The sequence below is a fragment of the Ovis aries genome, unplaced genomic scaffold, assembly GCF_016772045.2.
Source record: "Ovis aries strain OAR_USU_Benz2616 breed Rambouillet unplaced genomic scaffold, ARS-UI_Ramb_v3.0 scaffold_178, whole genome shotgun sequence".
NCBI classification, from domain to species: domain Eukaryota; kingdom Metazoa; phylum Chordata; class Mammalia; order Artiodactyla; family Bovidae; genus Ovis; species Ovis aries.
Window position 1 is genome coordinate 3,215 of NW_024599812.1, and position 68,251 is coordinate 71,465.

Below are 68,251 nucleotides of genomic sequence, written 5' to 3' on the forward strand. Positions count from 1 at the left end.
CACTGGCGCCTTCCTGCCTCAGCTCCGCTCCTGCCTTGCCTTTGCACCTAGGCCCCAGGCGTCCTTTGGGAGGGCTTAGGGCCGGTGGCTTGCACACTGCCAAGGGCTCCAGCAGGAAGAGCTCTATGGAAAGGAAGGGCTGTGCAGGGCTCCTCCAGCGGTTGCTTGGCCGCCCAGACTCAGCGCTGCACGGAGTGCACCAGGCTCCCAGGCCCCTGGCTGGGTCTGCAGCCCCGCACACCCGGAGGCTGACTCCTGGGCGCCCAGCAGCTGCCTCACACACGTAGCTTCCCTAGCGCCTCCTCCCCAGCAGAGACGTGCAGCTGGTTGGGGCCTGCCCTGCGTGCCTGGGCTCGCCCACAGCCCCAGCTCAGGCAAGCAGCCCCTGAGCCAAGACCTGCAGGAGGCGCAGAGCGCCCCCACCTGGAAGCCGAGTGAACAGCTGGCGGGAGGCGAGCCTCGAGGGAAGAAGAGGCAGCCCAGCCTCGTTTGGCTCAAGCCCTACTTGGCTGGAGCCGAGTGCGCCCAGGACGGCAGAGCTCCAGCTCTGCTCAGAGCCCGATCTGGCAGAGTTGCTGGCGCGAGGCTGCTCTGCCCTGGGCGAGCCTTGCCCAGACTTGCCTCGCTGCTAGGCTTCCTGCCCAGGAAGGAGCAGGCTGCGCGAGGCTGGGAGACGCCACTGCGCCTTCCTGGCCTCAGCCCTCCTGCCTTGCCTTGCACCTAGGCCCCAGGCGTCCTTGGGAGGGCTTAGGGCCGGTGGCTTGCACACTGCCAAGGGCTCCAGCAGGAAGAGCTCTGTGCCAGGGAAAGGAAGGGCTAGAGCAGGGCTCCTCCAGCGGTTGCTTGGCCGCCAGACTCAGCGCCGCACGGAGTGCACCAGGCTCCCAGGGCCCCTGGCTGGGGTCTGCAGCCCCACACCCGGAGGCTGACTCCTGGGCGCCCAGCAGCTGCCTCACACACGTAGCTTCCTAGCGCCTCCTCCCCAGCAGAGACGTGTGCAGCTGGTTGGGGCCTGCCCTGCGTGCCTGGGCTCCCGCCCCACAGCCCCAGCTCAGGGCAAGCAGCCCTGAGCCAAGACCTGCAGGAGGCCCAGAGCGCCCCACCTGGAAGCCGAGTGAACAGCTGGCGGGAGGCGAGCCTCCTCGAGGGAAGAAGAGGCAGCCCAGCCTCGTTTGGCTCAAGCCCTACTTGGCTGGGTGAGTTGCTGGCGCGAGGCTGCTCTGCCCTGGGGGCGAGCCTTCCCAGGAAGGAGCAGGCTGCGCGAGGCTGGGAGACGCCACTGGCGCCTTCCTGGCCTCAGCCCTCCTGCCTTGCCTTTGCACCTAGGCCCCAGGCGTCCTTGGGAGGGCTTAGGGCCGGTGGCTTGCACACTGCCAAGCGCTCCAGCAGGAAGAGCTCTGTGCCAGGAAAGGAAGGGCTAGTGCAGGGCTCCTCCAGCGGTTGCTTGGCCGCCCAGACTCAGCGCCGCACGGAGTGCACCAGGCTCCCAGGCCCCTGGCTGGGGTCTGCAGCCCCGCACACCCGGAGGCTGACTCCCTGGGCGCCCAGCAGCTGCCTCACACGTAGCTTCCCTAGCGCTCTCCTCCCCAGCAGAGACGTGTGCAGCTGGTTGGGGCCTGCCCTGCGTGCCTGGGCTCCCGCCCACAGCCCCAGCTCAGGCAAGCAGCCCTGAGCCAAGACCTGCAGGAGGCGAGAGCGCCCCCACCTGGAAGCCGAGTGAACAGCTGGCGGGAGGCGAGCCTCGAGGGAAGAAGAGGTAGCCCAGCCTCGTTTGGCTCAAGCCCTACTTGGCTGGAGCCGAGTGCGCCTCCATGGCGGCAGAGCTCCAGCTCTGCTCAGAGCCCCGATCTGGTAGAGTTGCTGGCACGAGGCTGCTCTGCCCTGGGCGAGCCTGCCTTTGCACACTGCTGGGCGGGCTCCAGCAGGAAGAGCTCTGTGCCAGGGAAAGGAAGGGCTAGAGCAGGGCCCATCCAGCGGTTGCTTGGCCGCCCAGACTTAGCGCCGCACGGAGTGCACCAGGCTCCCAGGGCCCCTGGCTGGGGTCTGCAGCCACGCACACCCGGCTTGAGCCGAGTGCGCCTCCAGGACGGCAGAGCTCCAACTCTGCTCAGAGGCCCGATCTGGCAGAGTTGCTGGTGCGAGGCTGCTCTGCCCTGGGCGAGCCTTGCCCAGACTTGCCTCGCTGCTAGTCTTATTGCTCCAGGAGGAAGAGCTCTGTGCCATGGAAAGAAAGGGATCGTGCAGGGCTCCTCCAGCGGTTGCTTGGAGGCACAGTCTCAGCGCAGCACGGAGTGCACCAGGAACCCAGGGCCTCTGGCTGGGGTCTGCAGCCCCGCACACCCGGAGGCTGACTCCCTGGGCGCCCAGCAGCTGCCTCACACACGTAGCTTCCTAGCGCTCTCCTCCCCAGCAGAGACGTGCAGCTGGTTGGGGCCTGCCCCTGCGTGCCTGGGCTCCCGCCCACAGCCCCAGCTCAGGCAAGCAGCCCCTGAGCCAAGACCTGCAGGCAGAGCGCCCCCACCTGGAAGCCGAGTGAACAGCTGGCGGGAGGCGAGCCTCCTCGAGGGAAGAAGAGGCAGCCCAGCCTCGTTTTGGCTCAAGCCCTACTTGGCTGGGGCCAACTGCGCCTCCAGGACGGCAGAGCTCCAGCTCTGCTCAGAGGCCCGATCTGGCAGAGTTGCTGGCGCGAGGCTGCTCTGCCCTGGGCGAGCCTTGCCCAGACTTGCCTCATGCTAGGCTTCCTGCCCAGGAAGGAGCAGGCTGCGCGAGGCTGGGAGACGCCACTGGCGCCTTCCTGGCCTCAGCTCCGCTCCTGCCTTGCCTTTTGCACCTAGGCCCCAGGCGTCCTTGGGAGGGCTTAGGGGCCGTGGCTTGCACACTGCCAAGGGCTCCAGCAGGAAGAGCTCTGTGAGCGAAGGAAGGGCTAGTGCAGGGCTCCTCCAGCGGTTGCTTGGCCGCCCAGACTCAGCGCCGCACGGAGTACCAGGCTCCCAGGGCCCCTGGCTGGGGTCTGCAGCCCCGCACACCCGGAGGCTGACTCCTGGGCGCCCAGCAGCTGCCTCACACACGTAGCTTCCCTAGCGCTCTCCTCCCCAGCAGAGACGTGTGCAGCTGGTTGGGGCCTGCCCTGCGTGCCTGGGCTCCCGCCCACAGCCCCAGCTCAGGCAAGCAGCCCTGAGCCAAGACCTGCAGGAGGCGCAGAGCGCCCCCACCTGGAAGCCGAGTGAACAGCTGGCGGGGAGGCGAGCCTCGAGGGAAGAAGAGGCAGCCCAGCCTCGTTTGGCTCAAGCCCTACTTGGCTGGAGCCGAGTGCGCTCCAGGACGGCAGAGCTCCAGCTCTGCTCAGAGCCCGATCTGGCAGAGTTGCTGGCGCGAGGCTGCTCTGCCTGGGAGCAGCCACTGGCGCCTTCCTGGCCTCAGCTCCGCTCCTGCCTTGCCTTTGCACCTAGGCCCCAGGCGTCCTTGGGAGGGCTTAGGGCCGGTGGCTTGCACACTGCCAAGGGCTCCAGCAGGAAGAGCTCTGTGCGAAGGAAGGGCTAGTGCAGGGCTCCTCCAGCGGTTGCTTGGCCGCCCAGACTCAGCGCCGCACGGAGTGCACCAGGCTCCCAGGGCCCCTGGCTGGGGTCTGCAGCCCCACACCCGGAGGCTGACTCCTGGGCGCCCAGCAGCTGCCTCACACACGTAGCTTCCTAGCGCTCTCCTCCCCAGCAGAGACGTGCAGCTGGTTGGGGCCTGCCCTGCGTGCCTGGGCTCCGCCCCACAGCCCCAGCTCAGGCAAGCAGCCCTGAGCCAGACCTGCAGGAGGCGCAGAGCGCCCCCACCTGGAAGCCGAGTGAACAGCTGGCGGGAGGCGAGCCTCCTCGAGGGAAGAAGAGGCAGCCCAGCCTCGTTTGGCTCAAGCCCTACTTGGCTGGAGCCGAGTGCGCCTCCAGGACGGCAGAGCTCCAGCTCTGCTCAGAGGCCCGATCTGGCAGAGTTGCTGGCGCGCGGCTGCTCTGCCCTGGGCGAGCTTCCTGCCCCAGGAAGGAGCAGGCTGCGCGAGGCTGGGAGACGCCACTGGCGCCTTCCTGGCCTCAGCTCCGCTCCTGCCTTGCCTTTGCACCTAGGCCCCAGGCGTCCTTTGGGAGGGCTTAGGGCCGGTGGCTTGCACACTGCCAAGGGCTCCAGCAGGAAGAGCTCTGTGGGAAAGGAAGGGCTAGTGCAGGGCTCCTCCAGCGGTTGCTTGGCCGCCCAGACTCAGCGCCGCACGGAGTGCACCAGGCTCCCAGGGCCCCTGGCTGGGGTCTGCAGCCCCGCACACCCGGAGGCTGACTCCCTGGGCGCCCAGCAGCTGCCTCACACACGTAGCTTCCCTAGCGCCCTCCTCCCCAGCAGAGACGTGTGCAGCTGGTTGGGGCCTGCCCCTGCGTGCCTGGGCTCCCGCCCACAGCCCCAGCTCAGGCAAGCAGCCCTGAGCCAAGACCTGCAGGAGGCGCAGAGCGCCCCCACCTGGAAGCCGAGTGAACAGCTGGCGGGAGGCGAGCCTCCTCGAGGGAAGAAGAGGCAGCCCAGCCTCGTTTGGCTCAAGCCCTACTTGGCTGGAGCCGAGTGCGCCTCCAGGACGGCAGAGCTCCAGCTCTGCTCAGAGGCCCGATCTGGCAGAGTTGCTGGCGCGAGGCTGCTCTGCCCTGGGCGAGCCTTGCCCAGACTTGCCTCGCTGCTAGGCTTCCTGCCCAGGAAGGAGCAGGCTGCGCGGCTGGGAGACGCCACTGGCGCCTTCCTGGCCTCTAGGCCCCAGGCGTCCTTTGGGAGGGCTTAGGGCCGGTGGCTTGCACACTGCCAAGGGCTCCAGCAGGAAGAGCTCTGTGCGAGGGAAGGAAGGGCTAGTGCACGGCTCCTCCAGGGGTTGCTTGGCCGGCCTGACTCAGCGCCGCACGGAGTGCACCAGGCTCCCAGGGCCACTGGATGGGGTCTGCAGCCCCGCAAACCCGGAGGCTGACTCCCTGGGCGCCCAGCAGCTGCCTCACACACGTAGCTTCCCTAGCGCTCTCCTCCCCAGCAGAGACGTGTGCAGCTGGTTGGGCCTGCCCTGCGTGCCTGGGCTCCCGCCCACAGCCCCAGCTCAGGCAAGCAGCCCTGAGCCAAGACCTGCAGGAGGCGCAGAGCGCCCCCACCTGGAAGCCGAGTGAACAGCTGGCGGGAGGCGAGCCCTCGAGGGAAGAAGAGGCAGCCCAGCCTCGTTTGCCTCAAGCCCTACTTGGCTGGAGCCGAGTGCGCCTCCAGGACGGCAGAGCTCCAGCTCTGCTCAGAGGCCCGATCTGGCAGAGTTGCTGGCGCGAGGTTGCTCTGCCCTGGGCGAGCCTTGCCCAGACTTGCCTCGCTGCTAGGCTTCCTGCCCAGGAAGGAGCAGGCTGCGCGAGGCTGGGAGACGCCACTGGCGCCTTCCTGACCTCGGCCCCACACTGCCAAGGGCTCCAGCAGGAAGAGCTCTGTGCGAGGAAGGAAGGGCTAGTGCAGGGCTCCTCCAGCGGTTGCTTGGCCGCCCAGACTCAGCGCCGCACGGAGTGCACCAGCCCCACACCCGGAGGCTGACTCCTGGGCGCCCAGCAGCTGCCTCACACACGTAGCTTCCCTAGCGCCTCCTCCCCAGCAGAGACGTGTGCAGCTGGTTGGGGCCTGCCCCTGCGTGCCTGGGCTCCCGCCCACAGCCCCAGCTCAGGCAAGCAGCCCTGAGCCAAGACCTGCAGGAGGCGCAGAGCGCCCCCACCTGGAAGCCGAGTGAACAGCTGGCGGGAGGCGAGCCTCCTCGAGGGAAGAAGAGGCAGCCCAGCCTCGTTTGGCTCAAGCCCTACTTGGCTGGAGCCGAGTGCGCCTCCAGGACGGCAGAGCTCCAGCTCTGCTCAGAGCCCGATCTGGCAGAGTTGCTGGCGCGAGGCTGCTCTGCCCTGGGCGAGCTTCCTGCCCAGGAAGGAGCAGGCTGCGCGAGGCTGGGAGACGCCACTGGCGCCTTCCTGGCCTCAGCTCCGCTCCTGCCTTGCCTTTGCACCTAGGCCCCAGGCGTCCTTTGGGAGGGCTTAGGGCCGGTGGCTTGCACACTGCCAAGGGCTCCAGCAGGAAGAGCTCTGCAGGGAAGGAAGGGCTAGTGCAGGGCTCCTCCAGCGGTTGCTTGGCCGCCCAGACTCAGCGCTGCACGGAGTGCACCAGGCTCCCAGGGCCCCTGGCTGGGGTCTGCAGCCCCGCACACCCGGAGGCTGACTCCTGGGCGCCCAGCAGCTGCCTCACACACGTAGCTTCCTAGCGCTCTCCTCCCCAGCAGAGACGTGTGCAGCTGGTTGGGGCCTGCCCCTGCGTGCCTGGGCTCCCGCCCACAGCCCCAGCTCAGGCAAGCAGCCCTGAGCCAAGACCTGCAGGAGGCGCAGAGCGCCCCCACCTGGAAGCCGAGTGAACAGCTGGCGGGAGGCGAGCCTCGAGGGAAGAAGAGGCAGCCCAGCCTCGTTTGGCTCAAGCCCTACTTGGCTGGAGCCGAGTGCGCCTCCAGGACGGCAGAGCTCCAGCTCTGCTCAGAGGCCCGATCTGGCAGAGTTGCTGGCGCGAGGCTGCTCTGCCCTGGGCGAGCCTTGCCCAAACTTGCCTCGCTGCCAAGCTTCCTGCCCAGGAAGGAGCAGGCTGCGCGAGGCTGGGAGACGCCACTGGCGCCTTCCTGGCCTCAGCTCCGCTCCTGCCTTGCCTTTGCACCTAGGCCCCAGGCGTCCTTGGGGAGGGCTTAGGGGCCGGTAGCTTGCACACTGCCAAGGGCTCCAGCAGGAAGAGCTCTGTGCGAGGAAGGAAGGGCTAGTGCAGGGCTCCTCCAGCGGTTGCTTGGCCGCCCAGACTCAGCGCCGCACGGAGTGCACCAGGCTCCCAGGGCCCCTGGCTGGGGTCTGCAGCCCCGCACACCCGGAGGCTGACTCCCTGGGCGCCCAGCAGCTGCCTCACACACGTAGCTTCCTAGCGCTCTCCTCCCCAGCAGAGACGTGTGCAGCTGGTTGGGCCTGCCCCTGCGTGCCTGGGCTCCCGCCCACAGCCCCAGCTCAGGCAAGCAGCCCTGAGCCAAGACCTGCAGGAGGCGCAGAGCGCCCCCACCTGGAAGTCGAGTGAACAGCTTGCAGGGAGGCGAGCCTCCTCGAGAGAAGAAGAGGCAGCCCAGCCTCGTTTGGCTCAATCCCTACTTGGCTGGAGCCGAGTGCGCCTCCAGGACGGCAGAGCTCCAGCTCTGCTCAGAGGCCCGATCTGGCAGAGTTGCTGGCGCGAGGCTGCTCTGCCCTGGGCGAGCCTTGCCCAGACTTGCCTCACAGCTAGGCTTCCTGCCCAGGAAGGAGCAGGCTGCGCGAGGCTGGGAGACGCCACTGGCGCCTTCCTGGCCTCAGCTCCTCCTGCCTTGCCTTTGCACCTAGGCCCCAGGCGTCCTTGGGAGGGCTTAGGGGCCGGTGGCTTGCACACTGCCAAGGGCTCCAGCAGGAAGAGCTCTGTGCGAGGGAAGTATGGGCTAGTGCAGGGCTCCTCCAGCAGTTGCTTGGCCGCCCAGACTCAGCGCTGCACGGAGTGCACCAGGCTCCCAGGGCCCCTGACTGGGGTCTGCAGCCCCGCACACCCGGAGGCTGACTCCCTGGGCGCCCAGCAGCTGCCTCACACACGTAGCTTCCCTAGCGCTCTCCTCCCCAGCAGAGACGTGTGCAGCTGGTTGGGGCCTGCCCTGCGTGCCTGGGCTCCTCGCCCACAGCCCCAGCTCAGGCAAGCAGCCCTGAGCCAAGACCTGCAGGAGGCGCAGAGCGCCCCACCTGGAAGCCGAGTGAACAGCTGGCGGGAGGCGAGCCTCTCGAGGGAAGAAGAGGCAGCCCAGCCTCGTTTGGCTCAAGCCCTACTTGGCTGGAGCCGAGTGCGCCTCCAGGACGGCAGAGCTCCAGCTCTGCTCAGAGGCCCGATCTGGCAGAGTTGCTGGCGCGAGGCTGGGAGACGCCACTGGCGCCTTCCTGGCCTCAGCTCCGCTCCTGCCTTGCCTTTGCACCTAGGCCCCAGGCGTCCTTTGGGAGGGCTTAGGGCCGGTGGCTTGCACACTGCCAAGGGCTCCAGCAGGAAGAGCTCTGTGCGAGGGAAGGAAGGGCTAGTGCAGGGCTCCTCCAGCGGTTGCTTGGCCGCCCAGACTCAGCGCCGCACGGAGTGCACCAGGCTCCCAGGGCCCTGGCTGGGGTCTGCAGCCCCGCACACCCGGAGGCTGACTCCTGGGCGCCCAGCAGCTGCCTCACACGTAGCTTCCTAGCGCTCTCCTCCCCAGCAGAGACGTGTGCAGCTGGTTGGGGCCTGCCCTGCGTGCCTGGGCTCCCGCCCACAGCCCCAGCTCAGGCAAGCAGCCCCTGAGCCAAGACCTGCAGGAGGCGCAGAGCGCCCCCACCTGGAAGCCGAGTGAACAGCTGGCGGGAGGCGAGCCTCCTCGAGGGAAGAAGAGGCAGCCCAGCCTCGTTTGGCTCAAGCCCTACTTGGCTGGAGCCGAGTGCGCCTCCAGGACGGCAGAGCTCCAGCTCTGCTCAGAGGCCCGATCTGGCAGAGTTGCTGGCGCGAGGCTGCTCTGCCCTGGGCGAGCCTTGCCCAGACTTGCCTCACTGCTAGGCTTCCTGCCCAGGAAGGAGCAGGCTGCGCGAGGCTGGGAGACGCCACTGGCGCCTTCCTGGCCTCAGCTCCGCTCCTGCCTTGCCTTTGCACCTAGGCCCCAGGCGTCCTTTGGGGAGGGCTTAGGGCCGGTGGCTTGCACACTGCCAAGGGCTCCAGCAGGAAGAGCTCTGTGCCAGGAAAGGAAGGGCTAGTGCAGGGCTCCTCCAGCGGTTGCTTGGCCGCCCAGACTCAGCGCCGCACGGAGTGCACCAGGCTCCCAGGGCCCCTGGCTGGGGTCTGCAGCCCCGCACACCCGGAGGCTGACTCCTGGGCGCCCAGCAGCTGCCTCACACACGTAGCTTCCTAGCGCTCTCCTCCCCAGCAGAGACGTGTGCAGCTGGTTGGGGCCTGCCCTGCGTGCCTGGGCTCCCGCCCACAGCCCCAGCTCAGGCAAGCAGCCCTGAGCCAAGACCTGCAGGAGGCGCAGAGCGCCCCCACCTGGAAGCCGAGTGAACAGCTGGCGGGGAGGCGAGCCCCCTGGAGGGAAGAAGAGGCAGCCCAGCCTCGTTTGGCTCAAGCCCTACTTGGCTGGAGCCGAGTGCGCCTCCAGGACGGCAGAGCTCCAACTCTGCTCAGAGGCCCGATCTGGCAGAGTTGCTGGTGCGAGGCTGCTCTGCCCTGGGCGAGCCTTGCCCAGACTTGCCTCGCTGCTAGGCTTCCTGCCCAGGAAGGAGCCGGCTGCGCGCGGCTGGGAGACTCCACTGGCGCCTTCCTGGCCTCAGCTCCGCTCCTGCCTTGCCTTTGCACCTAGGCCCCAGGCGTCCTTGGGGAGGGCTTAGGGCCGGTGGCTTGCACACTGCCAAGGGCTCCAGGAGGAAGAGCTCTGTGCCATGGAAAGGAAGGGATCGTGCAGGGCTCCTCCAGCGGTTGCTTGGAGGCACAGTCTCAGCGCAGCACGGAGTGCACCAGGAACCCAGGGCCCCTGGCTGGGGTCTGCAGCCCCGCACACCCGGAGGCTGACTCCTGGGGCGCCCAGCAGCTGCCTCACACACGTAGCTTCCTAGCGCTCTCCTCCCCAGCAGAGACGTGTGCAGCTGGTTGGGGCCTGCCCTGCGTGCCTGGGCTCCCGCCCACAGCCCCAGCTCAGGCAAGCAGCCCTGAGCCAAGACCTGCAGGAGGCGCAGAGCGCCCCCACCTGGAAGCCGAGTGAACAGCTGGCGGGGAGGCGAGCCTCCTCCAGGGAAGAAGAGGCAGCCCAGCCTTGTTTGGCTCAAGCCCTACTTGGCTGGAGCGAGTGCGCCTCCATGACGGCAGAGCTCCAGCTCTGCTCAGAGGCCCGATCTGGCAGAGTTGCTGGCGCGAGGCTGCTCTGCCCTGGGCGAGCCTTGCCCAGACTTGCCTCGCTGCTAGGCTTCCTGCCCAGGAAGGAGCAGGCTGCGCGAGGCTGGGAGACGCCACTGGCGCCTTCCTGGCCTCAGCTCCGCTCCTGCCTTGCCTTTGCACCTAGGCCCCAGGCTTCCTTTGGGAGGGCTTAGGGCCGGTGGCTTGCACACTGCCAAGGGCTCCAGCAGGAAGAGCTCTGTGCCAGGGAAGGAAGGGCTAGTGCAGGGCTCCTCCAGCGGTTGCTTGGCCGCCCAGACTCAGCGCTGCACGGAGTGCACCAGGCTCCCAGGGCCCCTGGCTGGGTCTGCAGCCCCGCACACCCGGAGGCTGACTCCTGGGCGCCCAGCAGCTGCCTCACACACGTAGCTTCCTAGCGCTCTCCTCCCCAGCAGAGACGTGTGCAGCTGGTTGGGCCTGCCCTGCGTGCCTGGGCTCCCGCCCACAGCCCCAGCTCAGGCAAGCAGCCCTGAGCCAAGACCTGCAGGAGGCGCAGAGCGCCCCCACCTGGAAGCCGAGTGAACAGCTGGCGGGAGGCGAGCCTCGAGGAAGAAGAGGCAGCCCAGCCTCGTTTGGCTCTAAGCCCTACTTGGCTGGAGCCGTGGGCGCCTCCAGGACGGCAGAGCTCCAGCTCTGCTCAGAGGCCCGATCTGGCAGAGTTGCTGGCGCGAGGCTGCTCTGCCCTGGGCGAGCCTTGCCCAGACTTGCCTCGCTGCTAGGCTTCCTGCCCAGGAAGGAGCAGGCTGCGCGAGGCTGGGAGACGCCACTGGCGCCTTCCTGGCCTCAGCTCCGCTCCTGCCTTGCCTTTGCACCTAGGCCCCAGGCGTCCTTTGGGAGGGCTTAGGGCCGGTGGCTTGCACACTGCCAAGGGCCCAGCAGGAAGAGCTCTGTGCCAGGGAAAGGAAGGCTGGCAGGGCTCCTCCAGCGGTTGCTTGGCCGCCCAGACTCAGCGCCGCACGGAGTGCACCAGGCTCCCAGGGCCCCTGGCTGGGGTCTGCAGCCCCGCACACCCGGAGGCTGACTCCTGGGCGCCCAGCAGCTGCCTCACACGTAGCTTCCTAGCGCTCTCCTCCCCAGCAGAGACGTGTGCAGCTGGTTGGGGCCTGCCCTGCGTGCCTGGGCTCCCGCCCACAGCCCCAGCTCAGGCAAGCAGCCCCTGAGCCAAGACCTGCAGGAGGCGCAGAGCGCCCCCACCTGGAAGCCGAGTGAACAGCTGGCGGGAGGCGAGCCTCCTCGAGGGAAGAAGAGGCAGCCCAGCCTCGTTTGGCTCAAGCCCTACTTGGCTGGAGCCGAGTGCGCCTCCAGGACGGCAGAGCTCCAGCTCTGCTCAGAGGCCCGATCTGGCAGAGTTGCTGGCGCGAGGCTGCTCTGCCCTGGGCGAGCCTTGCCCAGACTTGCCTCGCTGCTAGGCTTCCTGCCCAGGAAGGAGCCGGCTGCGCGAGGCTGGGAGACGCCACTGGCGCCTTCCTGGCCTCAGCTCCGCTCCTGCCTTGCCTTTGCACCTAGGCCCCAGGCGTCCTTTGGGAGGGCTTAGGGCCGGTGGCTTGCACACTGCCAAGGGCTCCAGCAGGAAGAGCTCTGTGCCAGGAAAGGAAGGGCTAGTGCAGGGCTCCTCCAGCGGTTGCTTGGCCGCCCAGACTCAGCGCCGCACGGAGTGCACCAGGCTCCCAGGGCCCTGGCTGGGGTCTGCAGCCCCGCACACCCGGAGGCTGACTCCTGGGCGCCCAGCAGCTGCCTCACACACGTAGCTTCCTAGCGCTCTCCTCCCAGCAGAGACGTGTGCAGCTGGTTGGGGCCTGCCCTGCGTGCCTGGGCTCCCGCCCACAGCCCCAGCTCAGGCAAGCAGCCCTGAGCCAAGACCTGCAGGAGGCGCAGAGCGCCCCCACCTGGAAGCCGAGTGAACAGCTGGCGGGAGGCGAGCCTCCTCGAGGGAAGAAGAGGCAGCCCAGCCTCGTTTGGCTCAAGCCCTACTTGGCTGGGAGCCAGTGCGCCTCCAGGACGGCAGAGCTCCAGCTCTGCTCAGAGGCCCGATCTGGCAGAGTTGCTGGCGCGAGGCTGCTCTGCCCTGGGCGAGCCTTGCCCAGACTTGCCTCGCTGCTAGGCTTCCTGCCCAGGAAGGAGCAGGCTGCGCGAGGCTGGGAGACGCCACTGGCGCCTTCCTGGCCTCAGCTCCGCTCCTGCCTTGCCTTTGCACCTAGGCCCCAGGCGTCCTTGGGAGGGCTTAGGGCCGGTGGCTTGCACACTGCCAAGGGCTCCAGCAGGAAGAGCTCTGTGCCAGGGAAAGGAAGGGCTAGAGCAGGGCTCCTCCAGCGGTTGCTTGGCCGCCCAGACTCAGCGCCGCACGGAGTGCACCAGGCTCCCAGGGCCCTGGCTGGGGTCTGCAGCCCCGCAAACCCGGAGGCTGACTCCTGGGCGCCCAGCAGCTGCCTCACACACGTAGCTTCCCTAGCGCTCTCCTCCCCAGCAGAGACGTGTGCAGCTGGTTGGGGCCTGCCCTGCGTGCCTGGGCTCCCGCCCACAGCCCCAGCTCAGGCAAGTAGCCCCTGAGCCAAGACCTGCAGGAGCCGCCGAGCGCCCCCACCTGGAAGCCGAGTGAACAGCTGGCGGGAGGCGAGCCTCCTCGAGGGAAGAAGAGGCAGCCCAGCCTCGTTTGGCTCAAGCCCTACTTGGCTGGAGCCGAGTGCGCCTCCAGGACGGCAGAGCTCCAGCTCTGCTCAGAGGCCCGATCTGGCAGAGTTGCTGGCGCGAGGCTGCTCTGCCCTGGGCGAGCCTTGCCCAGACTTGCCTCGCTGCTAGGCTTCCTGCCCAGGAAGGAGCAGGCTGCGCGAGGCTGGGAGACGCCACTGGCGCCTTCCTGGCCTCAGCTCCGCTCCTGCCTTGCCTTTGCACCTAGGCCCCAGGCGTCCTTTGGGAGGGCTTAGGGCCGGTGGCTTGCACACTGCCAAGGGCTCCAGCAGGAAGAGCTCTGTGCGAGGGAAGGGAAGGGCTAGTGCAGGGCTCCTCCAGCGGTTGCTTGGCCGCCCAGACTCAGCGCCGCACGGAGTGCACCAGGCTCCCAGGGCCCTGGCTGGGGTCTGCAGCCCCGCACACCCGGAGGCTGACTCCTGGGCGCCCAGCAGCTGCCTCACACACGTAGCTTCCCTAGCGCCTCCTCCCCAGCAGAGACGTGTGCAGCTGGTTGGGGCCTGCCCCTGGGTGCCTGGGCTCCCGCCCACAGCCCCAGCTCAGGGCAAGCAGCCACTGAGCCAAGACCTGCAGGAGGCGCAGAGCGCCCCCACCTGGAAGCCGAGTGAACAGCTGGCGGGGAGGCGAGCCTCCTCGAGGGAAGAAGAGGCAGCCCAGCCTCGTTTGGCTCAAGCCCTACTTGGCTGGGGCCAACTGCGCCTCCAGGACGGGAGAGCTCCAGCTCTGCTCAGAGGCCCGATCTGGCAGAGTTGCTGGCGCGAGGCTGCTCTGCCCTGGGCGAGCCTTGCCCAGACTTGCCTCGCTGATAGGCTTCCTGCCCAGGAAGGAGCAGGCTGTGCGAGGCTGGGAGACACCACTGGTGCCTTCCTGGCCTCAGCTCCCCTCGCTCCTTGCCTTTGCAGCTAGGCCCCAGGCGTCCTTAGGGAGGGCTTACGGGCCGGTGGCTTGCACACTGCCAAGGGCTCCAGCAGGAAGAGCTCTGTGCCAGGGAAAGGAAGGGCTAGAGCAGGGCCCATCCAGCGGTTGCTTGGCCGCCCAGACTCAGCGCCGCACGGAGTGCACCAGGCTCCCAGGGCCCCTGGCTGTGGTCTGCAGCCCCGCAAACCCGGAGGCTGACTCCCTGGGCGCTCAGCAGCTGCCTCACACACGTAGCTTCCTAGCGCTCTGCTCCCCAGCAGAGACGTGTGCAGCTGGTTGGGGCCTGCCCTGCGTGCCTGGGCTCCCGCCCACAGCCCCAGCTCAGGGCAAGTAGCCCCTGAGCGAAGACCTGCACGAGGCGCTAAGCCCCCCCACCTGGAAGCCGAGTGAACAGCTGGCGGGAGGCGAGCACCCTCGAGGGAAGAAGAGGTAGCCCAGCCTCGTTTGGCTCAAGCCCTACTTGGCTGGAGCCGAGTGCGCCTCCAGGACGGCAGAGCTCCAGCTCTGCTCAGAGGCCCGATCTGGCAGAGTTGCTGGTGCGAGGCTGCTCTGCCCTGGGCGAGCCTTGCCCAGACTTGCCTCGCTGCTAGACTTCCTGCCCAGGAAGGAGCATGCTGCGTGAGGCTGGGAGACGCCACTGCGCCATCCTGGCCTCAGCTCCGCTCCTGCCTTGCCTTTGCACCTAGGGACCAGGCGTCCTTTGGCAGGGCTTAGGGCCGGTGGCTTGCACACTGCGAAGGGCTCAAGCAGGAAGAGCTCTGTGCGAGGGAAGAGAAGGGCACTGCAGGGCTCCTCCAGCGGTTGCTTGGCCACCCAGACTCAGCGCCGCACGGAGTGCACCAGGCTCCCAGGGCCCCTGGCTGTGGTCTGCAGCCCCGCAAACCCGGAGGCTGACTCCCTGGGCGCCCAGCAGCTGCCTCACACACGTAGCTTCCCTAGCACTCTCCTCCCCAGCAGAGACGTGTGCAGCTGGTTGGGGCCTGGCCCTGCGTGCCTGGGCTCCCGCCCACAGCCCCAGCTCAGGCAAGCAGCCCCTGAGCCAAGACCTGCAGGAGGCGCAGAGCGCCCCCACCTGGAAGCCGAGTGAACAGCTGGCGGAGAGCCGAGCACTCTCGAGGGAAGAAGAGGCAGCCCCGCCTCGTTTGGCTCAAGCCCTACTTGGCTGGAGCCGAATGCGCCTCCAGGAAGGCAGAGCTCCAGCTCTGCTCAGAGGCCCGAACTGGCAGAGTTGCTGGCGCGAGGCTGCTCTGCCCTGGGCGAGACTTGCCCAGACTTGCCTCGCTGCTAGGCTTCCTGCCCAGGAAGGAGCAGGCTGCGCGAGGCTGGGAGACGCCACTGGCGCCTTCCTGGCCTCAGCTCCGCTCCTGCCTTGCCTTTGCACCTAGGCCCCAGGCGTCCTTTGGGAGGGCTTAGGGCCGGTGGCTTGCACACTGCCAAGGGCTCCAGCAGGAAGAGCTCTGTGCCAGGGAAAGGAAGGGCTAGAGCAGGGCTCCTCCAGCGGTTGCTTGGCAGCCCAGACTCAGCGCCGCACGGAGTGCACCAGGCTCCCAGGGCCCCTGGCTGGGGTCTGCAGCCCGCACACCCGGAGGCTGACTCCTGGGCGCCCAGCAGCTGCCTCACACACGTAGCTTCCCTAGCGCCTCCTCCCCAGCAGAGACGTGTGCAGCTGGTTGGGGCCTGCCCCTGCGTGCCTGGGCTCCCGCCCACAGCCCCAGCTCAGGGCAAGTAGCCCCTGAGCCAAGACCTGCATGAGTCGCTGAGCGCCCCCACCTGGAAGCCGAGTGAACAGCTGGCGGGAGGCGAGCCTCCTCGAGGGAAGAAGAGGCAGCCCAGCCTCGTTTGGCTCAAGCCCTACTTGGCTGGAGCCGAGTGCGCCTCCAGGACGGCAGAGCTCCAGCTCTGCTCAGAGGCCCGATCTGGCAGAGTTGCTGGCGCGAGGCTGCTCTGCCCTGGGCGAGCCTTGCCCAGACTTGCCTCGCTGCTAGCTTCCTGCCCAGGAAGGAGCAGGCTGCGCGAGGCTGGGAGACGCCACTGGCGCCTTCCTGGCCTCAGCTCCGCTCCTGCCTTGCCTTTGCACCTAGGCCCCAGGCGTCCTTTGGGAGGGCTTAGGGCCGGTGGCTTGCACACTGCCAAGGGCTCCAGCAGGAAGAGCTCTGTGCCAGGGAAAGGAAGGGTTAGCAGGGCTCCTCCAGCGGTTGCTTGGCCGCCCAGACTCAGCGCTGCACGGAGTGCACCAGGCTCCCAGGGCCCTGGCTGGGGTCTGCAGCCCCGCACACCCGGAGGCTGACTCCTGGGCGCCCAGCAGCTGCCTCACACACGTAGCTTCCTAGCGCTCTCCTCCCCAGCAGAGACGTGTGCAGCTGGTTGGGGCCTGCCCTGCGTGCCTGGGCTCCCGCCCACATCCCCAGCTCAGGGCAAGCAGCCCTGAGCCAAGACCTGCAGGAGGCGCAGAGCGCCCCCACCTGGAAGCCGAGTGAACAGCTGGCGGGAGCCGAGCCTCCTCGAGGGAAGAAGAGGCAGCCCAGCCTCGTTTGGCTCAAGCCCTACTTGGCTGGGGCCGAGTGCGCCTCCAGGACGGCAGAGCTCCAGCTCTGCTCAGAGGCCCGATCTGGCAGAGTTGCTGGCGCGAGGCTGCTCTGCCCTGGGCGAGCCTTGCCCAGACTTGCCTCCCTGATAGGCTTCCTGCCCAGGAAGGAGCAGGCTGTGCGAGGCTGGGAGACACCACTGGTGCCTTCCTGGCCTCAGCTCCGCTCCTGCCTCGCCTTTGCACCTAGGCCCCAGGCGTCCTTTGGGAGGGCTTACGGGCCGGTGGCTTGCACACTGCCAAGGGCTCCAGCAGGAAGAGCTCTGTGCCAGGGAAAGGAAGGGCTAGAGCAGGGCCCATCCAGCGGTTGCTTGGCCGCCCAGACTCAGCGCCGCACGGAGTGCACCAGGCTCCCAGGGCCCCTGGCTGTGGTCTGCAGCCCCGCAAACCCGGAGGCTGACTCCCTGGGCGCCCAGCAGCTGCCTCACACACGTAGCTTCCCTAGCGCTCTGCTCCCCAGCAGAGACGTGTGCAGCTGGTTGGGGCCTGCCCCTGGGTGCCTGGGCTCCCGCCCACAGCCCCAGCTCAGGGCAAGCAGCCCCTGAGCCAAGACCTGCAGGATGCTGAGCCCCCCCACCTGGAAGCCGAGTGAACAGCTGGCGGGGAGGCGAGCACCCTCGAGGGAAGAAGAGGTAGCCCAGCCTCGTTTGGCTCAAGCCCTACTTGGCTTGAGCCGAGTGCGCCTCCAGGACGGCAGAGCTCCAGCTCTGCTCAGAGGCCCGATCTGGCAGAGTTGCTGGTGCGAGGCTGCTCTGCCCTGGGCGAGCCTTGCCCAGACTTGCCTCGCTGCTAGACTTCCTGCCCAGGAAGGAGCAGGCTGCGAGGCTGGGAGACGCCATTGGCGCCTTCCTGGCCTCAGCTCCGCTCCTGCCTTGCCTTTGCACCTAGGCCCCAGGCGTCCTTTGGCAGGGCTTAGGGGCCGGTGGCTTGCACACTGCGAAGGGCTCAAGCAGGAAGAGCTCTGTGCCAGGGAAGGAAGGGCTAGTGCCGGGCTCCGCAAGACGTTGCTTGGCCGCACAGACTCAGCGCTGCACGGAGTGCACCAGGCTCCCAGGGCCCTGGCTGGGGTCTGCAGCCCCGCACACCCGGAGGCTGACTCCTGGGGCGCCCAGCAGCTGCCTCACACACGTAGCTTCCTAGCGCTCTCCTCCCCAGCAGAGACGTGTGCAGCTGGTTGGGGCCTGCCCCTGCGTGCCTGGGCTCCCGCCCACAGCCCCAGCTCAGGGCAAGCAGCCCCTGAGCCAAGACCTGCAGGAGGCAGAGCGCCCCCACCTGGAAGCCGAGTGAACAGCTGGCGGGAGGCGAGCCTCCTCGAGGGAAGAAGAGGCAGCCCAGCCTCGTTTGGCTCAAGCCCTACTTGGCTGGAGCCGAGTGCGCCTCCAGGACGGCAGAGCTCCAGCTCTGCTCAGAGGCCCGATCTGGCAGAGTTGCTGGCGCGAGGCTGCTCTGCCCTGGGCGAGCCTTGCCCAGACTTGCCTCGCTGCTAGGCTTCCTGCCCAGGAAGGAGCCGGCTGCGCGAGGCTGGGAGACGCCACTGGCGCCTTCCTGGCCTCAGCTCCGCTCCTGCCTTGCCTTTGCACCTAGGCCCCAGGCGTCCTTGGGAGGGCTTAGGGCCGGTGGCTTGCACACTGCCAAGGGCTCCAGCAGGAAGGGCTCTGTGCCAGGGAAGGAAGGGCTAGTGCAGGGCTCCTCCAGCGGTTGCTTGGCAGCCCAGATTCAGCGCCGCACGGAGTGCACCAGGCTCCCAGGGTCCCTGGCTGGGGTCTGCATCCCCGCACACCCGGAGGCTGACTCCTGGGCGCCCAGCAGCTGCCTCACACACGTAGCTTCCTAGCGCTCTCCTCCCCAGCAGAGACGTGTGCAGCTGGTTGGGGCCTGCCCTGCGTGCCTGGGCTCCCGCCCACAGCCCCAGCTCAGGGCAAGCAGCCCTGAGCCAAGACCTGCAGGAAACTTAGAGCGCCCCCACCTGGAAGCCGAGTGAACAGCTGGCGGGGAGGCGAGCCTCCTCGAGGGAAGAAGAGGCAGCCCAGCCTCGTTTGGCTCAAGCCCTACTTGGCTGGAGCCGAGTGCGCCTCCAGGACGGCAGAGCTCCAGCTCTGCTCAGAGGCCCGATCTGGCAGAGTTGCTGGCGCGAGGCTGCTCTGCCCTGGGCGAGCCTTGCCCAGACTTGCCTCGCTGCTAGGCTTCCTGCCCAGGAAGGAGCAGGCTGCGCGAGGCTGGGAGACGCCACTGGCGCCTTCCTGGCCTCAGCTCCGCTCCTGCCTTGCCTTTGCACCTAGGCCCCAGGCGTCCTTGGGGAGGGCTTAGGGCCGTGGCTTGCACACTGCCAAGGGCTCCAGCAGGAAGAGCTCTGTGCGAGGAAAGGAAGGGCTAGTGCAGGGCTCGTCCAGCGGTTGCTTGGCCGCCCAGACTCAGCGCCGCCCGGAGTGCACCAGGCTCCCAGGGCCCCTGGCTGGGGTCTGCAGCCCCGCACACCCGGAGGCTGACTCCTGGGCGCCCAGCAGCTGCCTCACACACGTAGCTTCCCTAGCGCTCTCCTACCCAGCAGAGACGTGTGCAGCTGGTTGGGGCCTGCCCTGCGTGCCTGGGCTCCCGCCCACAGCCCCAGCTCAGGCAAGGAGCCCCTGAGCCAAGAATTGTAGGAGGCCCAGAGCGCCCCCACCTGGAAGCCGAGTGAACAGCTGGCGGAGAGGCGAGCCTCCTCGAGGGAAGAAGAGGCAGCCCAGCCTCGTTTGGCTCAAGCCCTACTTGGCTGGAGCCGAGTGCGCCTCCAGGACGGCAGAGCTCCAGCTCTGCTTAGAGGCCCGATCTGGAAGAGTTGCTGGCGCGAGGCTGCTCTGCCCTGGGCGAGCCTGGCCCAGAGTTGCCTCGCTGCTAGGCTTCCTGCCCAGGATGGAGCAGGCTGCGCGAGGCTGGGAGACGGCACTGGCGCCTTCTTGGCCTCAGCTCCTCCTGCCTTGCCTTAGAACCTAGGCCCCAGGCGTCCTTTGGGAGGGCTTAAGGGCCGGTATCTTGCACACTGCCAAGGGCTCCAGGAGGAAGAGCTCTGTGCCAGGGAAAGGAAGGGCTCGTGCAGGGCTCCTCCAGCGGTTGCTTGGCCGCCCAGACTCAGCGCTGCACGGAGTGCACCAGGAAGCCAGGGCCCCTGGCTGGGTCTGCAGCCCCGCACACCCGGAGGCTGATTCCCTGGGCGCCCAGCAGCTGCCTCACACACGTAGCTTCCCTAGCGCTCTCCTCCCCAGCAGAGACGTGTGCACCTGGTTGGGGCCTGCCCCTGCGTGCCTGGGCTCCCGCCCACAGCCCCAGCTCAGGGTAAACAGCCCCTGAGCCAAGACCTGCAGGAGGCGCAGAGCGCCCCCACCTGGAAGCCAAGTGAAGAGCTGGCGGGTAGCCGAGCCTCCTCGAGGGAAGAAGAGGCAGCCCAGCCTCGTTTGGCTCAAGCCCTACTTGGCTGGGGCCTACTGCGCCTCCAGGACGGGAGAGCTCCAGCTCTGCTCAGAGGCCCGATCTGGCAGAGTTGCTGGCGCGAGGCTGCTCTGCCCTGGGCGAGCCTTGCCCAGACTTGACTCGCTGCTAGGCTTCCTGCCCAGGAAGGAGCAGGCTGCGCGAGGCTGGGAGACACCACTGGTGCCTTCCTGGCCTCAGCTCCCCTCCTGCCTTGCCTTTGCACCTAGGCCCCAGGCGTCCTTGGGGAGGGCTTAGGGCCGGTGGCTTGCACACTGCCAAGGGCTTCAGCAGGAAGAGCTCTGTGCCAGGGAAAGGAAGGGCTAGTGCAGGGCACCTCCAGCGGTTGCTTGGCCGCCCAGACTCAGCGCCGAACGGAGTGCACCAGCCTCCCAGGGCCCGTGGCTCTTGTCTGCAGCCCCGCACACCCGGAGGCTGACTCCCTGGGCGCCCAGCAGCTGCCTCACACACGTAGCTTCCCTAGCGCTCTCCTCCCCAGCAGAGACGTGTGCAGCTGGTTGGGGCCTGCCCCTGCGTGCCTGGGCTCCCGCCCACAGCCCCAGCTCAGGGCAAGCAGCCCCTGAGCGAAGACCTGCAGGAGGCGCAGAGCGCCCCCACCTGGAAGCCGAGTGAACAGCTGGCGGGAGGCGAGCCTCCTCGAGGGAAGAAGAGGCAGCCCAGCCTCGTTTGGCTCAAGCCCTACTTGGCTGGAGCCGAGTGCGCCTCCAGGACGGCAGAGCTCCAGCTCTGCTCAGAGGCCCGATCTGGCAGAGTTGCTGGCGCGAGGCTGCTCTGCCCTGGGCGAGCCTTGCCCAGACTTGCCTCGCTGCTAGACTTCCTGCCCAGGAAGGAGCATGCTGCGTGAGGCTGGGAGACGCCACTGGCGCCTTCCTGGCCTCAGCTCCGCTCCTGCCTTGCCTTTGCACCTAGGGACCAGGCGTCCTTTGACAGGGCTTAGGAGCCGGTGGCTTGCACACTGCGAAGGGCTCAAGCAGGAAGAGCTCTGTGCGAGGGAAAGGAAGGGCTAGAGCAGGGCTCCTCCAGCGGTTGCTTGGCCGCCCAGACTCAGCGCCGCACGGAGTGCACCAGGCTCCCAGGGCCCCTGGCTGTGGTCTGCAGCCCCGCACACCCGGAGGCTGACTCCCTGGGCGCCCAGCAGCTGCCTCACACACGTAGCTTCCCTAGCACTCTCCTCCCCAGCAGAGACGTGTGCAGCTGGTTGGGGCCTGCCCCTGGGTGCCTGGGCTCCCGCCCACAGCCCCAGCTCAGGGCAAGCAGCCCCTGAGCCAAGACCTGCAGGAGGCGCAGAGCGCCCCCACCTGGAAGCCGAGTGAACAGCTGGCGGGAGGCGAGCCTCCTCAAGGGAAGAAGAGGCAGCCCAGCCTCGTTTGGCTCAAGCCCTACTTGGCTGGAGCCGAATGCACCTCCAGGAAGGCAGAGCTCCAGCTCTGCTCAGAGGCCCGATCTGGCAGAGTTCTGGCGCGAGGCTGCTCTGCCCTGGGCGAGCCTTGCCCAGACTTGCCTCGCTGCTAGGCTTCCTGCCCAGGAAGGAGCCAGCTGCGCGAGGCTGGGAGACGGACTGGCGCCTTCCTGGCCTCAGCTCCGCTCCTGCCTTGCCTTTGCACCTAGGCCCCAGGCGTCCTTTGGGAGGGCTTAGGGCCGGTGGCTTGCACACTGCCAAGGGCTCCAGCAGGAAGAGCTCTGTGCCAGGGAAAGGAAGGGCTAGAGCAGGGCTCCTCCAGCCGTTGCTTGGCCGCCCAGATTCAGCGCCGCACGGAGTGCACCAGGCTCCCAGGGCCCCTGGCTGGGGTCTGCAGCCCCGCACACCCGGAGGCTGACTCCTGGGCGCCCAGCAGCTGCCTCTCACACGTAGCTTCCCTAGCGCTCTCCTCCCCAGCAGAGACGTGTGCAGCTGGTTGGGGCCTGCCCCTGCGTGCCTGGGCTCCCGCCCACAGCCCCAGCTCAGGGTAAGGAGCCCCTGAGCCAAGAATTGTAGGACGCCCAGAGCGCCCCCACCTGGAAGCCGGGTGAACAGCTGGCGGGGAGGCGAGCCTCGAGGGAAGAAGAGGCCGCCCAGCCTCCTTTGGCTCAAGACCTACTTTGCTGGAGCCGAGTGTGCCTAAAGGACGGCAGAGCTCCAGCTCTGCTCAGAGGCCCGATCTGGCAGAGTTGCTGGCGCGAGGCTGCTCTGCCCTGGGCGAGCCTTGCCCAGACTTGCCTCGCTGCTATGCTTCCTGCCCAGGAAAGAGCAGGGTGCGCAAGGCTGGGAGACACCACTGGAGCCTTCCTGGCCTCAGCTCCGCTCCTGCCTCGCCTTTGCACCTAGGCCCCGGTGTCCTTGGGGAGGTCTTAGGGGTCCGTGGCTTGCACACTGCCAAGGGCTCCAGCAGGAAGAGGTCTGTGCGAGGAAAGGGAAGGGTTAGTGCAGGGCTCGTCCAGCGGTTGCTTGGCCGCCCAGACTCAGCGCCGCCCGGAGTGCACCAGGCTCCCAGGGCCCCTGGCTGGGGTCTGCAGCCCCGCACACCCGGAGGCACACTCCCTGGGCCCCCAGCAGCTGCCTCACACACGTAGCTTCCCTAGCGTTCTCCTACCCAGCAGAGACGTGTGCAGCTGGTTGGGGCCTGCCCTGCGTGCCTGGGCTCCCGCCCACAGCCCCAGCTCAGGGCAAGGAGCCCCTGAGCCAAGAATTGTAGGAGGCCCAGAGCGCCCCCACCTGGAAGCCGAGTGAACAGCTGGCGGAGAGGCGAGCCTCCTCGAGGGAAGAAGAGGCAGCCCAGCCTCGTTTGGCTCAAGCCCTACTTGGCTGGAGCCGAGTGCGCCTCCAGGATGGCAGAGCTCCAGCTCTGCTCAGAGGCCCGATCTGGCAGAGTTGCTGGCGCGAGGCTGCTCTGCCCTGGGCGAGCCTGGCCCAGAGTTGCCTCGCTGCTAGGCTTCCTGCCCAGGATGGAGCAGGCTGCGCGAGGCTGGGAGACGGCACTGGCGCCTTCTTGGCCTCAGCTCCCCTCCTGCCTTGCCTTAGAACCTAGGATCCTGGCTTTCTTTGGGAGGGCTTAAGGGCCGGTATCTTGCACACTGCCAAGGGCTCCAGCAGGAAGAGCTCTGGCAGGGAAAGGAAGGGCTCGTGCAGGGCTCCTCCAGCGGTTGCTTGGCCGCCCAGACTCAGCGCAGCACGGAGTGCACCAGGCTCCCAGGGCCCCTGGCTGGGGTCTGCAGCCCCGCACACCCGGAGGCTGACTCCCTGGGCGCCCAGCAGCTGCCTCTCACTCGTAGATTCCTAGCGCTCTCCTCCCCAGCAGAGACGTATGCAGCTGGTTGGGGCCTGCCCCTGCGTGCCTGGGCTCCCGCCCACAGCCCCAGCTCAGGGTAAGGAGCCCCTGAGCCAAGAATTGTAGGAGGCCCAGAGCGCCCCCACCTGGAAGCCGGGTGAACAGCTGGCGGGAGGCGAGCCTCCTCGAGGGAAGAAGAGGCCGCCCAGCCTCCTTTGGCTCAAGACCTACTTTGCTGGAGCCGAGTGTGCCTAAAGGACGGCAGAGCTCCAGCTCTGCTCAGAGGCCCGATCTGGCAGAGTTGCTGGCGCGAGGCTGCTCTGCCCTGGGCGAGCCTTGCCCAGACTTGCCTCGCTGCTAGGCTTCCTGCCCAGGAAGAGCAGGGTGCGCAAGGCTGGGAGACGCCACTGGAGCCTTCCTGGCCTCAGCTCCGCTCCTGCCTCGCCTTTGCACCTAGGCCCCGGTGTCCTTGGGGAGGTCTTAGGGGTCCGTGGCTTGCACACTGCCAAGGGCTCCAGCAGGAAGAGCTCTGTGCGAGGAAGGGAAGGGCTAGTGCAGGGCTCGTCCAGCGGTTGCTTGGCCGCCCAGACTCAGCGCCGCCCGGAGTGCACCAGGCTCCCAGGGCCCCTGGCTGGGGTCTGCAGCCCCGCACACCCGGAGGCTGACTCCCTGGGCGCCCAGCAGCTGCATCACACACGTAGCTTCCCTAGCGCTCTCCTCCCCAGCAGAGACGTGTGCAGCTGGTTGGGGCCTGCCCCTGGGTGCCTGGGCTCCCGCCCACAGCCCCAGCTCAGGGCAAGGAGCCCTGAGCCAAGACCTGCAGGAGGCGCAGAGCGCCCCCACCTGGAAGCCGAGTGAACAGCTGGCGGGGAGGCGAGCCTCCTCGAGGGAAGAAGAGGCAGCCCAGCCTCGTTTGGCTCAAGCCCTACTTGGCTGGAGCCGAGTGCGCCTCCAGGACGGCAGAGCTCCAGCTCTGCTCAGAGGCCCGATCTGGCAGAGTTGCTGGCGCGAGGCTGCTCTGCCCTGGGCGAGCCTGGCCCAGACTTGCCTCGCTGCTAGGCTTCCTGCCCAGGAAGGAGCCGGCTGCGCGAGGCTGGGAGTCTCCACTGGCGCCTTCCTGGCCTCAGCTCCGCTCCCCCCTCGCTTTTGCACCTAGGCCCCAGGCGTCCTTTGGAAGGGCTTAGGGGCCGGTGGCTTGCACACTGCGAAGGGCTCAAGCAGGAAGAGCTCTGTGCGAGGGAAGAGAAGGGCACTGCAGGGCTCCTCCAGCGGTTGCTTGGCCGCCCAGACTCAGCGCCGCACGGAGTGCACCAGGCTCCCAGGGCCCCTGGCTGTGGTCTGCAGCCCCGCAAACCCGGAGGCTGACTCCCTGGGCGCCCAGCAGCTGCCTCACACACGTAGCTTCCCTAGAGCTCTCCTCCCAGCAGAGACGTGTGCAGCTGGTTGGGGCCTGCCCCTGGGTGCCTGGGCTCCCGCCCACAGCCCCAGCTCATGGCAAGGAGCCCCTGAGCCAAGAATTGCAGGAGGCGCAGAGCGCCCCCACCTGGAAGCCGAGTGAACAGCTGGCGGAGAGCCGAGCCTCCTCGAGGGAAGAAGAGGCAGCCCAGCCTCGTTTGGCTCAAGCCCTACTTGGCTGGGGCCAACTGCGCCTCCAGGACGGGAGAGCTCCAGCTCTGCTCAGAGGCCCGATCTGGCAGAGTTGCTGGCGGGAAGCTGCTCTGCCCTGGGCGAGACTTGCCCAGACTTGCCTCGCTGCTAGGCTTCCTGCCCAGGAAGGAGCAGGCTGCGCGAGGCTGGGAGACACCACTGGTGCCTTCCTGGCCTCAGCTCCCCTCGCTCCTTGCCTTTGCACTTAGGCCTCAGGCGTCCTTAGGGAGGGCTTAGAGGCCGGTGGCTTGCACACTGCCAAGGGCTCCAGCAGGAAGAGCTCTGTGCCAGGGAAAGGAACGGCTAGAGCAGGGCTCCTCCAGCGGTTGCTTGGCCGAACAGACTCAGCGCTGCACGGAGTGCACCAGGCTCCCAGGGCCCCTGGCTGTGGTCTGCAGCCCCGCACACCCGGAGGCTGACTCCCTGGGTGCCCAGCAGGTGCCTAACACACGTAGCTTCCCTAGCGCTCTCCTCCCCAGCAGAGACGTGTGCAGCTGGTTGGGGCCTGCCCCTGGGTGCCTGGGCTCCCGCCCACAGCCCCAGCTCAGGGCAAGTAGCCCCTGAGCGAAGACCTGCACGAGTCGCTAAGCCCCCCCACCTGGAAGCCGAGTGAACAGCTGGCGGGGAGGCGAGCCTCCTCGAGGGAAGAAGAGGCAGCCCAGCCTCGTTTGGCTCAAGCCCTACTTGGCTGGAGCCGAGTGCGCCTCCAGGACGGCAGAGCTCCAGCTCTGCTCAGAGGCCCGATCTGGCAGAGTTGCTGGCGCGAGGCTGCTCTGCCCTGGGCGAGCCTTGCCCAGACTTGCCTCGCTGCTAGACTTCCTGCCCAGGAAGGAGCATGCTGAGTGAGGCTGGGAGACGGCATTGGCGCCTTCCTGGCCTCAGCTCCGCTCCTGCCTTGCCTTTGCACCTAGGGACCAGGCGTCCTTTGGCAGGGCTTAGGGGCCGGTGGCTTGCACACTGCCAAGGGCTCCAGCAGGAAGAGCTCTGTGCGAGGGAAAGGAAGGGCTAGTGCAGGGCTCCTCCAGCGGTTGCTTGGAGGCACAGTCTCAGCGCCGCACGGAGTGCACCAGGCTCCCAGGGCCCTGGCTGGGGTCTGCAGCCCCGCAAACCCGGAGGCTGACTCCTGGGCGCCCAGCAGCTGCCTCACACATAGCTTCCTAGCGCTCTCCTCCCCAGCAGAGACGTGTGCAGCTGGTTGGGGCCTGCCCCTGCGTGCCTGGGCTCCCGCCCACAGCCCCAGCTCAGGGCAAGCAGCCCCTGAGCCAAGACCTGCAGGAGGCGCAGAGCGACCCCACCTGGAAGCCGAGTGAACAGCTGGCGGGGAGGCGAGCATCCTCGAGGGAAGAAGAGGCAGCCCAGCCTCGTTTGGCTCAAGCCCTACTTGGCTGGAGCCGAGTGCGCCTCCAGGACGGCAGAGCTGCAGCTCTGCTCAGAGGCCCGATCTGGCAGAGTTGCTGGCGCGAGGCTGCTCTGCCCTGGGCGAGCCTTGCCCAGACTTGCCTCGCTGCTAGACTTCCTGCCCAGGAAGGAGCAGGCTGCGCGAGGCTGGGAGACGCCAGTGGCGCCTTCCTGGCCTCAGCTCCGCTCCTGCCTTGCCTTTGCACCTAGGCCCCAGGCTTCCTTGCGGAGGGCTTAGGGCCCGGTGGCTTGCACACTGCCAAGGGCTCCAGCAGGAAGCGCTCTGTGCGAGGGAAGTAAGGGCTAGTGCCCGGCTCCTCCAGCGGTTGCTTGGCCGGCCACACTCAGCACCGCACGGAGTGCACCAGGCTCCCAGGCACCCTGGCTGGGGTCTGCAGCCCTGCGCACCCGGAGGCTGACTCCTGGGCGCCCAGCAGCTGCCTCACACACGTAGCTTCCCTAGCGCTCTCCTCCCCAGCAGAGACGTGAGCAGCTGGTTGGGGCCTGCCCCTGCGTGCCTGGGCTCCCTCCTACAGCCCCAGCTCAGGGCAAGCAGCCCCTGAGCCAAGACTTGCAGGAGGCGCAGAGCGCCCTCACCTGGAAGCCGAGTGAACAGCTGGCGGGGAGGCGAGCCTCCTCGAGGGAAGAAGAGGCAGCCCAGCCTCGTTTGGCTCAAGCCCTACTTGGCTGGAGCCGAGTGCGCCTCCAGGACGGCAGAGCTTCAGCTCTGCTCAGAGGCCCGATCTGGCAGAGTTGCTGGCGCGAGGCTGCTCTGCCCTGGGTGAGCCTTGCCACGACTTGCCTCGCTGCTAGGCTTCCTGCCCTGAAGGAGCAGGCTTCGCGAGGCTGGGGAACGCCACTGGCGCCTTCCTGGCCTCAGCTCCGCTCCTGCCTTGCCTTTACACCAAGGCCCCAGGCGTCCTTACGGAAGGCTTAGGGGCCGGTGGCTTGCACACTGCCAAGGGCTCCAGCAGGAAGAGCTCTGTCAGAGGGAAGGAAGGACACCTGCAGGGCTCCTCCAGCGGTTGCTTGGCCGCCAAGACTCAGCGCCTCACGAGCACCAGGCTCCCAGGGCCCCTGGCTGGGGTCTGCAGCCCCGCACACCCGGAGGCTGACTCCTGGGGCGCCCAGCAGCTGCCTACACGTAGGTTCCCTAGCACTCTCCTCCCCAGCAGAGACGTGTGCAGCTGGTTGGGGCCTGCCCTGCGTGCCTGGGTTCCCGCCCACAGCCCCAGCTCAGGCAAGCAGCCCTGAGCCAAGACCTGCAGGAGGAGCAGAGCGCCCCACCTGGAAGCCGAGTGAACAGCTGGCGGGGAGGCGAGCCCCTGAGGGAAGAAGAGGCAGCCCAGCCCCGTTTGGCTCAAGCCCTACTTGGCTGGAGCCGAGTGCGCTCCAGGACGGCAGAGCTCAGCTCTGCTCAGAGGCCCGATCTGGCAGAGTTCTGTCGCGAGGCTGCTCTGCCCTGGGCGAGCCTTGCCCAGACTTGCCTTGCTGCTAGGCCTCCTGCCCAGGAAGGAGCAGGCTGCGCGAGGCTGGGAGATGCCACTGGCGTCTTTCTGGCCTCAGCTCCGCTCCTTCCTTGCCTTTGCTCTTAGGCCCCAGGCGTCCTTGGGGAGTGCTTAGGGCCTTGTGGGTTGCACACTGCCAAGGGGCTCCAGCAGGAAGAGCTCTGTGAGAGGGAAGGAAGGGCACCTGCATGGCTCCTCCAGCGGTTGCTTGGCCGCCCAGACTCAGCACCGCACGGAGAGCACCAGGCTCCCAGGGCCCTGGCTGGGTCTGCAGCCCCGAAAACCCGGAGGCTGACTCCGTGGGCGCCCAGCAGCTGCCTCACACACGTAGATTCCTAGCACTCTCCTCCCCAGCAGAGACGTGTGCAGCTGGTTGGGCCTGCCCTGCCTGGGCACCACAGCCCCAACTCAGTGGAAGCAGCCCTGAGCCAAGACCTGCAGGAGGCGCAGAGCGCCCCCACCTGGAAGCCGAGGGAATAGCATGCGGGAAGCGAGCCTCCTCCGGGGAAGAAGAGGCAGCCCAGCCGCGTGTGGCTCAAGCCCTACTTGGCTGGAGCCGAGTGTGCCTCCAGGACGGCAGAGCTCCAGCTCTGCTCAGAGGCCCGATCTGGCAGAGTTCTGTCGGAGGCTGCTCTGCCATGGGCGAGCCTTGCCCAGACTTGCCTTGCTTTTAGGCACCCTCCCAGGAAGGAGCAGGCTGCGCGAGGTTGGGAGATGCCACTGGCGCCTTCCTGGCCTCTGCTCCGCTCCTGCCTTGCCTTTGCAGCTAGGCCCCAGGCGTCCTTGGGGAGGGCTTAGGGCTGGTGGGTTGCACACTGCCAAGGGCTCCAGCAGGAGAGCTCTGTCAGAGGAAGGGAAGGGCTAGTGCAGGGCTCCTCCAGCGGTTGCTTGGCCGCCCAGACTCAGGGCCACACGGAGTACCAGGCTCCCAGGGCCCCTGGCTGGGGTCTGCAGCCCCGCACACCTGGAGGCTGACTCCTGGGCGCCCAGCAGCTGCCTCACACGTAGGTTCCCTAGCACTCTCCTCCCCAGCACAGACATGTGCCGGTGGTTGGGGCCTGCCCTGCGTGCCTGGGCTCCCGCCCACAGCCCCAGCTCAGGCAAGCATCCCCTGAGCCAAGACCAGCCGGAGGCGCAGAGCTCCCACCTGGAAGCCGAGTGATCAGCTGGCGGGAGGCGAGCCTCCTCGAGGGAAGTAGAGGCAGCCCAGCCGAGTGCGGCTCAAGCCCTGCTTGGCTGGATCCGAGCGGCCTCCAGGACGGCAGAGCTCCAGCTCTGCTCAGAGGCCCCATCTGGCAGAGTTGCTGGCGCGAGGCTGCTCTGCCCTGGGCGAGCCCTGCCCAGACTTGCCTCACTGCTAAGCTTCCTGCCCAGGAACGAGCAGGCTGCGTGAGCCTGGGAGACGCCACTGGCGCCTTCCTGACCTCAGCTCCGCTCCTGCCTTGCCTTTGCACCTAGACCCCAGGCGTCCTTGGGTAGGCTTAGGGCCGGTGGCTTGCATACTGCCAAGGGCTCAGGCAGGGAGAGCTCTGTGAGAGGGAAGGGAAGGCAAGTGCAGGGCTCCTTCAGCGGTTGCTTGGTCGCCCAGACTCAGCGCTGCACGGAGTGCACCAGGCTCCCAGGGCCACTGGCTGGGGTCTGCAGCCCAGCACACCTGGAGGCTGACTCCTGGGTGCCCATCAGCTGCCTCTCACACGTCGCTTCCCTAGCGCTCTCCTCCCCAGCAGAGACGTGTGCAGCAGTTTGGGGTATGACCCTGCTTGTCTTGACTCCCGCCCACAGCCCCAGCTCAGGGCAAGCAGCCCCTGAGCCAAGAACTGCAGGAGGCACAGAGCTTCCGCGCCTGGAAGCCGAACGAAGAGCATTCAAGGTGGCGAGCCTCCTCGAGGGTAGAAGAGGCAGCCCAGCCGCGTGCGGCTCACTCCCTGCTTGGCTGGATCCGAGCGCGCCTCCAGTATGGCAGAACTCCAGCTCTGCTCAGCGGCCCGATCTGGCAGAGTTCCTGGTCTGAGGCTGCTCTGCCCTGGCCGAGCCTTGCCCTGACTTGCCTGGCTGCTAGGCTTCCTGCCATGGAAGGAGCAGGCTCCTTGAGGCTGGGAGATGCCACTGTTGCCTTCCTGGCCTCAGCTCTGCTCCTGCCTTGCCTTTGCACCAGGCGTCCTTGGGGATGGCTTAGGGCCGGTGGGTTGCACACTGCCAAGGGCTCCAGCAGGAAGAGCTCTGTCAGAGGGAAGGGAAGGGCAAGTGCAGGTCTCCTCCAGCGGTTGCTTGACCGCCCAGACTCAGCGCCGCACGGTGAGCACCAGGCTCCTTGGGCCCCTGGCGGGGCTCTGGAGCCCCGCACACCTCGAGTCTGACTCCGTCGGCGCCCAGTAGCTGCCTCACACACGTAGGTTCCCTAGCGCTCTCCTCTCCAGCAGAGACGTGTGCAGGTGGTTGGGTCCTGCACCTGTGTGTCTGGGCTCCCGCCCACAGCCCCAGCTCAGGGGAAGCAGCCCCTGATCCTAGACCAGAATGAGGGGCAGGGAGCCGGCGCCTGGAAGCCGAGTGAACAGCATGCGGGAATCGAGCTTCCTAGGGGGAAGACGAAGCAGCCCAGCCGCCTTAGGCTGCAAGCCCTTCTTCGGTGGAGTCGAGTGCGCCTCCAGGATGGCAGAGCTCCAGCTCTGCTCAGAGGCCCGATCTGGCAGAGTTCCTGGCGCGAGGCTACTCTGCCCTGGGCGAACCCTGCCCAGACTTGCCTCGCTGCTAGGCTTCCTACCCAGGAAGGAGCAGCCTTTGCGAAGTTGGGTGACGCTACTGGCGCCTTCCTGGCCTCAGCTCCACTCCTGCATTGCCTTTGCACCTAGGCCCCAGGCGTCCTTTGGGAGGCCTTAGGGGCCGGTGGGTTCCACACTGCCAAGGGCTCCCATAGTGAGAGGTCTGTTCAAGGGAAGGGATGGGTATATTTGGAGTACAATCCTGTATCAGATGTGAGGCCCACACCTTCACCCCTGAATGCTCACTCTGAACCCTCACCCCGAACCCTTACCCTCACCCCACACCCCTCACCCCTGAATCCTCACCCTCATCCTGAATCCTAACCTCACCCTGAACCCTCACCCTTAATCCTTACCCTCACCCTCATCCTGAACCCTCACACCTCACCCCTCACCCTAACAAGTTTGGAGGGCTGTTCCACGAACTCTAACCTTTACCCTACCCTAACCCAACCCCCATCCACATCCTAACCCTAACCCACATCATAGTCACGCCCTCAGCCCTATACTTACCCTTGAAGTACCTACCCGCATCTTCTTCATTTTTGACACTTCCCATGCATAACAAAAGACGAGGTTGTAAGGTTTCAAACATGGATCCAAGACCCATTATCCACATAAAAGGGATATAAATACTATTTAAATCTCTTGCATCACCAAAATACCTCTCCACCACTTATCCAGTCGCCATTGATGGATCACATCTATCTCATACATTTTATAACTTAGCAATCAAATACGCACCAGGACTCTGGGTAATTATAGAGACAAGATTTATTTATACCATAAATATTTCAACAAATTCCACTTTCTACGATGAGTTCAATCTTCACAAAAGTAGGATGAACAGCACCTGTTTCCACTAGGATCCATAGAGCGTGAAAATCTTAATGATGACCACCAGAAAGGTCAGCACGGTTGATATCACAGATTTTTCAGTGTTCCAATACAAGTTCTACCCAAATCCATAAAGAAAGACATACGCATAGGAAACTACAAATTGAAAGCAAGTCTATTGAGATAAATATTGGACATCAATTGTATGAATCTTTAAGGCATAACTGCAGACATTCTTCAGACATTCTTCAAATTCATAGAATGACAACAAAGTATGGCTACGTACAATCCATTCGGTTTTATAAGCCACTCATGAATAACCTCACAAGCCATTTGAAACCAGATGACAATTTCAAATAGCTTTGATCTACAAACAAGGCTGTAAGACAGAAAGTTAAAATCGAAATACATGAAGTAAATCCTCAATAGATATGAAAACATCCCATGGTAGTGAAGTCAATTAGCATTAGTTATTAGGGCTTTCATGCACAGACTCATCTCTGATCGATGTGATCCCAATTCATATTTGGCAAAAAATACGAAAGCTGATCTTAACAGTCATATTATTTTTCTTTGTACCCCTAAAAAGAAAAATGAACATGAAAAACTAAATTAAGCTTGGAGGCTCACATTTCCCAATCGGTATACAAAGCAACAGCATGTCAAACTTTCTAATTCACATATGCATTTAAATGAAATTGGATGAAATACCCCTAAATAAACACATACTTCTATGCCCAATGTTTCACAAGGCAGAAAACGCTCAATGAATGAAACTGAGAGGGTAACAGCCAGGAAGGCCAGGGGTCTCCAAAGGAGGAAATGGGGTGCAAGTGTCAGACAGTTGTTATCTGTCACTTCCGAGGCAGGAGGAAACAAGCTGTTATCTTTTTCCCCTTCTTGATACAAATTTAAACAGAGATTTTCTCTTACAAATTCTGTGTTGCTATAATGACACCTGGTTCCGCCTGAACTTCACTTTTCTCATACTTTGAGCTGACCAAGGCATTTTTCTCATGGAAAGGTTTGCCTTAAGCTATGTGAATGTACTATGTATTTACCCTAGACTCTATCTTCAAGTAGGTTCTGCCTAAAGGCTCAGAACTGACTTGACAAACCAATATGCTTTACTCATACATGGCTCTCCTGATCTATGTGAATGAAGCTATCCATTTGCTCATATCAATCGTTTTATGGCCCAGGATGACTCACCTGGTGCCACGGTCATCTCCATATATCTTGTGGGTGAGGGGTCTGCTGCCATTCCTTTCTCTAATGAGTAGACTGCTAGTAGCTAGATAACATCCAGCCAAAGATGAGTAGGGGGCACTCTTTCTGCCCCCTTCTGATGTCTATGTCAGAAGCTTTCTCTTTTATACTTTAATAAAACGTTGGGACACAAAAGCTCTGACTGATCAAGCCTCATCACTGGCCCCGGGTTGAATTCTTCCTCTAAGGAGCCCAAGAATTCAAGCATCTTTCATGGTTAGACAACAACCTTTCCAAACAATGGTCTTTCAAAAAAAAATGATGATAAGTGATGAGTATGCATATGTCTACGAATGAAATGGGACCTATATGTCAAACCACATAAAAATATATCTTCCCTCAACATACATATAACACAACCAGGCCTTCACATGCATCGATTCTCCAACTATCAAGTCATACAAATATGGATGTAAAATATCACAATACATTCCAAAGTTTAAAAGTGATGGATATTGACTTTCGCCCGCTGGTGCTTCTTTTTATGTCATCTCCATTATATTAGCTATGACAACGAATCATGTGCTGTGCGAAGTCACTTACATTGTGTCCAACTCCTTGGGATCATATGGACTAGGCCCCACCAGGCTCCTCTCTCCATGAGATTCTCTAGGCAAAGATACTGGAGGGGGTTGCCATGCTCTCCCTCAGGAGATCTTCCTGCCCCAGGGATGGAATCCATACCTCCCATGTCTCCTGCATGGGTATGTTCTGCATGTTCTTTACCACTAGAACCACCTGGGAAGCCCCAAGACACATGAACATCAGTGGATTTGGGGATCCACGGGCATATACAGAACCATTCCTCCAACAAAACTGAAGAATGACTTTAAAATCTCAAACAAAACATGAGTATATGTGTTCACAAACTTCATGGAGCAAGGGTTTCTTCGATCTGAAAACTGGCATCGATGAAGGACTGTGTGAAGAATACTTCAAAGTCTATTTGGCAAACACAGCCTACGTTGGCTATATTTAGTCCTCAGTTGAATGGAATGTCATGAGTACTGGTCATTTCAAATAAGTAGCCTATGACGCTGTTTACACTTATTGGGACGCGTGGTATACCACATTCACACATTTCAGTAGCATTGGTGCAAAAACGATCCATTTCTCAGGGGAAGCTTCTACATGGACTCCTGGGATCAGAGCTCTAACTCATACACACATACTTTTCCTTTTAAAATGATCCTGCATGATAAGCAAACAAAACACTGGATGAACACCTAGACGGTGAGCTCTGTACTAAATGATTTTAAAGCCAGTAGATGGAATGAGCTGATGAGGAAGACTACAAACGAGTCATCTTCTTCAACTTGGTCAAACTGCTCATAGTCATACAAGTGAATGAAAAGTTGAGCCTGTTGTCATTAAATCTGTTTAAAAGAAATAGAATAATAAAACAAATTAGTAAATCTTATTTTCTTAATAAACATTGTATTATTTCTGCACAGCTTTGTTACTGGCATGAATAGAATATCTACAATAATAACTTGTCACAGTGAAATGGATTCACATTCGATATCGATTCACATCTATAATTGATGCCATAGCTGTTTGATACTATTGCTTGAATGAATGCAACTTATGTGACTTCACAAACTACAAACACGACTAACATAATAGGTATTAAAAACCTTGAGTGACATGAGCGTGAAGACTTAGTAGAGTTGCTCTCAAGAATAATGATACTATTATTCGCTCTAGCCATAGTACTGGAATCTGTACATTAACACCCCTGCAAAACAAAAGGAAAGGATAGAATAATAATAAAGGAACTTCATAACTATATTCCTACTGTAAACATTCAACACTATGTTTTCTTTTAAACTGACTTTCATATTTGGTCTACTGTAACCTCTTCTGTGTTCATTTTATGCTAAACTTATTGCTAACAGTAAAATTACCATACGAGCTCTAATTAATTTTTTTTTACTTGCAAAGCTACTGATAGAACCAAAGGCCAATATCTACATCAAACAGGAGAAACGGAATGGAAACTGTAAACAATTTTATGGAAGAACATTTCCGTGCTCCCATTCAGTCAAATGGGCATTCAAAAGGATGTGATTTTTCTGAAAGTTTATTTCAGAAACTTGGAATTGGATGACTGCAAACAATAAAACTAACAATATATTGATACATAATATTAATAATATACAGTGGGTCATTCTTTTTTATTCTGCCACAGCTAACAGACAGAAAGTCAGTTGTCATAACTACTACTAACATAAGACCCTCACCGATAAGTGAAGATATATAGGAAAATCCATAATAGCTCTAAAAACCATCAAAGATAAAATGGTAATTAAAAAATACACTGACAGTTTAGCTGGTATAAGAAACAGGATGATTATGAAAGCAAAGCCAACAATCATGGATAGGCCATGGAAGCCCGTGGCTGTCACCAGTGTTGACTTATATCCTTCATCTGAGGTTGTTAAAAGCGCTTGGTAAAATCCAGAGGTTTGCAGCAGTGGTAACCTCCTGAACAGACTGAAATAAAAGGGTTTCCAGAATATCCTGATGATTTCCATCTACTAGGCTGTGATGAGCTCAAGCAATGCATACTCCAGAGGACAGAAGACAGACAGGTTGGGAACACGTCTACTGCACTTACGGAGAAAGGGAATGTTGCTGCTCAGCCTAGTACAAGTGTAGAAGCAACACCTTGGTGATTCGACCTTTAAAGACTCGATACATATGAGAACGACTGGTATGAATAAACCTTCAGAAGTGCTTTCTCAGACCTCCTCCCATCATAAGCACAAGCATAATGAAAACGCTGAGTTTTCATGGTCTCACCCAAAATAAGACTCACTTATGGCTTTGCTTTGAGAATAGTTGAACTACTCATTGTTCAAGAGAAATGATCCTTTCTTCTCTGAAGATTTGTGAATCATTCACAGGGTGTGGTGAATAAACTACTTAAGGGTCTAATACATAAAAATGCAATAGGCTAAGCACAGAGATGTTTTTCTCCCTTTCTCAAAGGATGGAACATTTTGTATTTGCACTGATTTTATGTCTTGACTTCATGTACAATTATATACTGATTTTTTTAGTTGACATACAATAGGACTAAAAATATTGATATAATACTGATAACTCATGTTGGTATGTGTGGTTGTCACATAGGATTCACAGGAGATTTAAATTCACAGTTGTCAACGTAAAGGATGAATGCTATTTAGCTTCTTCGTGAATCTAGACCACGAATGAAGAGTTTTCCTCAACATATTTCACTGAGAGAAATACAAGGATGATAGGCATAATACTATGCTTCGACTCACGGATATCTAAGCATTGCTCACAATACAGATCTGATTTTCAACACCAGGGTTCTTTCAGTGTCCTTGAACAGCATTTGTTTTTCTGTATACAGAAGAAAAACTCATGAGTATCAAACTGGTTCACATAAAACATGTGTATGAATTGTTATCTTCCTGAACCAGGGATCAAACCCACATCACTTCCCCCTCCTGCACTGGTAGGCAGATTTTTATTTATCAACTGTGCCACCTAGGAATCGACATACATTTCAAGGACCACTGCCATCAGCTTCTACTGTTCATGACCAAAGTAGGAGAAACAACATTGGAAGAAGTACTCATAAGGGTACTCATAGGAAGTACTCATAAGTCAAGGAACTGTTATACTGGGTACTCTCGTTGTTACTGGGACAAGTCAGTTCCTCCGATGATGATGGGTATAACTGAAAAATTATTACAAATGCATGGGCTGCGATGTCTACATGATAAATGTGTTCCTCTTATACTATTGCTTCAGGGATGCCTACTTCAGCATGAAGGAATGCACTTCAAGGGATGCCCGCTATTCCAGCTCAAGCAACAGATAGTGAAGTGCAGATCATTGTCCTTTGTTGAAAATAATCAGCACTTTGTCAACATAGGGAACATGCCAGAGGAACCCTTGGGATGGAACTCTAAAAACAGGTTGGGCCCTCTTTTGCCAAGCCCTGCGATAAAATACAAATCAGAAAAAAGAAAAATAGCATCGGTTTTGTCAGGACTTCCTCATCTTTTCTTTCTTGGTAGCAGGAAGCAGACATTGAGGCCAGAGGACTGCAGGATTTCATTGTGAACTAACGTTGGGTGGGGTGGAAGCTCATCACTCTAGTAAGAATGTGGTTCAATAAAATGGAATTTCATTCACTTCATGGACATAGAGTTCTATAATCCTTCATTAAGGAATTCAATAAGCTATATTTCCTTACACCTTCACAATCTCTTGGTTTACGAGAACATCAATTGCTAGTCCAGCACTTATACAATGAGTGTTACAGGTAGTATGAATGTATAAATGATGATGAGCAATGACAGGAAGTTTATTTAATCTCTGTTTGAATTCTTGATTTTTTATATAATTTTTTATAATATCCTTACAGATGTGAATATTTTACTGACATGTATAAATACACGTTGAGTAGTGCTATGATAACTCATAGTGTTGGCACAATAAATATCATGGTTACTATGTGCTTTTCATATATTCCTTTTGAGATTCTCTTCCATTATACATTATCATAAGATATTTAATAGTTTCCTAAACTGTACAGTAGGTCCTTGTGGCTTCTTTTATATATAGTAATGTACTTGTTAATAATTCAAACAAAAACTGGTACACAAATATTCATAGTGACATTCACAATAGCTCAAAGGTAGAACTCATTCAAGTGTCCGTTGGTGGGAGACTGAATATGCAACACAAGGTATATTCAGAAGCTTGAACGGTATTCCACCATACGAAAAAGTACATTAAATGGTGCTGCCACTCTGCAAGACATTACAGAAATGACTCCAAAACAAACACATGGAATAAATACATAGTTCGATTCCAATTCAAGCTATGTACCCAAAAGGATTGGGAAAGGGGCTGAAAAATGGATACTTCTTCCGTCATACTCACAACAGCATGATTCACACTGGCAAACAAACAGAAGTGATCTAAGTGTCCATGGCAGCCAATTCCATAAACAAACTGTGGTATACACACAATGGAATCTGATTCGGCCCTTCAAAGTCAGTAATTCTGACAATGCGACAATGTGGACAAACCTTATGGTCATTAGATCATGTGAAATAAACCAGACCAAGAAAAGACAAACGTTCTGTGATTCCACTCATATGAGATATCCAAACAAGTCAAATCTGTCAGAAATAGCAGAGTGATTCCGACCGATCGAAAAGAGTTCATGTTTCATGGACCTCAGTTTCCCTTGGAAAAACTGACTTCCCGTGATATCTCCAAAACCAATTAGACAAATAATTGGAAGCTATATCCAGTCAAATGAATGTAGACATAATGTTATATACAGTGTACACCAAACTCACTCAAACTTCTTAACAGACAAAAGGCAAAACTGTATCTATGGTACCTCAGCTTAGCTTAAAACTGTATCTACAGTACCTCACTTCTGCTTATAAAATTTACCAACAACAACAACAACACACTAAAGTCTATCCAAAAAAGGATATAAAACATATATAACATTAACTTTAAAGAATTAGACATTTAAACTGTGAAAACCTTATTCACAAAACTTAAACACAAGCCACAGGAAAATATATTTATAAAATACATATCTGATAAAGGATTGTACTCCAAATATACCAAAAAATCTAGAACAATCTCATAAAAAATGTATACACCTAAACACCTGGCCTACAAAAATATAAAGATAGTAAATAAGCCTATCAAAAAGACTCAAAATCACATATCATTAGGAAATTACAAACTAAAATAACAGTGAGGTAGCACTGCACACCTATTAGATCCAGTAAACTCAAAAAAAAAAAAAAAAACGGGGGTAGGGCACAACTTCTCCGGTGGCTCAGTGGTAAAGAATCTGCCTGACAATGCAAGACACTCTAGTTTGATCCCTTACCCCAGAAGATCCCACATGCCACAGAGAAACATAGCTGGATTTTTCCACAGCTAAACAAAGCTCACCTGTGACCTGAATACTATATGGCTAGCACTTACTAAACAGCTTTGAAAACGTCCAGACAAAAAGTATCACATGATTATATACAACAGCTCTACTTGTAATAACTAAAAACTTTCAAATATCAGGATGTCTTCAGTAGATGACAGTGTAAACAAATGGGGATACATCCAAAGTGAAGGGGAGCAAATGCTACCACAAAATATACCACCTCAGCATGAGAATTAGTGGGACCCAATTAACTTTTTTTTTAGAGGACACATGATCATCTCTGAAACCCAAGTTCAAGACAGCTCTTCTGTGAGTCACATTTACCAGAGAAATCTCATTTCAAAGGAATCCTCTCTATATGCCAGATAAAGGATGAGACACAGTCTTTTGAAACTCTTTTTCTTTTCTATCGATAGGGAAAGCTAAGCCGTAAATCTGCACAACAACCATACCCTTCCTTTCCTTTGGTTGTATTTGTAAAATATTTGTTTCTTTTTTAATTTGGCTGCGCCAGGTCAACCTTCATTGAGGTAAGCCAGATATTTAGCTACAACATGCAAATTCTCCTTTGTGGCATGGGAGATCTAGCTCTTGGATCAGGGAATGAACCTGGGCCTCCTTCTTTGGGAGTGTCCAGTCTCAGCCACTGGACCACCAGAAAGTGCCTGTTTTGTTTTCAGATGAAGATGGAATCTAAGGTGATATCTTGGGCCATTTCAGTCACTGACTCAGTTTCCTGAGTTTCTCCAAAGCACGCACAAGGTGCACATTATTAAACTGGTTTGCAAAACAAGAAAAGGTTGTCTGCTACAACACTGTATGCTTACAAATATCTTAACGGTAAATGGCATATTATTTATTTTTAATTACTATGGGGGGGGGAGAAAGAATGCAGGATTCATACATGTTACCACATGAATAAATATTAAAACCATCTTCAGTGAAAAAGAAATCCACATAGAAAAGGCCACCCAGAACCCTTATTCACCATGTCTGCTTTCAATCCATCAAGTTTGTCCAAATAACTGAAAATCTCAGTAACACTCTAAATAAAGAAAAAGGATGAAGATGGAAACAAAAGATATATTCATACACTTGAACAATTGCTAAAAGTGGAAGTGGGGCAGTGGATTACATTATAATGTAGGTACCATATGATTTCCTGATTTTGGAGATTATGTGCTGGTTCTGCAGAAGGTACCCATTTTGGATAAAACACATAGAGTATTTTAGATGATGTGGCAAATGCTAGCACTTGTTCCCATTGCTAGGCATTTTCTGTACATTTTAAATGACTGGAAAGTATACTAGGTTTCAAAACAACCATGTCAATACCACAAAAGAAATTTAGCGCAGACAGGCAGGAAACTTTCTGATACAGGCCAAGACTTACCCAGATGAAGTTCAAGGGAAGCTGGGATGCTCACTGCCCGTGAAGGAGTCCACGTGGAATGAAGAAGTAGTGTGGGAAGTCTATTAGTAACCACCATGTCTTGGGTCCTCTGGATGACCTACTGCAGGAGAAACAGATCTTACAGATAAAATGTTCCACATCACTTCACAAAAAGTTGTTAGACTACATTCAGTAAAGCTGAATCATTTTGGATTAATTTACAATCATAAAATACTACCCTTTACAGTCCAAAAATCACTTGCATTTCTATACACTAATAACAATCAGAAAAAAATATTAAGAAAATCCCACTTAAATAAAAACATCTAGCAACAAACTTAATCACGAACATAAAAACCAGTAGTCAGAAAACTAGAAGGCACTGATAAAGAAACCAAAGAAAATACAAACACACAGAAAATTATTCCACGCTCATGCACTGGAACAATGAGGAATTAAAAGGTCCATTCCAACCAAAGTCATCAACAAATACACGGACTGCAATCACAAAATAATATTCAATGGCATTTTCACAGAAATAGAAATATTCCTAATATTAGGCTGCTACTGTTGAACAGGACCTTAAACGGCCAAAAAGACTCTGAGAAAGAGGAACACAGCTGGAGGCATCTTCCTATCCCTCTTCAAACTACATCACGGAGCTGTAGTGACCACCACAGTGAGGAACTGGCAGGAACACAGACACATGGACTCCAGGAGAGAATAGAGAGCCCAGAAACGAACCCACCTGTACATGGTCAGTTCCTGAAAATCAAACCAGGAACGAGCGAAGAGGAAAGGACAGTCTTCTCAAGAAACAGTGACAGGAAAATGGCCACCTACACGGAAGAACATCAGTGTTCATCCTCTACATCATCTAACGCAAATCTAACTGAAAACCCACTGCTTTGCACACGGAGCTCTTTCCCCTGAGTCCTCTGAGATGGACCTCCAGTCAGCCCTCAGCTGGACACAGGAAACGTCTACTCCATCCTCATTTTTCGCTCTTGCAGCGCCTCCCTGCTGGTGGGCACTGAGGCAACCCTGCTCCTCTCAGCCTGGATGCAGCCCTGTTATCCAGAAGCCTGAGCCCTGATGGTCCTGAGGAGACAAAGCTCCCGCCAGCTGCTCACGGAGCAGAGTCTAAAGGCAAAGCGTCCTGCGCCCGCGGGTCAGAGGGGGCTTTGGCGCCCCTGCGGGCCACAAGAGAAGAGCGGGCAGCCCGGTGCTCACAGACCTCAGAGGGCTCACCCAGAAGCAGCTCTGCTGCGAGCACTCAGACTGGAAGCCCAAACTGAAATGGAGCAGAATAGCTCCATGACCCTCCGCAAAACATGGCTAAGGAATAATCAGAGCCTGCATGGAATGCAGCCATAAAAAGGAACACATTTGAGTTTGTTCTAATAAAGGGAGGGAAGTCAGTCAAAGAGAGAAAAACATGGAATCTAGAAGGATGGTACTGACGAGTCTGTTCACAGAGCAGCAATGGAGGTGCAGACATAGAGAACAGACTTACAGACGAGGGTGGGGAACAAGAGGGAGAGGGTGAGATGAATGGAGAGAGCAGCATGGATGCAGGTACACCTACATTTGTAAATAGACAACCAATGGGAATTTGCTGTATGATTCAGGGAACTCAAACTGGGGCTCAGTAGTAACCTGGAGAGGTGGGAATGCGTGCGAGGTGGGAGGGAGATTCAAGAGCAAGAGGACATAGGTACACCTAATGTGGATGTATGACAAATCAAACCAATATTGTAAAGCAATGATCAATCAACTAAAAAGAAATAACTTTTAAAAAATCTGAACATAAACACAAACTTTGCAACAAGGTAACTCCATTTTAAAAACTATAGAATTTTAGAAAACTACTAAAGTTCTACATGACCTTGGTCTGGTAATCAGGTCTAACATACACAAAAAAGCCAACTTACCAAATTATGAATATAAATTATTTAAAACATTGCCTTTTATCATTTCATACATTTACCCCGTGGAGGACCTTACTCAAGAGAACCAAAAACAAACTGTTAAATGAACCACGGACCACCCACCCTGGCCAGGCAACAGAGAAAAGAAAACACTTGCAGGAGTCATCTTACAACAGGAGGCCCTGGGAAGGAACAAGGAACGAACAAGCTACCACCAACCAGAATTCTGGAGAGGTCAGGTGATGGGAGGCTCCAGTTCAGAGGTCCTACCAACCTCCCAGGATCCACATTGCTGGAATCCATCTCAGCTGAGTGATGCGTGTGCCCCCAAGAGAGATCCCAATTCAGAATGCCTGGCAAGAGACAAACCAGAAATTAACCCAATGACCATAAAACCTGAGACTGTGAGCCACGTGACAGAGTGGTTCTCTCCGTTTCCCTCACCCTCCTGCCCTCCACCCCGGCAGCCCTTCCCAATAAAGCCTCTCGCTTGGACAGCACTCCTCTCCTCAGACAACTCATTGCCCAGTGTCAGACAAGAACTCACTCTCAAGCCCTGGGAAGGGATCCCCCTTCCTTCATCAAAAGCAATATCCAGGAGAAAATATCTTCAAAACGTTATCTTGTAGAGAAGGAAATGGCAATGGCAGCCCGCTCCAGTACCATTGCCTGGAGAATCCCATGGACAGAGAAGCCTGGTAGGCTGCAACCCCGGGGTCACTAAGAAACGGACACGACTTCACTGAGTGACTTCACTTTCACTTTTCACTTTCATGCACTGGAGAAGGACATGGCAACCCACTCCAGTGTTCTTGCCTGGAGAATCCCAGGGACAGAGGAGCCTGGTAGGCTGCTGTCTATGGGGTCGCGCAGAGTCAGGCACGACTGAAGCGACGCAGCAGCAGCAGCAGCAGCAGCAGAGAAGGAAATGGCACCACCTGCAGTACTCTGGTCTCAGAAATCCCAGGGACAGAGGAGCTTGGTGGGCTACAGTCCAAAAGCAGGGCATTTCTGATGGGAGGAAACAGTCCCAGGGAAGCTGAGCTGCTCACCAAAGGCCCCAGAGCTTTGGATAGCACACCAGAGCTGGGGCTGAGGATTCCCAGCTGCCATGCCTCTTGATCCTGGCCTCTTTCACTAGATACATGTGTGGAAAACTAGAATCTAAAATATGCCCTGGTGGTTCCATAGTAAAGAATCCACCTGCCAGTGCTGGAGATGCATGTGCGATCCCTAGGATGGGAAGATCCCACATCCTATGGAGTCTGTGTGCCACAACAGCCGAGCCTGTGCTCTAGATCCTGGGAGCCACGATGCCGAGTTCACATGCTGCAGCCACTGAAGCCCGTGAGCCTGTGCCCCTCAACAAGAGGAGACACTGCAGTGAGAAGCCTGCAAACCACTAGTTATGGCCCATGCTCACCAAAACTAGAGAAAAGCCCACACACAAAGATGCAACACAGCCAACAATCAATAAAACTGTTTTCCTAAAAAATGCATATCTGACAAAGAAACTGTACTCAAATTGTCCAAGAACACTAGAGCAAACAAGCCCATTCATAATTGGTAGTGACTGAAATAGGCCACTGAGGGTATACTGATAGTAAACTATCATAGAAAAACATACTCAAGATACTGGTGCAATGCATGCAGAGCCCCCTTTGAAAGACAATCTGACAGTTTTTTTTTCAGTAACCACATGGGACAAGCACTGAATTCTGTGTATGACAAGCGGTGGAAGCCAGGTATCTTACCATTGGAAGGCAAAGTTACAGATAAACAAAAGGAAACGTTACAATGTCCATGTCGTGGTGGATCAGGTTGGAGACATCACAAATTACCTTTAACTGAATATGTTCAAAGGTGAGCATATTGAGCTCCTACATGTATGTTTTAAATATCATTCTTTAATAAAAGGGAACAGGAAACATCTCCGATGGCCCAGTGGTAAAGAATCTGCCTACCGATGCAGGGAACACGGGTTCAATCCCTGTGTAGAAGATTCCACACACCCAGGGACAACGAAGCCCTTGAACAACTCTTGAAGTTTGCATGCTCCAGAGCCCAAGTTCTGCAAACAGAGAAAGCACTGCAATGAGAAGCCATGGCACAGCAACTAGAGGGTAGCCTCTGCTCACTACAACTAGACAAACGAGCAATAAAGACCCAGCACAGTCAAAAATAATGTAATGTTAATAAAGGGACAGTTCTTTGAAGAAATGACTGAGACTAGGGGTGAGACTGTAAATATATGAGCCAAGGTCATCTTAAATTATGAGAAATTAAAGAAACTAAAGACAACTATCAAGCTGTCCAAACTGATACAAATCAATGATGACACAGTGTTATCTGTATACACCAGCAAATAACAATCTGAAAGGGAATTTAAACAAACAATTCCCTTTCAATCATATCAACAGTAATAAAAGACTTTGCTATGGACAGAATGAGGATGACAAGACTGGCACACTGGAAATGATACATGATTGCTGAAAAATACCCTAAAGACATGGACAGATACTCCATAGTGATGAAAAGGCTTCAGTTGGCAATACCGTGGAAGGCATCTTCAATCTGAAATGAAGATTCAATATGAATTACAAAAGGCTGAAAGGTGGCTGCTAAACCACAAAAGATGCCAGCATTCTCGGCCTCCAGAGAATTCAATCCAGGGCAAGTGAAGAAGCTTGATGGCTCAGAGGTTTTCTGTTTAAAAGTTTTATTAAAGTATAAAAGAGATCGAGAGAGCTGCTGACATAGACATTAAAAGGGGGAAGAAAGAGTACCCCTGCTAGTCTTTAGCCAGATGTTATAGAGCCACTAGCAGTCTGCTAATGAAAGAAAGACAATGTCTCAGAGAGTGGCACCAGGCCCTCACCCACAGCAAGCATTGAGATAACATTGGCAGCAGATGAGTCATCCCAGGCCATAAAATGATGGACATGAATCTTGAAGAAAGGCAGATTTCCAAGCAAATATATAGTTTCATTCACATAGATTAAGAGAACAAGGTATGAGTAAAACATACTGGTTTGTCAAGTCGTTTCTGAGCCTTTAGGGGGAAGTGACCTGAAGACAGAGCCTTGGGTAAATACATAGCACATTAGCATACCTTAAGACAAACATTTCCATAAGAAAAATGCATTGCTTAGTTCAAGGTTTGAGAAAAGTTAAATTCAGGTGGAGCCAGGAGTGGTCATGGCAACACAGAATTTTCAGAGAAACCTCCTTTTAAATTTGTATCAAGATGGAGAAAAAAAATGCAGCACTCTTTTGTCTCCTCCTGCCTCTTAAGAGAGAGAAAAAAACGTCTGACACTTGCAGTCTATTTTCTCTGTCTGGAGACCCCTGGCCTTCCTGCCTGTTATCCTCTCCAGGCCTGTAGGAAGCAATACACTAGGCTGCTTGGGAAAACCGCGCGGGTCTGAGCTTTATGCAAAGGGGTAAAGCGGCAAAACCCTTGGCCCCAAAGGCGAGGCTTTTCTGCGACCGCCATTTTAGTCGGCTCCGAGACTGCAAACAAAGAGGGCAGAATACATGGTTCCCTGCTCCACCCAGTCCGAGTTCCCTTACCTGTGGCCCACAGCCCTGCGCTCTACTCGCTGGATGCCAATCGACGGGGACCCAGGAGCCCACGAAACGAGCATTCCCAGCTGCAATGGCGAGCCCTGAGAGCCCTGGCCCCCGACGCGCCGCCATGTTCATCCCGCCCCAGACCCGCTCACGTGAGCCGCGCTCCTGACCAGCCGCCCAGGCTGGCCCCGCCCCCGACGCGCTCCCGGTGCGCCCCACCCCCACGCCCCCTTCCAGGACAGGCCCGCGGGACCGCGACTGCCTCCAGGTGAAACACAAGGACAAGCAAATCCACCCCACCGAGACAATCCAAGCTTTTTCTCAGCTGATCTGTCTATGATTTAGGGATAAAACTATGACTATAGAAAGCAAAGATGACCTAGGACAGCCATGATAGTCTATAGAGCCAGACCCTGGCGGGCAGAGGCTTGAAGAGGGTCCGGGAGCTCTGTCAGAGCAGCAAGCCTCTGTAGCGTAGCGGTTAGGTGCGCTGGTGAGCAAGCAGCCGATGGTCTGTAAGTCAGGAGTTCAAGTCTGCAGCTTAAGTCTTTTGCTCTTAGGGGGCGGGGGACAGCAACAGGCGGGACTTAGACCAGAAACGTTTATTTTTATTTTAGAGGTTTATTGTTTAGCTTAGGGTTAGGGTTCGGGCAACCCCCCAACTTGTTCAGGTTCGGGTTCAGGGTTAGGGTTAGAATTTGGGGATCCCCCCTCTTCTAAGAGTTCGGGTTTGGGTTAGGGTTCATGTCAGGGTCAGGGTTCGGGTTACGGTTAGGGTTAGGGTTAGTGTTGGGGTTACAGCTTAAAGTGAGCCCTAATAGGGCCCATAGTTCTTTATTAGCCTGCCCTGGCGGGCCGAGGCTTGAAGAGGGTTCAGGAGCCCTGCTGAAAGCAGTAAGCCTCTGTAGCATAGGGGTTAGGCGGGCCAGTAGGCAGGCAGACTATGGCCTGTAAATCAGGAGTTCAAGTCTCCAGTCTGACCTTTTCGCTTTTAAGAGGCAGGGGACTGCAAGAGCCAGGGCTTAGACCAGAAAATTTTTTTATTTTAGAGGTTTATTGTTAAGCTTAGGGTTAGGGTTCGGGCAACCCCCCCCCACTTGTTAGGGTTCGGGTTCAGGTTAGAATTCGGGGACCCCCCTCTTCTTAGAGTTCTGGGCGTTACCATTAGGGTTATAGGTTAAAGTGAGGGCTAAGAGGGTCCATAGTTCTTTATTAGCCTGCCCTGGTGGGCTGAGGCTTGAAGAATGCCTGGGAGGCTGACTCGTGGGCGCCCAGCAGCTGCCTCACACACGTAGCTTCCCTAGCCCTCTGCTCCCCAGCAGGGGGGTGTGCAGCTGGTTGGGGCCTGCCCCTGCCTGTCTGGGCTCCCGCCCACAGCCCCAGCTCAGGGGAAGCAGCCCCTGAGCCAAGACCTGCAGCAGGCACAAAGCGGGCCCCCCCCCCCCCCCCCGGAAGCCAAGTGAACAGCATGCGGGGAAAAGAGCCTACTCCAGGGAAGAAAGGCAGCCCAGCCGCGTGAGGAAGCCCAGCCGCGTGCAGCTGCAAGCCCTGCTTGGGCGGAGCCCAGTGCGCCTTCAGTACCACAGAGAATCAGCTCTCCTTAGGGGCCCGATCTAGCAGAGTTACTGGCGGGAGGTTGCTCTGCCCTGGGCAAGCCTTGCCCAGACTTGCATCGCTGCTAGGCTTCCTGCCCAGGAAGGAGCACGCTGCGCGAGGCTGGGAGACGCCACTGGCGCCTTCCTGGCCTCAGTTCCTCTTCTGCCTTGCCTTTGCACCAAAGCCCCAGGCCTCCTTGGGGAGGGCTTAGATGCCAGTGGGTTGCACACTGCCAAGGACTCCAGCAGTGTGAGCTCTGTCAGACGGAAGGGAAGGGCTAGTGCAGGGCTCCTCCAGCGGTTGCTTGGCCGCCCAGGCTCAGCGCCTTACGGAGAGCATCAGGCTCCCAGGGCCCCTGGCTGGGGTCTGCAGCCCCACACACCCGGAGGCTGACTCCCTGGGCACCCAGCAAGTGCATGACAGACGTAGGTTCCCTAGCACTCTCCTCCCCAGCAGAGACATCTGCAAGTGGTTGGGGTCTGATCCTGCCTGTCTGGGTTCCCACCCACAGCACCAACTCAGGGGAAGCAGCCCCTGAGGCAAGACCTGCTGGAGGAGCCCTGCGCCCCCGCCTGATCGGCGAGTGCACAGCCAAGAGGGAAGCTAGCCACCTCGGGGAAAGAGGAGGCAGCCCAGCCCCGTCAAGCTGAAATCCCTGCTTGCCCAGGCCAAGTGAGCCTCCAGTACAGCAGAGTTCCAGCTCTGATCAGAGGCCCGATCTGGCAGAGTTCCTGGCGCCAGGCTTCTCTGCCATGGGCGAGCCTTGCCCAGACTTGCCTTGCTTTTACGCTCCCTCCCCAGGAAGGAGTATGCTGCGCAAGGCTGGGAGAAGCCACTGGAGCCTTCCTGGGCTCAGCTCCGCTCCTCCCTTGCCTTTGAACCTAGGCCTCAGGGGTCCTTGGGGATTGCTTAGGGCCTGGTGGATTGCACACTGCCAAGGGCTCCAGCAGTGAGAGCTCTGTGAGAGGGAAGGGAAAGGCAAGTGCAGGAATCCTGGAGCGGTTGCTGGACCGCCCAAACTCATCGCCACACGGAGAGCTCAGGCTCCCAGGGCCCCTGGCTGGGGTCTGCAGCCCCGCACACCCGGAGGCTGACTCCGTGGGTGCCCAGCAAGTGCATGACAGACGTAGGTTCCCTAGCACTCTCCTCCCCAGCAGAGACATGTGCCAGTGGTTCGGGCTTGATCCTGCGTGTCTGGGTACCCGCCCACAACCCCAACTCAGTGGAAACAGCCCCTGAGGCAAAACCTGCTGGAGGAGCCCTGTGCCTCCGCCTGATCTGCGAGTGTACAGCCAGCAGGGAAGTGAGGCTCCTTGGGGAAGAGGAGGCAGCACAGCCCCGTCAAGCTGAAAGCCCTGCTTGCCCGGAGCTAAGTGAGCCTCCAGTACAGCAGAGCTCTAGCTCTTCTCAGAAGCCCGATCTGGCAGAGTTCCTGTCGCGAGGCTGCTCTGCCATGGGCGAGACTTGCCCAGACTTGCCTTGCTTTTAGGCACACTCCCCAGGAAGGAGCAGGCTGCGCGAGGCTGGGAGATGCCACTGGCGCCTTCCTGGACTCAGCTCTGCTCCTGCCTTGCCTTTGCACCTAGGCCCCAGGGGTCCTAGGGCAGGGCTTAGGGGTTGGTGGGTTGCACACTGCCAAGGGCGCCGGCAGTGAGAGCTCTGTCACAGGGAAGGGCAGGGCACCTGCATGGCTCCTCCAGCGGTTGCTTGGCAGCCAAGACTCAGCGGCTCACGAAGAGAACCAGGCTCCCAGGGCCCCTGGCTGGGGTCTGCAGCCCCGCACACCTGGAGGCTGACTCCGTGGGCGCCCAGCAAGTGCATGACAGACGTAGGTTCCCTAGCACTCTTCTCCTGAGCACAGACATGTGCTGGTGGTTGGGGCCTGATCCTGCAATTCTGGGTCCCGCCCACAGCCCCAACTCAGGGAAGCAGCCCCTGAGGCAAGACCTGCTGGAGGAGCCCTGCTACCCCGCCTGATTGGCGAGTGCACAGCCAGCAGGGAAGCGAGCCTCCTCCGGGGAAGAGGAGGCAGCCCAGCCCCCTCAAGCTGAAAGCCATGCTCGCCAGTGCCAAGTGGGCCTCCAGAACAGCAGAGCTCCAGCTCTGCTCAGAGGCCCGATCTGGCAGAGTTCCTGGCGCGAGGCTTCTCTGCCATGGGCGAGCCTTGCCCAGACTTGCCTTGCTTTTAGGCACCCTCCCCAGGAAGGAGCAGGCTGCGCGAGGCTGGGAGATGCCACTGGTGCCTTCCTGGCCTCAGATCCGCTCCTGCCTTGCCTTTGCACCTAGGCCCCAGGCTTCCTTGGGGAGTGCTTAGGGGCTTGTGGGTTGCACACTGCCAAGGGCTCCAGCAGTGAGAGCTCTGTCAGACAGAAGGGAAGGAAACCTGCAGGGCTCCTCCAGCGGTTGTTGGCCGCCCAGACTCAGCGCCTCACGAAGAGCACCAGGCTCCCAGGGCCCCTGGCTGGGGTCTGCAGCCGCGCACACCCGGAGGCTGACTCCGTGGGAGCCCAGCAAGTGCATGACAGACATAGGTTCCCTAGCACTTTCCTCCCCAGCAGAGACATGTGCAGGTGGTTCGGGCTTGTTCCTGCATGTCTGGGTACCCGCCCACAAACCAAACTCAATGGAAACAGCCCCTGAGTCAAAACCTGCTGGAGGAGCCCTGTGCCCCCGCCTGAACAGCGAGTGTACAGCCAGCAGGGAAGTGAGGCTCCTCGGGAAGAGGAGGCAGCACAGCTCCATCAAGCTGAAAGCTCTGCTTGCCAGGGTCTACGTGAGCCTCCAGTACAGCAGAGCTCTAGGTCTTCTCAGAAGCCCGATCTGGCAGAGTTCCTGTCCCGAGGCTGCTCTGCCATGGGCGAGACTTGCCCAGACTTGCCTTGCTTTTAGGCACCCTCCCCAGGAAAGAGCAGGCTGCGCGAGGCTGGGAGACGCCACTGGGGCCTTAATGTCCTCAGCTCAGCTCCTGCCTTGCCTTTGCACCTAGGCCCCAGGCGTCCTTGCGGAGGACTTAGGGGCCGGTGACATGCACACTGCCAGGGCTCCAGCAGGGAGAGCTCTGTGAGAGGGAAGGGAAAGGCAAGTGCAGGGATCCTCGAGCGGTTGCTTGGCCGCCCAGACTCAGGGCCTCATGAAGAGCACCAGGTTCCCAGGGCCCCTGGCTGGGGTCTGCAGCCCGGCACACCCGGAGGCTGACTCCCTCGGCGCCCAGCAAGTGCATGACAGACGTAGGTTCCCTAGCACTCTCCTCCCCAGCACAGACATGTGCCAGTGGTTTGGGCCTGATGCTGCCTGTCTGGGTTCCCGCCCACAGTCCCAACTCAGGGGAAGCAGCCCCTGAGGCAAGACCTGCTGGAGGAGCCCTGCTCCCCCGTCTGATTGGCGAGTGCACACCAGCAGGGAAGCCAGGAGGCAGCCCAGCCCCTTCAAGCTGAAAGTCCTCTTGCCCTAGCCTAGTGTGCCTCCAGTACAGCAGAGCTCGAGCTCTGCTCAGAGGCCCGATCTGGCAGAGTTCCTGGCGCGACGCTTCTCTGCCATGGGCGAGCCTTGCCCAGAATTGCCTCTCTGCTAGGCTTCTTGCGCAGGAAGGAGCAGGGTGCGCGAGGCTGGGAGACACCACTGGCGCCTTCCTGGCCTCAGCTCCGCTCCTTCCTTGCCTTTGCACCTAGGCCCCAGGCGTCCTTGGGGAGGGCTTAGGGGCCGGGGACATGCACACTGCCAGGGCTCCAGCAGGAGAGCTCTGTCAGAGAGGGAATGGAAGGGCAAGTGCAGGGCTCCTCCAGCGGTTGCTGGGCCGCCCAGACTCAGCGCCGCTCGGAGTGCACCAGGCTCCTAGGGCCCCTGGCTGTGGTCTGCAGCCCCGCACACCCGGAGGCTGACTCCTGGGCGCCCAGCAAGTGCATGACAGACGTAGATTCCCTAGCGCTCTCCTCCCCAGCAGGGACGTGTGCAGCTGGTTGGGCCTGATCCTGCGTGTCTGGGCTCCCCCAGCCCCAGCTCAGGGCAAGCAGCCCCTGAGCCAAGACCTGCAGGAGGCGCAGAGCGCCCCCGCCTGGAAGCCGAGTGAACAGCAGGGGAGGCGAGCCTCCTCCAGGGAAGAGAGGCAGCCCAGCCCCGCTGGGCCCCAGTGCGCCTCCAGTACGGCAGAGCTCCAGCTCTGCTCAGAGGCCCGATCTGGCAGAGTTCTGTCGCGAGGCTGCTCTGCCTGGGCGAGCCTTGCCCAGACTTGCATCGCTGATAGGCTTCCTGCCCAGGAAGGAGCAGGCTGCACGAGGCTGGGAGATGCCACTGGCGCCTTCCTGACCTCAGCTCCGCTCCTGCCTTGCCTTTGCACCTTGGCCCCAGGAGTCCTTGGTGAGGGCTTAGGGGCCGGTGGCTTGCACACTGCCAAGGGCTCCAGCAGTGAGAGCTCTGTGAGAGGAAGGGAAGGGCAAGTACAGGGCTCCTCCAGCGGTTCCTTGGCCGACCAGACTCAGCGCCTCACCGAGAGCACCAGGCTCCCAGGGCCCCTGGCTGGGGTCTGCAGCCCCGCACACCCGGAGGCTGACTCCGTGGGCGCCCAGCAAGTGCATGACAGACGTAGGTTCCCTAGCACTCTCCTCCCCAGCACAGACATGTGCCAGTGGTTCGTGCCTGATCCTGAGAGTCTGGGTTCCCGCCCACAGCCCCAACTCAGGGGAAGCAGCCCCTGAGGCAAGACCTGCTGGAGGAGCCCTGCTCCCCCATCTGATTGGCGAGTGCACAGCCAGCAGGGAAGCGAGCCTCCTGGGGGGAAGAGGAGGCAGCCCAGCCCCATCAAGCTGAAAGCCATGCTTGCCGGAGCCAAGTGTGCCTCCAGTACAGCAGAGCTCCAGCTCTGCTCAGAGGCCCGATCTGGCAGAGTTCCTGACGCGAGGCTGCTCTGCCATGGGCGAGCCTTGCCCAGACTTGCCTTGCTTTTATGCTCCCTCCTCAGGAAGGAGCCGGCTGCGCGAGGCTGGGAGATGCCACTGGCGCCTTCCTGGCCTCAGCTCCGCTCCTGCCTTGCCTTTGCACCTAGGCCCCAGGCGTCCTAGGGGAGGGCGTAGGGGCTTGTGGGTTGCACACTGCCAAGGGCGCCGGCAGTGAGAGCTCTGACAGAGGGAAGGGAAGGGCACCTGCATGGCTCCTCCAGCGGTTGCTTGGCAGCCAAGACTCAGCGCCTCAGGAAGAGCACCAGGCTCCCAGGGCCCCTGGCTGGGGTCTGCAGCCCCGCACACCTGGAGGCTGACTCCATGGGCGCCCAGCAAGTGCATGACAGTCGTAGGTTCCCTAGCACTCTCCTCCCCAGCACAGACATGTGCCAGTGGTTGGGGCCTGATCCTGCAAGTCTGGGTCCCGCCCACAGCCCCAACTCAGGGAAGCAGCCCCTGAGGCAAGACCTGCTGGAGGAGCCCTGCTCCCCCGCCTGATTGGCGAGTGCACAGCCAGCAGGGAAGCCAGCCTCCTTGGGGGAAGAGGAGGCCGCCCAGCCCCTACAAGCTGAAAGCCCTGCTTGCCCGAGCCAAGTGTGCCTCCAGTAGAGCAGGCTCCAGCTCTGCTCAGAGGCCCGATCTGGCAGAGTTCCTGGCGCGAGGCTGCTCTGCCCTGGGCGAGCCTTGGCCATACTTGCCTTGCTTTTAGGCACCCTACCCAGGAAGGAGCCGGCTGCGCGAGGCTGGGAGATGCCACTGGCGCCTTCCTGGCCTCAGCTCCGCTCCTGCTTTTCCTTTGCACCTAGGCCCCAGGCGTCCTGGGCAGGGCTTAGGGGCTGGTGGGTTGCACACTGCCAAGGGCCCTGGCAGTGAGAGCTCTGTCAGAGGGTAGGGAAGAGCAAGTGCCGGGCTCCTCCAGCGGTTCCTTGGCCGCCCAGACCCAGGATCCCAGGGCCCCTGGCTGGGGTCTGCAGCCCCGCACACCAGGAGGCTGACTCCCTGGGCGCCCAGCAAGTGCATGACAGACGTAGGTTCCCTAGCACTCTCCTCCCCAGCACAGACATGTGCCAGTGGTTTGGGCCTGATCCTGCGTGTCTGGGTTCCCGCCCACAGCCCCAACTCAGGGGAAGCAGCCCCTGAGGCAAGACCTGCTGGAGGAGCCCTGCTCCCCCATCTGATTGGCGAGTGCACAGCCAGCAGGGAAGCGAGCCTCCTCGGGGGAAGAGGAGGCAGCCCAGCCCCTTCAAGCTGAAAGTCCTCTTACCCTAGCCAAGTGTGCCTCCAGTACAGCAGAGCTCCAGCTCTGCTCAGAGGCCCGATCTGGCAGAGTTCCTGGCAGGAGGCTTCTCTGCCATGGGCGAGCCTTGCCCAGACTTGCCTTGCTTTTATGCTCCCTCCTCAGGAAGGAGCCGGCTGCGCGAGGCTGGGAGATGCCACTGGCGCCTTCCTGGCCTCAGCTCCGCTCCTGCCTTGCCTTTGCACCTAGGCCCCAGGCGTCCTAGGGGAGGGCGTAGGGGCTTGTGGGTTGCACACTGCCAAGGGCGCCGGCAGTGAGAGCTCTGTCAGAGGGAAGGGAAGGGCACCTGCATGGCTCCTCCAGCGGTTGCTTGGCCGCCCAGACTCAGGGCCCCACGGAGAGCACCAGGCTGCCAGGGCCCCTGGCTGTGGTCTGCAGCCCCGCACACCCGGAGGCTGACTCCTTGGGCGCCCAGCAAGTGCAATACAGACGTAGGATCCCTAGCACTCTCCTGCCCAGCAGAGACATGTGCGGTGGTTCGGGCCTGATCCTGCATGTCTGGGTTCCCGCCCACAGCCCAAACTCACGGAAGCAGACCCTGAGGCAAGACCTGCTGGAGGAGCCCTGCTCCCCCGCCTGATTTGCGAGTGCACGGACAGCAGGGAAGCGAGCCTACTTGGGGGAAGAGGCGGCAGCCCAGCCCCGTCAAACTGAAAGCCCTGCTTGCCCGAGCCAAATGTGCCTCCAGTACAGCAGAGCTGTAGCTCTGCTCAGAGGCCCGATCTGGCAGAGTTCCTGGCGCGAGGCTTCTCTGCCATGGGCGAGCCTTGCCCAGACTTGCCTTGATTTTAGGCTCCCTCCCCAGGAAGGAGCAGGCTGCGCGAGGCTGGGAGAAGCCACTTGCGCCTTCCTAGGCTCAGCTCCGCTCCTCCCTTGCCTTTGAATCTAGGCCACAGGGGTCCTTGGGGAGTGCTTAGGGGCTGGTGGATTGCACACTGCCAAGGGCTCCAGCAGTGAGAGCTCTGTCAGAGGGAAGGGAAGGGCGGGTGCAGAGCTCTTTCAGCGGTTGCTTGGCCGCCCAGACTCAGTGCCGCACGGAGAGCACCAGGCTCCCAGGGCCCCTGGCTGGGGTCTGCAGCCCCGCACACCAGGAGGCTGACTAGGCGGGCGCCAAGCAAGTGCATGACAGACACAGGTTCCCTAGCACTCTCCTCCCCAGCAGAGACATGTGCCGGTGATTCGGGCCTGATCCTGCGTGTCTGGGTACCCGCCCACAGCCCCAACTCAGTGGAAACAGCTCCTGAGGCAAGACCTGCTGGAGGAGCCGTGTGCCCCCGCCTGATCGGCGAGTGCACAGCCAGCAGGGAAGTGAGGCTCCTCGGGGGAAGAGGAGGCAGCACAGCTCCGTCAAGCTGAAAGCCCTGCTTGCCAGGGTCTACGTGAGCCTCCAGTACAGCAGAGCTCTAGGTCTTCTCAGAGGCCCGATCTGGCAGAGTTCCTGTCGCGAGGCTGCTCTGCCATGGGCGAGCCTTGCCCAGACTTGCCTTGCTTTTAGGCACCCTCCCCAGGAAGGAGCAGGCTGGGCGAGGCTGGGAGATGCCACTGGCGCCTTCCTGGCCTCAGCTCCGCTCCTGCCTTGCCTTTGCACCTAGGCCCCAGGGGTCCTAGGGTAGGGCTTAGGGGCTGGTGGGTTGCACACTGCCAAGGGCACCGGCAGTGAGAGCTCTGTCACAGGGAGGGGAAGGGCACCTGCAGGGCTCCTCCAGCGGTTGCTTGGCCGCCCAGACTCAGAGCCTCACGAAGACAACCAGGCTCCAAGGGCCCCTGGCTGGGGTCTGTAGCCCCGCACACCCGGAGGCTGACTCCGTGGGCGCCCAGCAAGTGCATGACAGACACAGGTTCCCTAGCACTCTCCTCCCCAGCAGAGACATGTGCCGCTGGTTCGGGCCTGATCCTGCGTGTCTGGGTTCCCGCCCACAGCCCAAACTCAGGGAAGCAGCCCTGAGGCAAGACCTGCTGGAGGAGCCCTGCGCCCCCGCCTGATCGGCGAGTGTACAGCCAGCAGGGAAGTGAGGCTCCTCGGGGAAGAGGAGGCAGCCCAGCCCCGTGAAGCTGAAGGCCCTGCTTGCCCGGAGCCAAGTGCGCCTCCAGTAAGGCAGAGCCCTAGCTCTGCTCAGAGGACCCATTTGGCAGAGTTCCTGGCGCGAGGCTGCACTGTCGTGGGCGAAGCTTGCCCAGACTTGCCTTGACTTTAGACTCCTCCCCAGGAAGGAGCAGGCTGCGCGAGGCTGGGAGATGCCACTGGCGCCTTCCTGGCCTCAGCTCCGCTCCTGCCTTGCCTTTGCACCTAGGCCCCAGGGGTCCTAGGGAGGGCAGGGCTTGTGGGTTGCACACTGCCAAGGGCGCCGGCAGTGAGAGCTCTGTCAGAGGGAAGGAAGGGCTAGTGCAGGGCTCCTCCAGCGGTTGCTTGGCCGCCCAGACTAGGTACCGCACGGAGTGCACCAGCTCCCAGGGCCCCTGGCTGGGGTCTGCAGCCCCGCACACCCAGAGGCTGTCTCCTGGGCGCCCAGCAAGTGCATGACAGACGTAGGTTTCCTAGCGCTCTCCTCCCCAGCAGAGACGTGTGCAGCTGGTTGGGGCCTGCCCTGCGTGCCTGGGCTTCCTCCCACAGCCCCAACTCAGGGAAGCAGCCCCTGAGCCAAGACCTGCTGGAGGAGCCCTGCGCCCCCGCCTGGAAGCCGAGTGAACAGCCGGCGGGTAGGCGAGCCTCCTCGAGGGAAGAAGAGGCAGTCTAAGCCCTGCTTGGCTGGAGCCGAGTGCGCCACCAGTACGGCAGAGCTCCAGCTCTGCTCAGAGGCCCGATCTGGCAGAGTCGCTGGCGCGAGGCTGCTCTGCTCTGGGCGAGCCTTGCCCAGACTTGCCTCACTGCTAGGCTTCTGGCGCAGGAAGAGGCAGGCTGCGTGAGGCTGGGAGACGCCACTGGCGCCTTCCTGGCCTCAGCTCCACTCCTGCCTTGCCTTTGCACCTAGGCCCCAGGCTTCCTTGGGGAGGGCTTTGGGGCCGGTGGCTTGCACACTGCCAAGGGCTCCTGCAGGGAGAGCTCCGTGAGGGGGAAGGGAAGGGCAAGTGCAGGGCTCCTCCAGCGGTTGCTTGGCCGCCCAGACTCAGTACCGCACGGAGTGCACCAGGCTCCCAGGGCCCCTGGCTGGAGTCTGAAGCCCCGCACACCCGGAGGCTGTCTCCTGGGCGCCCAGCAAGTGCATGACAGACGTAGCTTCCCTAGCCCTGTCCTCCCCAGCAGAGACGTGTGCAGCTGGTTGGGGCCTGCCCTGCGTGCCTGGGCTCCCGCCCACAGCCCCAGCTCAGGCAAGCAGCCCTGAGGCAAGACCTGCTGGAGGGAGCCCCCTCCTGAAGCCGAGTGAACAGCCAGCAGGGAAGCGAGCCTCCTCAAGGGAAGAGGAGGCAGCCCAGCCCGTCAAGCTGAAAGCCCTGCTTGGCTGGGCCCGAGTGCGCCTCCAGTACTGCAGAGCTCCAGCTCTGCTCAGAGGCCCGATCTGGCAGAGTTCCTGGCGCGAGGCTTCTCTGCCATGGGCGAGCCTTGCCCAAACTTGCCTTGCTTTTATGCTCCCTCCCCAGGAAGGAGCCGGCTGCGAGAGGCTGGGAGATGCCACTGGCGCCTTCCTGGCCTCAGCTCCGCTCCTGCCTTGCCTTTGCACCTAGGCCCCAGGCTTCCTTGGTGAGTGCTTAGGGGCTTGTGGGTTGCACACTGCCAAGGGCTCCAGCAGTGAGAGCTCTGTCAGACGGAAGTGAAGGGAACCTGCAGGGCTCCTCCAGCGGTTGCTTGGCCGCCCAGACTCAGCGCCTCACGAAGAGCACCAGGGTCCCAGGGCCCCTGGCTGGGGTCTGCAGCCGCGCACACCTGGAGGCTGACTCCGTGGGCGCCAAGCAAGTGCATGACAGACGTAGGTTCCCTAGCACTCTCCTCCCCAGCAAGACATGTGCAGTTGGTTGGGGACTAATACTGCGTGTCTGGGTTCCCGCCCACAGCCCCAACTCAGAGGAAGCAGCCCCTGAGGCAAGACCTGCTGGAGGAGCCCTGCGCCCCACCTGATCGGCGAGTGCACAGCCAGCAGGGAAGCGAGCCTCCTCGGGGGAAGAATAGGCAGCCCAGCCCCGTCAAGCTGAAAGCCCTGCTTGGCTGGAGCCGAGTGCGCCTCCAGGACGGCAGAGCTCCAGCTCTGCTCAGAGGCCCGATCTGGCAGAGTTCCTGGCGCAAGGCTTCTCTGCCTTGGGCGAGCCTTGCCCAGAATTGCCTCGCTGCTAGGCTTCCTGCCCAGGAAGGAGCAGGCTGCGCGAGGCTGGGAGACGCCACTGGCGCCTTCCTGTCCTCAGCTCCGCTCCTGCCTTGCCTTTGCACGTAGGCCCCAGGCGTCCTTGGGGAGTGCTTAGGGGCCGGTGGGTTGCACACTGCCAGGGCTCCAGCAGGAGAGCTCTGTGAGAGGGAAGGGAAAGGCAAGTGCAGGGATCCTCGAGCGGTTGCTGGGCCGCCCAGATTCAGCGCCGCACGGAGTGCACCAGGCTCCCAGGGACCCTGGCTGGGGTCTGAAGCCCGCACACCCGGAGGCTGACTCCCTGGGCGCCCAGCAAGTGCATGACAGACGTAGATTCCCTAGCGCTCTCCTCCCCAGCAGAGACGTGTGCAGCTGGTTGGGCCTGCCCTGCGTGCCTGGGCTCCAGCCCACAGCCCCAGCTCAGGCAAGCAGCCCCTGAGCCAAGACCTGCTGGAGGAGCCGTGTGCCCCCGCCTGAAGGCGAGTGCACAGCCAGCAGGGAGGCGAGCCTCCTTGAGGGAAGAGGCAGCCCAGCTCGTCAAGCTGAAAGCCCTACTTGGCTGGGCCCGAGTGCGCCTCCAGTACTGCAGAACTCCAGCTCTGCTCAGAGGCCCCATCTGGCAGAGTTACTGGCGCGAGGCTTCTCTGCCAAGGGCCAGCCTTGTCCAGACTTTCCTTGCTTTCAGGCTCCCTCCCCAGGAAGGAGCAGGCTGCGCGAGGCTGGGAGAAGCCACTGGCGCCTTCCTGGGCTCAGCTCCGCTCCTCCCTTGCCTTTGAACCTAGGCCCCAGGGGTCCTTGGGGAGTGCTTAGGGGCTGGTGGATTGCACACTGCCAAGGGCTCCAGTAGTGAGAGCTCTGTCAGACGGAAGGGAAGGGCACCTGCAGGGCTCCTCCAGCGGTTGCTTGGCCGCCCAGACTCAGTGCCACACGGAGAGCACCAGGCTCCCAGGGCCCCTGGCTGGGGTCTGTAGCCCCGCACACCCGGAGGCTGACTCCGTGGGCGCCAAGCAAGTGCATGACAGACGTAGGTTCCCTAGCACTCTCCTCCCCAGCAGAGACATGTGCCGGTGGTTCGGGCCTGATCCTGCGTGTCTGGGACCCGCCCACAGCCCCAACTCAGTGGAAACAGCTCCTGAGGCAAGACCTGCTGGAGGAGCCGTGTGCACCCGCCTGATCGGCGAGTGCACAGCCAGCAGGGAAGTGAGGCTCCTCGGGGGAAGAGGAGGCAGCACAGCTCCGTCAAGCTGAAAGCTCTGCTTGCCAGGGTCTACGTGAGCCTCCAGTACAGCAGAGCTCTAGGTCTTCTCAGAGGCCCCATCTGGCAGAGTTCCTGTCGCGAGGCTGCTCTGCCATGGGCGAGACTTGCCCAGACTTGCCTTGCTTTTAGGCACCCTCCCCAGGAAGGAGCAGGCTGCACGAGGCTGGGAGATGCCACTGGCGCCTTCCTGGCCTCAGCTCCGCTCCTGCCTTGCCTTTGCACCTAGCCCCCAAGGGTCCTAGGGCAGGGCTTAGGGGCTGGTGGGTTGCACACTGCCAAGGGAGACGGCAGTGAGAGCTCTGTCACAGGGAGGGGAAGGGCACCTGCAGGGCTCCTCCAGCGGTTGCTTGGCCGCCCAGACTCAGCGCCGCACGGAGAGCACCAGGCTCCCAGGGCCCCTTGCTAGGGTCTGCAGCCCCGCACACCCGGAGGCTGTCTCCTGGGCGCCCAGCAAGTGCATGACAGACCTAGGTTCCCTAGCACTCTCCTCCCCAGCAGAGACGTGTGCAGCTGGTTGGGGCCTGCCCTGCGTGCCTGGGCTTCCTCCCACAGCCCCAACTCAGGGAAGCAGCCCCTGAGGCAAGACCTGCTGGAGGAACCTGCGCCCCCGCCTGATTGGCGAGTGCACAGCCAGCAGGGAAGCGAGCCTCCTCGGGGAAGAAGAGGCAGCCCAGCCCGTCAAGCTGAAAGCCCTGCTTGGCTGGAGCCGAGTGGGCTCCAGTACAGCAGAGCTCCAGCTCTGCTCAGAGGCCCGATCTGGCAGAGTTGCTGGCGCGGGCTGCTCTGCCATGGGCGAGCCTTGCCCAGACTTGCCTCTCTGCTAGGCTTCCGGCCCAGGAAGGAGCAGGCTGCGCGAGGCTGGGAGACGCCACTGGCGCCTTCCTGGCCTCAGCTCCACTCCTGCCATGCCTTTGCACCTAGGCCCCAGGCTTCCTTGGGAGGGCTTAGGGCCGGTGGCTTGCACACTGCCAAGGGCTCCTGCAGGAGAGCTCTGTCAGAGGGAAGGGAAGGGCAAGGTGCAGGGCTCTCCAGCGGTTGCTTGGCCGCCCAGACTCAGTACCGCACGGAGTGCACCAGGCTCCCAGGGCCCCTGGCTGGAGTCTGCAGCCCCGCACACCCGGAGGCTGTCTCCTGGGCGCCCAGCAGCTGCCTCACACGTAGCTTCCCTAGCACTCTCCTCCCCAGCAGAGACATGTGCAGCTGGTTGGGGCCTGCCCTGCGTGCCTGGGCTCCCGCCCACAGCCCCAGCTCGGGCAAGCAGCCGCTGAGCCAAGACCTGCAGGAGCGCAGAGCGCCCCGCCTGAAGCCGAGTGAACAGCAGGCGGGAAGCGAGCCTCCTCGAGGGAAGAGGCACAGCCCGTCAAGCTGAAAGCCCTGCTTGCCCGGAGCTAAGTGCGCCTCCAGTACGGCAGAGCTCCAGCTCTGCTCAGAGGCCCGATCTGGCAGAGTTGCTGGCACGAGGCTGCTCTGCTCTGGGCGCGCCTTGCCCAGACTTGCCTCGCTGCTAGGCTTCCTGCCCAGGAAGGAGCAGGCTGCACGAGGTTGGGAGATGCCACTGGCGCCTTTCTGGCGTCAGCTCCGCTCCTGCCTTGCCTTTGCACCTAGGCCCCAGGAGTCCTTAGGGAGGGCTTAGGGCCCGGTGCCTTGCACACTGCCAAGGGCTCCAGCAGTGAGAGCTCTGTCAGACGGATGGGACAGGCACCTGCAGGGCTCCTCCAGCGTTTGCTTCGCCTGCCAGACTCAGCGCCGCACGGAGAGCACCAGGCTCCCAGGGACCCTGGCTGGGGTCTGCAGCCCCGCACACCCGGAGGCTGACTTCGTGGGCGCCAAGCAAGTGCATGACAGACGTAGGTTCCCTAGCACTCTCCTCCCCAGCAGAGACATGTGCAGTTGGTTGGGGACTGATACTGCCTGTCTGGGTTCCAACCCATAGCCCCAACTCAGTGGAAACAGCCCCCGAGGCAAGACCTGCTGGAGGAGCCCTGTGCCCCAGCCTGATCGGCGAGTGCACAGCCAATAGGGAAGCGAGCCTCCTCGGGGAAGAGGAGGCAGCCCAGCCCCGTGAAGCTGAAAGCCCTGCTTGCCTGGAGCCAAGTGCGCCTCCAGTAAGGCAGAGCCCTAGCTCTGCTCAGAGGACCCATATGGCAGAGTTCCTGGCGCGAGGCTGCACTGTCGTGGGCGAAGCTTGCCCAGACTTGCCTTGACTTTAGACTCCCTCCCCAGGAAGGAGCAGGCTGCGCGAGGCTGGGAGATGCCACTGGCGCCTTCCTGGCCTCAGCTCCGCTCCTGCCTTGCCTTTGCACCTAGGCCTCAGGGGTCCTAGTGGAGGGAGTACGGGCTTGTGGGTTGCACACTGCCAAGGGCGCCGGCAGTGAAAGCTCTGTCAGAGGGAAGGGAAGGGCTAGTACAGGGCTCCTCCAGCGGTTGCTGGGCCGCCCAGACTAGGTACCGCACGGAGTGCACCAGCCTCCCAGGGCCCCTGGCTGGGGTCTGCAGCCCCGCACACCCGGAGGCTGTCTCCCTGGGCGCCCAGCAGCTGCCTCACACACGTAGATTCCCTAGCGCTCTCCTCGGCAGCAGAGACGTGTGCAGCTGGTTGGGGCCTGCCCCTGCGTGCCTGGGCTCCAGCCCCCAGCCCCAGCTCAGGGCAAGCAGCCCCTGAGCCAAGACCTGCAGGAGGCGCAGAGCGCCCCCGCCTGGAAGCCGAGTGAACAGCAGGCGGGAGGCGAGCCTCCTTGAGGGAAGAAGAGGCAGCCCAGCCGCGTGCGGCTCTAGCCCTACTTGGCTGGGCCCGAGTGCGCCTCCAGTACTGCAGAACTCCAGCTCTGCTCAGAGGCCCCATCTGGCAGAGTTCCTGGCGCGAGGCTTCTCTGCCATGGGCGAGCCTTGCCCAGATTGCCTTGCTTTTATGCTCCCTCCCCAGGAAGGAGCAGGCTGCGCGAGGCTGGGAGAAGCCACTGGCGCCTTCCTGGGCTCAGCTCCGCTCCTCCCTTGCCTTTGAACCTAGGCCCCAGGGGTCCTTGGGGAGGGCTTAGGGGCTGGTGGATTGCACACTGCCAAGGGCTCCAGTAGTGAGAGCTCTGTCAGACGGAAGGGAAGGGCACCTGCAGGGCTCCACCAGCGGTTGCTTGGCCGCCCAGACTCAGTGCCACACGGAGAGCACCAGGCTCCCAGGGCCCCTGGCTGGGGTCTGCAGCCCCGCACACCCGGAGGCTGACTCCGTGGGCGCCAAGCAAGTGCATGACAGACGTAGGTTCCCTAGCACTCTCCTCCCCAGCAGAGACATGTGCCGGTGGTTCGGGCCTGATCCTGCGTGTCTGGGACCCGCCCACAGCCCCAACTCAGTGGAAACAGCTCCTGAGGCAAGACCTGCTGGAGGAGCCGTGTGCACCCGCCTGATCGGCGAGTGCACAGCCTGCAGGGAAGTGAGGCTCCTCAGGGGGAAGAGGAGGCAGCACAGCTCCGTCAAGCTGAAAGCTCTGCTTGCCAGGGTCTACGTGAGCCTCCAGTACAGCAGAGCTCCAGCTCTGCTCAGAGGCCCGATCTGGCAGAGTTCCTGTCGCGAGGCTGCTCTGCCATGGGCGAGACTTGCCCAGATTTGCCTTGCTTTTAGGCACCCTCCCCAGGAAGGAGCAGGCTGCGCGAGGCTGGGAGATGCCACTGGCGCCTTCCTGGCCTCAGCTCCGCTCCTGCCTTGCCTTTGCACCTAGGCCCCAGGCGTCCTTGGGGAGGGCTTAGGGGCTGGCGGGTTGCACACTGCCAAGGGCGCCTGCAGTGAGAGCTCTGTCACAGGGAGGGGAAGGGCACCTGCATGGCTCCTCCAGCGGTTGCTTGGCCGCCCAGACTCAGCGCCTCACGAAGAGCACCAGGCTCCCAGGGCCCCTGGCTGGGGTCTGCAGCCCCGCACACCCGGAGGCTGACTCCGTGGGCGCCCAGCAAGTGCATGACAGACGTAGGTTCCCTAGCCCTCTCCTGCCCAGCAGAGACATGTGCCGGTGGTTCGGGCCTGATCCTGCGTGTCTGGGTTCCCGCCCACAGCCCAAACTCAGGGAAGCAGACGCTGAGGCAAGACCTGCTGGAGGAGCCCTGCGCCCCCGCCTGATTTGCGAGTGCACAGCCAGCAGGGAAGGGAGCCTACTCGGGGGAAGAGGAGGCAGCCCAGCCCGGTCCAACTGATAGCCCTGCTTGCCCGAGCCAAGTGTGCCTCCAGTTCAGCAGAGCTCTAGCTCTGCTCAGAGGCCCGATTTGGCAGAGTTCCTGGCGTGAGGCTTCTCTGCCATGGGCGAGCCTTGCCCAGACTTGCCTTGCTTTTACGCTCCCTCCCCAGGAAGGAGCAGGCTGCGCGAGGCTGGGAGAAGCCACTGGCGCCTTTCTGGCGTCAGCTCCGCTCCTGCCTTACCTTTGAACCTAGGCCCCAGGAGTCCTTTGGGAGGGCTTAGGGCCGGTGGCTTGCACACTGCCAAGGGCTCCAGCAGTGAGAGCTCTGTCAGACGGAAGGGAAGGGCACCTGCAGGGCTCCTCCAGCGGTTGCTTGGCCGCCCAGACTCAGCGCCGCACGGAGAGCACCAGGCTCCCAGGGCCCCTTGCTGGGGTCTGCAGCCACGCACACCCGGAGGCTGACTTCGTGGGTGCCAAGCAAGTGCATGACAGACGTAGGTTCCCTAGCACTCTCCTCCCCAGCAGAGACATGTGCAGTTGGTTGGGGACTGATACTGCCTGCCTGGGTTCCCGCCCACAGCCCCAACTCAGTGGAAACAGCCCCTGAGGCAAGACCTGCTGGAGGAGCCCTGCGCCCCACCTGATCGGCGAGTGCACAGCCAAGCAGGGAAGCGAGCCTCTTCGGGGAAGAGGAGGCAGCCCAGCCCCGTGAAGCTGAAAGCCCTGCTTGCCTGGAGCCAAGTGCGCCTCCAGTAAGGCAGAGCCCTAGCTCTGCTCAGAGGACCCATAGGGCAGAGTTCCTGGCGCGAGGCTGCACCGGCGATGCTTGCCCAGACTTGCCTTGACTTTAGACTCCCTCCCCAGGAAGGAGCCGGCTGCGCGAGGCTGGGAGATGCCACTGGCGCCTTCCTGTCCTCAGCTCCGCTCCTGTCTTGCCTTTGCACCTAGGCCCCAGGCGTCCTTGGGAGGGCTTAGGGGCCGGTGACATGCACACTGCCAGGGCTCCAGCAGGAGAGCTCTGTGAGAGGGAAGGGAAGGCAAGTGCAGGGCTCCTCGAGCGGTTGCTTGGCCGCCCAGATTCAGCGCCGCACGGAGTGCACAAGGCTCCCAGGGCCCCTGGCTGGGGTCTGAAGCCCCGCACACCCGGAGGCTGACTCCCTGGGCGCCCAGCAGCTGCCTCACACTCGTAGATTCCCTAGCGCTCTCCTCCCCAGCAGAGACGTGTGCAGCTGGTTGGGGCCTGCCCCTGCGTGCCTGGGCTCCCGCCCACAGCCCCAGCTCAGTGCAAGCAGCCCCTGAGCCAAGACCTGCAGGAGGAGCAGAGCGCCCCCGCCTGGAAGCCGAGTGAACAGCCGACCGGGAGGCGAGCCTCCTCGAGGGAAGAAGAGGCAGCCAAGCTGCGTGCTGCTCAAGCCCTGCTTGGCTGGAGCCGAGTGCGCCTCCGGGACGGCAGAGCTCCAGCTCTGCTCAGAGGCCCGATCTGGCAGAGTTGCAGGCGCGAGGCTGCTCTGCCCTGGGCGAGCCTTGCCCAGACTTGCCTCACTGCTAGGCTTCCTGCCCAGGAAGGAGCAGGCTTCGCGAGGCTGGGAGACGCCACTGGCGCCTTCCTGACCTCAGCTCCGCTCCTTCCTTGCCTTTGCACCTAGGCCCCAGGCGTCCTTGGAGACGGCTCAGGGGCCGGTGTCGTGCACACTGCCAAGGGCTCCAGCAGGGAGAGCTCTGTGAGAGGGAAGGGAAGGGCAAGTGCAGGGCTCCTCCAGCGGTTGCTTGGCCGCCCAGATCAGCGCCGCACCGAGTGCACCAGGCTCCCAGGGCCCTTGGCTGGGGTCTGCAGCCCCGCACACCCGGAGGCTGACTCCGTGGGCGCCCAGCAGCTGCCTCACACACACAGCGTCCCTAGCACTCTCCTCCCCAGCAGAGACGTGTGCCGCTGGTTGGGACCTGCCCCTGCGTGCCTGGGCTCCCGCCCACAGCCCCAGCTCAGGGCAAGTAGCCCCTGAGCCAAGACCTGCAGGAGGAGCAGAGCGCCCCTGCCAGGAAACCGAGTGAACAGCATGCGGGGAAGTAGAACCTCTGGGGAAGAAGAGGCCGCCCAGCCTCGTGCAGCTCAAGCCCTGCTTGGCTGGAGCCGAGTGTGCCTCCAGGACTCCAGAGCTCCAACTCTGCTCAGAGGCGCGATCTGACAAAGTTGCTGGCGCGAGGTTGCTTTGCCATGGGAGAGCCTTGCCCAGACTTGCCTCACTGCTAGGCTTCCTGCCCAGGAAGGAGCCGGCTGGGCGAGGCTGGCAGACGTCACTGGGGCCTTCCTGGACTCAGCTCCGCTCCTACCTTGCCTTTGCACCTAGGCTCAAGGCGTCCTTGGGGAGGGCTCAGGGGCCGGTCGCATGCACACTGCCAAGGGCTCCAGCAGGAAGAGCTCTGTCGGAGGGAAAGGAAGGGCAAGTGCAGGGCTCCTCCAGCGGTTGCTTGGCCGCCCAGAGTCAGCACCGCACGGAGTGCACCAGGCTCCCAAGGCCCCTAGCAGGGCTCTGTAGCCCCGCACACTAGGAGGCTGACTCTGTGGGCGCCCAGCAGCTGCCTCACACATGAAGCCTCCCTACCACTCTCCTCCCACGCAGAGACGTGTGCAGCTGGTTGGGGCCTGCCCCTGCGTGTCTCAGCTCCCGCCCACAGCCCCAGCTCAGGGCAAGCAGCCTGTGAGCCAAGACCTGCAGGAGGCGCAGAGCGCCCCCTCCTAGAAGCCGACTGAACAGCATGCGCGGAAGCGAGCGTCCTCGGGGAAGAAGAGGCAGCCCAGCCGCGTGCGTGTAAAGCCCTGCTTCGCTGGACCTGTGTGCGCCTCCTGTACGGCAGAGCTCCAGCTCCGCTCAGAGGCCCGATGTGGCAGAGTTGCTGGCGTGAGGCTGCTCTGCCCTGGGCGAGCCTTGCCCAGACTTGCCTCGCTGCTATGCTTCCTGCCCAGGAATGAGCAGGCTGCGCGAGCCTGGGAGACGCCACTGTCGCCTCCCTGGCCTCAGCTCTGCTCTTGCCTTGCCTTTGTACCTAGGCCCCAGGCGTCCTTGGGGAGGGCTTAGATGCCTGTTGTTTGCACACTGCCAAGGAGGGAAGTGAAACTGCAGGGCTCCTTCAGTTTTGTTTGGCCCCCCAAACTCACCTCTGCACTAGGAGCACCAGGCTCCTGGGGCTGTGGATGAGGCCTGCAGTCTCCCACACTCGGATGCTGACTCCGTAGGTGCCTGGCTCGTGTGCCTCTCAAACGTGGGTTCCTGAGTGCTGTCCTTCCATCAGAGAAGTGCACAGGTGGTTTGGGCCTAGCTCTGCGTCTCTGGGCTCCCGCCCACAGCCTCAGCTCAGGGAAGCAGCGCCTGAGCCAAACCTGATGAAGCGGTTCATGAGAGATGAGGCCCTTTTACACTGAGGCACATCCTGGCAAAACGCACAATCCGTCTAAAACTTCGAAATGGTCCTTCACATTTTGCTGCAACTCAGAACTTCCCCAGCAATCCGGTCTCCACTCGAGAGGAAGAAAGAGGGTCCAGCAAACCACAAGAGGAGCCTCATTTCCACCTCTTAATTGGAGATGAGAGATCCTTTCCTGCTTCGTCGGGAAAGGATTCCTGGCGTTCACGTCGCATCTCAAGAGGAGGCGGTCTAAATGAGAAAGTCGAGAGGAACTACAGGGTTCGTGCCCCATTGCAAAAGACCCCCAAATGTCTCAGTCCACTCTGAGGGAACTGATTTCCTGCACTGCCTCGAATTTCACACCGAGTATCGAATCAAAAATGGTGTCACGTGTGACAGCCCTGTGGGAAAGCCTCGTGGGAAAGCCTCAAGGAAAAGTCACAGATCACGTTAGTAATGCGATGGGAATCCTGACACTGCTGATACAGCATGGGAGCAAAGCGGACGTGCATGTCCCCACTGGAGAGGAGGACTAAGTCCCTGAAGAGATTCCAGAAGAACACCAAGATCCATGACAGCACTGGAGAGGAATCCTCAGGATCCAAGCCAGAGTCCACACAAGGTCTGAGGCCTCGGCATGGACTGGGGAGCAATTTGAGTGGCCACTAGCAACTCGAATGGAGACTGGCCTTACCTAAGGCCACCAGATCGAGTCCCTGAGGGCCTCGTGGTAACTCGAGAGGCACCTGTTGTAACTCTAGAAAATCCAGGAGGATCGCCCTTCCAGGTGAAATGAGGCCCATATCCGCTGAGGACTCTCGAGGCTAATCACACCTTCCCTCATGAACTTCAAAAGAGTCCTCCACACCCGTGTGGCAACTCAAAAAATTCCCCGAAGCCCCCGTCTTCACTCGAGAGGAAGCACGAGGGTCCCGCCAACATCCAGAGGAGCCCCCTTTCCGCCTCCTAGCTCGAGATGAGGGATCCATTCCCTGCTTGGTCCGGAAAGAATTCCCGGCGTTCCCGTCGCATCTCAAGAGGAGGCGCTCTCCACAGGAAAGGCGAGAGGAACTCAAGGGTTGTGCCACCATTCCAAGAGTCCCCCAGATGTTTCAGTCCATTCCAGAGGAACCTGTTTTCCCTGCAATGCCTCGACTTTCATGCTGAGGATCGACTCACACCACGGGGACATGTGGGACAGCCCTGTGGGAAAGCCTCGTGGGAAAGCCTCGAGGGAAAGCCACAGATCCCTAGATCCACGCGGCATGAAGCGTGACACTGCTGCTACCCATCGGGAGGAAAGCGCACCTGCATGCCCGCATTCGAGACGAGGACTGACTCCCCTGGGGAGACTCCAGAAGTACCCCAAGATCCATGTCAGCACTGGAGAGGAATCCTCAGGTTCCGGCCTGGACTCCACACAAGGTCTTAGGCCCTGGCATCGATGGGAGAGGAATCCCGAGAGGCCCCTTAGCAACTCGCATGGGGACTGGCCTTTCCTGAGGCCACAAGAGCGGGTCCTTGAGGGCCCCATCGTAAGTCGAGAGCACCTGCTGCAACTCGAGAAATACCAGGAGGTTCTCTCCTCCAGTCGAGTTGAGGCCCATTAACGCTGAGGCGTCTCGAGGCTAATCAAACCTAACCTCTGGACTTCCAAAGGGTCCTTCACACCCTTGCTGCCGCTCAAGAAGTTCCCCGACATACCCCTCTCCACTCGAGAGGAAGCGCGAGTGTCCCGCCCACATTCAGACAGGCCCCGTTTCCATATCATAGCTTGAGAGGAGGAATCCTTTCCCTGCTTGGTAGGGAAAGAATTCCCGGTGTTCCCGTGGCATCTCAGAGGAGGCGCTCTCCACAGGAAAGGCGAGAGGAACTCCAGGGTCGTGCCACCATTCCAAGAGTCCCCCAGATGTCTCAGTCCATTCCAGAGGAACCTGTTTTCCCTGCACTGCTTCGGCTTTCATGCCGAGGTTCGACTCACACCACCGTGGCACGTGGGACAGCCCTGTGGGAAAGCCTCGTGGGAAAGCCTCGTGGGAAACCCTCGAGGCAAAGCCACAGATCCCTTGATCCACGCGACGGAAGCGTGACACTCCTTTTACCGATAGTGAGGAAAGAGGACGTAGATGCCTCCACTCGAGACGAGGACTGACTTCACTGAGGAGACTCCAGAAGTACCCCAA

At 60.5% G+C, this 68,251-nt stretch overlaps 1 protein-coding gene and 1 long non-coding RNA gene across 4 annotated transcripts; one reads left to right on the forward strand and one right to left on the reverse strand.

The window, feature by feature from the left end:
- Positions 1 to 13,912: 13,912 nt before the first annotated feature.
- On the forward strand, positions 13,913 to 26,736 carry LOC132659108 (uncharacterized). The gene is made up of 2 exons (XM_060408750.1): positions 13,913 to 21,582; positions 22,279 to 26,736. Exon 1 carries the CDS (start codon positions 16,732 to 16,734, stop codon positions 17,656 to 17,658), a length of 927 nt encoding a protein of 308 aa, XP_060264733.1. The 5' UTR covers positions 13,913 to 16,731; the 3' UTR covers positions 17,659 to 21,582; positions 22,279 to 26,736.
- Positions 26,737 to 30,949: 4,213 nt separating this feature from the next.
- On the reverse strand, positions 30,950 to 45,295 carry LOC132659109 (uncharacterized). 3 transcript variants are annotated; one of them, XR_009599078.1, is made up of 5 exons: positions 45,156 to 45,295; positions 43,547 to 43,653; positions 41,802 to 41,935; positions 39,652 to 39,772; positions 30,950 to 35,674 (listed from the first exon to the last, which is right to left on the reverse strand). It is a non-coding gene; the product is annotated as an uncharacterized LOC132659109 (long non-coding RNA). The 3 variants fall into 3 exon arrangements; XR_009599079.1 differs by having other exon boundaries at positions 30,950 to 33,675; positions 33,937 to 39,772; XR_009599077.1 differs by having other exon boundaries at positions 30,950 to 39,772.
- Positions 45,296 to 68,251: the final 22,956 nt, after the last annotated feature.

Excerpts from the sequence above, each read along its gene's own strand:
- LOC132659108 (XM_060408750.1), top strand. The coding sequence starts at position 16,732 with ATGCTGAGCCCCCCCACCTGGAAGCCGAGTGAACAGCTGGCGGGGAGG.